At 40.6% G+C, this 72,089-nt stretch overlaps 2 pseudogenes; both read left to right on the top strand.

Moving 5' to 3' along the window:
- Positions 1-18,784: 18,784 nt before the first annotated feature.
- LOC144367316 (olfactory receptor 14A16-like) lies at positions 18,785-19,836 on the top strand (annotated as a pseudogene).
- A 10,490-nt stretch (positions 19,837-30,326) lies between these two features.
- On the top strand, positions 30,327-67,640 carry LOC144367315 (olfactory receptor 2W3-like; annotated as a pseudogene).
- Positions 67,641-72,089: the final 4,449 nt, after the last annotated feature.

Raw genomic sequence — 72,089 nt, 5'->3', positions numbered from 1 at the left:
TTTGAACTCACAACCCTCCTTTCTCAGCCTCCTGAGCTGCTAGAATTACAGGTGTGCACCACTCTGCTCAGCTAGATGTTATTTTATCTGTGAAGTTTTAGGCTTGGTATCTGTTACTCCTTTGTTCCTTTTTCCCTCTTATATAATAACTGGAAAAAAAGTATACCTGTCCCATGTCTTTCCTTATATTTGGAATCATAAACCTTGCTGATTTCACAGGTTCTGGGCTGGAGAAGAATTTTCCCCATGTGACTCACACCTGAAGACTTCCCTGTGTCTGATTCAGATGAGACTCTGGTCCTTAGACTTTTCCTTTGGTGACAGAAAAAATTAGGACTTTGAGGATATTGAGATGGAATAAATATATTTTGCATGGAAGAATGACATAGATGTGGGGGACCAGAAATTTTCACCATGGAAAACTATGGTCTGTCCCTGGAAGTGCATGTGGAAGAAATAATCTGCCATGCAGCTGTGTTGGAAGACAGAACTATTACTGGGCAATTCTGTAATGGGAGAACCGTCCTCATGAAGGAGTTAGTGCCACGATCATGGTGTGGGCTGGTTCTCTTGGGAGTGTTCCTGATAAAGGAGTGGGTGAGGCACCTTCACCTCTCTATGCTGCACATGAACTCTTCTGCCTTTCCACCTTCCACCATGAAATGATGCAGCAAGTTGGCCCTCACAGGATGCTGGTGCCATGACCTTGGACCACTGTAAGAAGTAAATCTGTGCTTTAAATAAATCAAGGTACACATGAAATACCAGTCTCTGGAATTCTATTATAGGAGCATAAAACAGATTAATATAATATGACCAATTTAAGTAACATAAACTATAGTTATGAGCTTTTCTTCTTCCATGCATGATGCTTTTTCTTTCCTTATACAAGGGCAGTTTGCATTGTTTTAAAAATGCATTTGAGCCTGGCACAGTAGTGCACACCTGTTATCCCAGTGGTTTTGGAGGGAGAGGCAAGAGGATAGCAAGTTCAAAGCCAGGCTCAGCAACTTAGGGAGGCCCCAAGAAACTTTGTGAGAGCCTGTCTTAAAATAGACCATAAAGAAAAGACTGGGAATGTGGCTCAGTGGTTAGGCACCCCTGGGTTCCGTCCTTGGTACCAAAACCAAAAAAAATGCATTTGATTCTATTTTAAATTAAAATCAAGTATTAATTTACCCTGTATGAATGAGTTGGTCACAATTATTGGAAAACATAAACAAACAAATAAATAAAGGCTTAAAGAACAGGATATGTGTGAAGTCATCCTAAATCCAATGAGGAGTTTCTTTGCACAGGCCCATTTGAAGCACTGCTGTACTTAGTAGCTTACCTTATGGAAGAAGATTTTGCTAGGCAGAGAATGTGCCTTTGAGTTCCCTCCAAAGTCAGATGAAGCAGGGACAACTTTGCAAATACCATTGTGAACAACTCCTGGCAAACCTGGTGGCATTTTGTCTGGTGCCTAAGGGGAGGCGGCAGCGTGGGATGCTTTGAAACAGTCCCACCATGCTGTTCTTGTTTCTTTGCTTTCACACACATTTCTATGTGTTGGCAGCATGGAGAGCTCCCTTTGGGAGAGTTGATAGGCCCCGGCACAAGCCCAGGAGCAGGCTCCTCACCCCTGGGCGTAGCACCCACACAGCCATCCCAAGCTGAAGCAGGATATTTTTGGTAAGTTTTGAGGCTCAGAGTCCCTAGGAACAGGCAGAGCCCATTTGGGACCCGATGGCTTGTCTCCTCTAGTGGGGCTGTGAATCTTGGCAGTGGCACTGTGTGCAGTGGAGCAGGCCCAGTCCCTCCAGAGACAATGACCATTCTGTGGCTCTAGGATGTGCAATGGCAGGGCACTTGGCTGTGTGTGTGTGCAGTGGTAGGCTACATTTGGATGGAGTGTGGACTTGGGAGAGCAAAACAGTGTTACAGAGACTTGGGGCAATGGACACTGGAGTGGACAAAGAAGAAACTCTCTCTAGAACCCAACATAATTTAAGGACTAGATTCCTACTTCTCCCAGGTTCATGAATTCAGCCTTTCTTTGACCATATCCTGGATAATGGTGAAATCATCATATTCATGAGCACATCAAGAGATTTATCTTCCTAAAACAGAATGGTGGGTTTCAGAATGCAATGCCTAACTAAAACTTACCACATTTCTCCAGGAGTGCAGCTGAAAAACAAACAAGTGGGAAGAAAATAGCTGACATGGGTGAAAATGCAAATTCACCTAACTGGTGACCTTTAACTCATTATCACCATGCACAGGTCAACAATCCCTGGTAATGTGAGGCTCAATGTAGTGAAATACTTTATGAATATATTGTGCCTTAGACCAGCTCTGTCAGTGAAAGAGCAGTGAGCATGTGAGAGGAGAATATTCAGGCCCAGGATACATTGTTGCCTACATGATAATTTAAACTAATTTTTAAGCTAATTTATTATTTCACAGAAATAATTGAGTGAGGATTAAATAGAAACGCCATAGATTCATTTTGATTTCATGGGATCTCAGAATTTGGTAAAGCAGATAAAATCATGCTTTCTCTGGAAATTAATAGCTATGATTCTGGTAGTAGTAAGAATAACATTATCTGCAATATATGTTCAGGTATTTAAATATGCAAAATTTTAATCTTGAGTGTGAATGATATCACCTCGATAGCATTATCATAGGTAAATTGCAAATGAAAAATGCAGCTGAGTGAGATTAAAAAACTTCTGCAAGATCTTGGAAATCTTAAGTACTGAAATAATTTTAAATAGGACAGTCTGATTTCAGATCCGATTAATACACATTAAAGTCTAATCACCACTTATTTATCTCCTATGTGAACCAACATTAATGAAAGGATGAATAAATTAAAAGGAACCACAGAGATCACACAGAATTTATTTCCTTCAATAAAACAGTTTTTATTCAATAGATTAGGCACTGTTAGATCTTTATAATGGCTCAAGAATAAGTCTGATTTGTGAATTTTAATACCAAATACTGAATACCAAATAATCAGCTGACTTTTAGGCTGTTTGCTTATTGGAGCATCTCTGAGTGGATTCCTTCTTAGCTTTCTTCCAGAAAACCTCCCACTTAACCGTATAATGCATTCTCTGCCCTCAAGAAAATGTGACATGAGCAGCACCACCTGAGCGCAGATTCGTTCAGCCTCTCAATTCTTGGCCAGCGTGCTGGCCGCCTGGGCTTACCTCTGCTTGGGCTTGGGAAAGAGAGTCCCAGGGCTGATGTCCCTTTCCTCTGACCACGCCACGTGCTGGCACACTCTGGACAGCAGTGCTTGTGGAGGTCCCTGCTGCCAGCCCTCTCCTTCCTCACCACCGCCTCTCACTCCCCGTCCCTGCTCTTCAGCTCCTTGGCCTGGCTGGCCCCTCCTCAGCAGGACCCATGGGCTCACTCCTCTTGCTGTGAGAGGAGTCACTCGTCATCACTGGGGGGCGCGAGGGACATGGAAGGGCTGAAGCCCCACACCATGCCTTCCCCCATCTCTGCTGAGGACTGTCTACCTTCTATGAATGCTCAATACGGACCTTTCAAATTACCATGATATTGGTTTAATTGTCCCAAAACATTATTTTTAGGTGATTAAAGGAATTGCTAATGGATTTTGGTTTTGTTGCAACAATCACAAAGATCAATTGTGTATATGTTAAACTACTGCATAGGTCAAAAATAAATGTCACTTACCTTTCTCTTGTTCTATTTCTTCTATATATGAAAAAGCACAAAAAACCACAAAATTAACAAATTTCCTCTTGTTCTTAACCACAGACAGTCCATCCCAGGATTTGGTCTCCATTTGACAACAGAGAACCTGAGACCAAAGCTGGGTGTTCTAGTGTGCGTAACACAGAGAGGAACACATATTACCTGAGTAAGAAATCATAACACAAACTGAAAAACACTTTTTAACCTGTGAATATATTTATATGGAACAAAATATTAAAAAGTTTCCCTTTATGCCTTAAAGTTTCGGGTGAGGTTCTCCTGTTGAGAAAATAGGCAACAATTAGTCACAAACTCTACATCCTCAACTAACTTTCAGGTACTCAACTCATCACCACAGCATTAAAGAGGAGAAGACCTGTCAAGTGACCAGGAGCAAATAAAATAACTCAGGGCAGAGCCTGCCCTGGATGGTGTTTCCAGAAGGGCTTGCTTTATTCTGTGGATCAAGAAGGAGGATGCCTCTTGCATTCCATGTAAACAACATGTCTTAGGGAGCTCCAGAAACAGCAAGAGTGTTTCCAGATGCACATCTTAGTGTTTTAAGGTCCTGACTCTTTAGCCGTCCTGAAGCCTGGGGTCTTCCAGGCTGGACCTTACCTCAGTCTCCACCTTGTGCTGATTCTCCTACATAAACAGTTGAAGATGTCTGGAATTCCCCTGCTCTTCCATTCATCTGCCTCACATTTGGAGTATTTCGGACATCAAGGGTAAACAGATCCTCAGAAGCTTCTTCGGAAGCATCACAATAATGATCTCTGTTTCGTAGTACCTAGTTCATGTTTTCAAAATAGCAGTTAAGCATTTGACCAAATGTGGCCACATAACACACGGTCACTTACACCTTTGCTGCTGGCTATAGGAAGACATACAACCCACTTGCTTTAGGCAGGAATCACTCTCGTTTGATCTCACTCTAAGTCCTTCAGAAAAGCTTCAAGAACCTTTTATTAGTAGAGATCTGGGGTCATAATTTGTCTAGGAAGTGCAGCCTCCCACTCTGCACACAGGGGACATCTTCTCACATCTCCTCGAAGCCTCTGGTTTACCCAGCACAAAAGCACTGAAGACAGGTCAGGTGCAGATTTGAAAAGAGAAAGAGGAGGACCCTGTCTCAGCAGAGGACATCTCTGTATTGATGACTTCCTCCTCCTCCTCCTCCTCCTCCTCCTCCTCCTCTAATTTCTTCTTCTTCTTTATGGGTACTGGTACTTGAAATCAGGGGCACATAACCACTAAGCCACATCTTCAGCCCTAGTTTGTATTTTATTTAGAGATGTGGTCTCACTGACTTGGTTAGTCCCTCACTTTTGCTGAGGCTGGCTTTGAACTTGAAATCCTCCTGCCCCAGTCTCCTGAGCTTCTGGGATTATAGGTGTGCACCCCCACACCTGGCTCTTCCATTCCCTGCTCTTCCATTCATTTGCCTGGCTCTGTGTTGACATTCTTAAAGGTAATCCTCTGTGCCCTTGCAACCACTGGCCAATTCCAATATATCCCTTTATGGCAAGATGGACAACTTAAAGCTCCCTTTGGAACCACTACTTCTTCCTTCTTAGGTCCTGTACAGTCTGGCTGGTCCCCCATGGTCAGGTGCATTCCTAGACAGCTCCTGACCTGACTGTTCAGATGGGACTCTCTGTGGCCCAGAGAAAGCTTGTCAAATGAACATACCAAATTGCTCATACTAATGTATGACCAAGTCATTATAAAATATTAATTGCCAGGAATAACAGATTATATGAAAAATTAGGTGTTACAGAGTATTCAACCTGAGATTAATAAACAGAATGGATTTCATATTTCTCTTATCCTTTCTGATTTGATGGATGGAACTGGAGGCTATCATGCTAATTGAAAGAAGGCAATACCCCCAAACCAAAGGCCTAGTGTTCTCTCCAATATGCAGTTGCTGACTCACAATAGGCAGGGGTGGGAGGAGGGCCATGATTAGTGGGTGGGAGGGAGGGGAGAGAGGACTGGAAAGGCAGTAGAATGAATTAGACAGTCATCACTTTCCTGTGTTCATATATGAACACATGACCAGTGAAATTCCACATCATATACAACCACAAGAATGGGCAATTATTCTCCATGTATGTGTAATATGTCAAAATACACTCAACTGTCATGTATAACTAAAAAAAAATGAATAAAAATATATAAATCAATAATCACTTTAAAAAAGTTCAGAGTTGATTCTGATACATTTGGTTAGTATTTCCCAACATAATAAAGCAAAATAATATTAAGGGAGAAATTGAAAGCTGAATCAGAAGAAAAATCAAGATGAAAATTAATCAGAATTTTGTTGTTGATGTATTCACTTAGAAACAATCATAGAAAAGGCCAACCAAGAATATGCATCCAGGTTTGGGGTTATGGTTAGGATTAGGGTTATGCTTTAAGTGGCCTTAAAAAAATAAAATCATTTAATAAGCTGAGATATTCACAGTGAATATACTTCAGTGTGATAATCTTAAAATTAAAATATCTGTGCGACTACAATTCATAATATTATCAATGATAATTTCAGCAGATAACTAAATGACATAAATACACTTCAAACTAATTGATGATTATTATATCTAAATTAATTGTAACATAACTTTAATATATCAAACATTTTTCCACAGTATGTTTGCCTCCAAAATGTAAAGAAATTGTACTTACCTTTCTGCTTAATTAGCAGTTCTGTATGAAATGAGATAAGTAATAAACAAAGGTAAGTCCACAGCTATCAAAGTCTGGGAGACTTGCTAGAGAAACAATCTTGACTCGATTTTTTCAAGACATGACTTTGTAAAAGATTAGCCAGATATCAGATAAGAATGAGGACAAGGCAGAAGAGATGCTGAGACAGTGTTTCCTCATCATCCCCAGGTGGTTTTCTGAGACTACAAAGCACTGTGGAGGGCCATTGCCCTGTGGCCTGTGTCTACCCCTGCCTCAGGTTTCTGCTCTTTTCTGTGGGGCTCTCTGTAAATATTCCTCAAAGAACTCATCTGGTTCTTCTGTGAGACTTGAGCACTAAGGGACAGGGACAGGGTCCCAGGCCCTGGGCAGGAGTAGGTGTGGAAAGAGTGGAAAGAGTCTGGATGCCCTGGACCAGCCAGTCTGTCTCCAGGGCCACAACTGGAAGAAATTCTGAGCATTGCAAAGATGTTGTTGTCCTTGAGCACCTCATAGGGTGTGACTTGGTAATGATAAAGAGCAATCATTCTTTGGTTATTGGTGTGTGGGCATGGGGAAGGATTCTAAACCCCAGAGGGTTAGAGAGGATCCTCCAGGCACAGAGAGGCAAATGCAAAGAAGACACTTCGCATACAATTAGGGAGCCTTCCTTCTTCTAAAACTCAGGGAAAGGAGTAAGCAAGCAAAACCAGTAAAATAATGAGCAAGAATAAAAAGTGGTAACAGCAGGCATTGGTAGAGCTCTCGATGGTGGATGGGGCTGTTTTCAGATTTGCCCCTTTTCTAGGATTTTATGGGTTTACTGCAACATTTCCTTTAGCATTCTGCCCAGTTTCTACAACCAGTTTCTTTATTCCTCAGAATCAAAGTCATATTTACAACCTGGAAGGAATAACAGAGATAATAATCCAACAAAGCAAAGGAATGCTTGATCAAGCTCATTAGGGACACTAAGAATCCCAAACTCCCTATTGATATTAATGATATTTCCTTCCTCAAATCTGTCCTTCAAAATCACCTGACCTTTAAATTGTAGCCAAATACTTTAGGAGAGAGGAATTTATGAATGACTCACCATGTGTCCCTTGAGCCTATCTTAAAAACAAATATATGCCCAAGTTAAAAGTTACTTGTCCCTGGGCAGTAAAATCCTGACAGTTCATTATTTCACAAGCCACCAAAGTCTATGACTTGTGTAAGTTGGGATTTACGTTTTCGATGTGTATGAGCTCAGAGATGTGGCTGTGCTCAGAGTCACAGTTGACAGGGATGGATGATCTCGGCTAGTGATTCCATCCATGTCAGATTGGGATGGGTCAGATGGGTTTGCCTGAGCACCCTCTCCCTCACCCCTTCTCTGGGTGCCCACCGTGGTACAGGAGAGAGTTATGGGTTATGGTACAGGAGAGTTCTCTGGGTTATGGGGCTCCCTGGGGAAAACACTGCCACAGGCATTAGGAATTTCTTTTTAAATAATTTTAAACTGTCTGAAGGTTAATTTCTCTGATATTATTAACTAGTTGGAGGTAGAGGAATGGTCAAGACCCAAAGGAGATTTACCTCCAACATTATGTTTCTAAGCTCAGGTAGTATCAATGATTGTTACCCACGTTTACTCACCTGGAGGGGCTCTTCACCTGAGAAGTGGCCTGCAGAGATCACACTTGCACCTCAACTCTGTTGGGAATCTCTGCCTGCTCTGGAGACCTGGAGACCTGATTTTCTGATCAAGCTCAGCATCTGCCCTCCAGAGCCCTGGACTAGGACACAGGGCAGTGCTGCCCCTTTCTAATTCCCTCAGAACTGCTTTACCCTGTAAGCCTAGTGCCTCCCCCAGGGCCATCCTGCTCTGCCAGGGATGTCTTTGCAACAGCAGCAGGACCAAAGGTCCTCATCTTCAGCTTGTAGCATCTTAATCATAATCCTTGGGATGAAGCAGGTGCACTTACCTGGTCTAAATAGACCAAATGAGTGAAACTGGAGTTTCCAAAATGGCTCTTTTGATTTTAAAATCAAAGCAGAATAAATTGTCTTCCTCTCAGAAATAAATCTCAGTCTATTTCTCCTTCTTACATCTTCTTCTTTATTTGTAAGGCCCACAGGTAGGTAAGACCCAGGTGTGGACATACTTGGTAACTGCTTGTCTTCTTGCTGGATTTGACCCATTCCTCAACCTTGGACTATTCTCCTACATCGAGTTTTAATACATTGACTTTAAACTCTGATGTTTAAATGCTTCTCAATATCTTCCTAGACCATCAGTGTGGTCCCTGGCCCTGAAGTGTCAGCGTCACATTTTAGCTTATAGAGTCCTCATTTTTAGGACCAGCCTGGACCTGCTGAACCAGAAGTTGGCATAGGGCTCATCAGATCTCTGCACTTTAATAGCTGAACCTGTGGCACCCCCAAGTTGGAAAGATTATGCTCTATGGGGTCCTCATAGAAGACTTGCTAGGCAGTGTGGTATGGTGATTCTGCCTGGGTTCTCTGGAACTACCAAAGCACAGCTGCCCCTTGGAGATGTTGCTGGAAGTGTGCACACAGGCATGTTAAGCTGGCCAGGTGGCCTGTCCTCACCTATGCTTTTCCCTGATCTGCTGCTAACACGGATGGCCTGAGTTCCTTGGAACTTTCTGAGCTCTCCCACTTCCCACACCTTCTAATGCTGGACAATGTGTTCCAGAGACCTAATGGGGGGATGAGGTTCTGTGAGTTAAAACTAAGCCAACTCACCATGCTTTGTCTTGAGTAGACCTAAGAAAAGAAAAAAAAAGATGGATTGATTGGTAAGACTCACTGGGGCCTGCGGGAGCTGCCTTTCACCTCACAAGAGCTCTGCAGATCCAGTTAGATATCAGGTCCCCACAGAGTTCCTATCTGTAGTTGAAGGAGCCCAGAAATGTCCACATTCCTGTCTTCCCCAACTATAGAGAGCAGGGTGCAGGAAAAAAAGGGGGGGGCAATAGAAAAAAAAAAAGCAACGCTTTTTTGGAGTGGAGTTCAGGGCTTTTACCTCCGAGCCCAATGTTATGAGGAAAGCAACTTTACCTGCTCTGGTGCAGACTCTTTAGTGCTTTAACCATTGTGAAGTGAGTGGCCCAGAGGCAACAGCTCTATTCCACAGCTGTGCCTTCCTCACCTCTGCTTCCAGGCTCTGCTTCACACCAAATGGAACCTAAGCATTAGGCAGAGGATCCCATGCCTCCACCCCAGCTTCTGCTATACCCTAATCCACTTCTTCCTTCTGGAAACTCACATCTGACAATGTTGCATATTAATGAGCCACACACTGTTTGTCTGTTTATGTTTGGCTTATTTTTCTATGTAGTATTTTGAAAGTTTATCTCTATTAGAGAATATAACAGAACTTGTTTTTTGTGTTTGAATCTATGCCATATTTGTTCATCCATTCATATGACCGTGGATGCCTGGGATGTTGATGCCTGTGGCTCTTGTGAGTAATGCCACAATGGACGCTCAAGGGCAGGTGACCCCTATTGTTGACTCTGTGGACACACACCTAAGTGGGGTGCTTAGTCCTAGGATAATTGTGTGCACAGCTTTTTGAGAAAATGCCAGGCTGCTTTTCACCAAGACTGCAGCATTTTAAATCCCATTAGCAATGTGAAGGACACAGAGGAGGAGGAGGACCCAGACCCGCTCCCTCTTTAGCAAACTTCTCAAGGGAACTAGCAATGGGTGGCGTGAGAACCACCTCACACCCTCAGTGACCTAAGTTCCTCCCATTAGCCCAGCTAAGGAGTCTGACCACCTTTCTGTTGTAAAACCCTGGGGACCAAGCAGAACACAATGGGCCCTAGTGGTAACCAGACAAGGTCCCAACCAATGCAGCATCCCTGGACTGGACCTCACGCCAGCCACCAGGAAATTTAGAAAGTGGGAAACGTTACTTCCCCATGGGAACTAGAGTCACACTTGTGCCACCTGTGCCCTTGACTTCTCCAGACACCTTGACACATGGACACTTCTCAATTAATGCACACTAACGGATAAATGCCCACATTTCAGCATGAATATAGACATTTCTTGATAAATCAGTCATTTTTGACTTGAGGGTCTCACTGTGTTGCCAGGTTGGTTGAGCCATCTTCCATCCTTAGCCTGCCAAGCTGGGACCACAGTTGTGCACCACCACACCTGGCTCAAATCATTCTTTTTTTTATTCTCTAAGTTTTATTTCTGATTGTTTTCAATAGGTAATGCATGTGTGTGACTCCCAAATCAAAGGGATACATAATAATATACACTTTGTGGGGTTCACTCAAACCTGTGCCCAGCTACTCTACCCCCAAAACCAGAAGCCATTCCTGAGTAGAGAGGTGATAGAAACCAATTTGGGAAACCCCAGGCTGTCCTCATTTTATTTCATTTTTGGTATGAATACTAACAGGGATCTCTTTCATTCTAAAAAATGTTTAATTTAGACAAATATTATGCAGTTACACTCTCTACATTTAACCACTTTCTATACTTTCTTCAAATTTGGTTTATGTAGAATCAACTTAATAAGAGTATATATTCCTTTTCCCTCTTTATATGATCAATCAATGTGATAAGCCTATTCCACACACTTTTGGGTTTAATTTTGTTTGAGCTGAAAGAGTGCATATGTGGACCCAAACAATGTATCTTAAGAAAAGAGCTTATTCAGTGTAGTTAAACAATTGTTTTGGATATATACTCTGATACACACACTCACACACACTATTTGATATTTTTTTCTGTAGTTCAAGCTAATATAATTATCGAATTAAAATAATACAAAAGGGAAACAGTGAAGACCATAATTTGAATGAGATATTTTGAATAAAGGATGATTGGTGACATTGAAGTAGTACATTTTGAATAATTTTCCAAATTATCAGACATGTTGTCAAATTATTTGATCAATAAGCAACATTCTTCTTATATTTTTCTATTGGATTCTTTTCTGGCTTTCAAATACTATTTTTGGTTCCTTCAAATGTCTCTCCATATTAAAAAGAAGGTAACCTGTCTTCTAAAGTTGCACAACATTAGTAACATCACGTTTTGGGAGAAGCCATGTGACACTCTGGGCAGGGCTCTGTCAAATGTCCCTTGCAGGGACTGGAGGCCCAAGAGCAGCATGTGCACAGGGCAGGCATCTCTTCCCACCCTGATTTCTGTCCACCCTGTATGAGTACTCCCTTTGCAAAAGTAGGAGAAGTAAATCGTGCAGCTGGCTCTTCAGGATACTGAAATGGGGTGAGCATCCGTCAATAGAGGGGTCTAAGGCAGCCACATCCTGGTCCTACAGGAGGGCTGGTCAGGGCCTGGACAGCACTGGCATTGATGCTGATGGAGGGAAACCTTCCAACAAACTGGGGGACATGCTGGAAGGCAAGGCCTCAGCTCTTCCAGCCTTCCTGGGAGTGATTCCTTCTGAGAAGTGTTTTCCCTTCACTGCCCACAGATGAGCAGTTGGTTCCTGTCCTGCACAGTTCCCTGGGCTACCCAGGTTTCCAACAGCTGGCTTCAATCCCAGCACTGCCCACCTGGAGTGAGAATCGGGGCATGGAAATGAATTTTCTCAGGAGATACTTTCTTTGGAGACTGGGAAAAGGTAGGCAGGCACATGCAGCCCTGGCCTGTGTGTAGTTTAAATCTGTCAAAATCCTGTGACTGTTCCTACAGGAGTCACCTGAGCCGGATCCAGCATGCACCTTTCTTTCAAAGTTAGAAAACACTGGCACTCTGAGGACAGGAGAAGATGCCCTAAAGCTGACTAAGGGGTTCTGCTAAGAGAAAACACCACAGCCTTTGGCCATCTTTGGATGGAGAGACAGATAAATAGACAAACAGACAGACACATACATCCATAGGAGGTTCTAGTTTTTGAATACAACTATTTAAGTGACAGATCTGAAAACAATCTCACAGACACACACGTACTTCTCATGACGAGGTGGCTGCCTCAACCAGGAAACCTGTCAACTGAGAAAGACGCAAGCCAGAGGTGAAGGTGAATTCTGTTTCCTGTTCAGGTTATTCTTTCTCAGTTTTAATTCTGAAGACTGCCCCTCATCCACTCCTGACTTTCTTTCACAGCAGTCCTTCAGTCTGTCCCCACTCACCTTTGTCTTTCCTGGCAAGCAGGAACATAGCACAGATGGCTGCAGTGAGGACCAGGACAGAGACAAGCATGGCCAGCACCACCATCCAGGTGCAGGAGCTGGGGAACAAGCCCTCTGCAAAACAGGACACTCTCTCAGGGTCCCTGGACCACGTGTCCTTCTGGGGACACTGTCAGGAAGGGCCCAGTTTCCCAGTCTGGGCCCCTCTCCTGGTAATCCTGAGGAAACAGGGACCCTGAAGAGACTCCTGCTGCCCTGCGACTCCAGAGGTATGGAGACACAGAGGATTTATTTTAAAAATTGTAATAAATTTTAAACACAGTGAAGATACAAAACCAATTCTTCAGCCACCTATGTACTAAGAACATTTCTTAAAATCAACACAAAATTCTACATATCTATGGGGTGCCATATGAAGTTTTGATACACATATGCAGTGTTTAGTGTTCAAATTGGGTTAACATTAATCTCTCTTCAAATAGTATTTCTTCTTGGTGAAAACATAAAAAACCTTTCTGCTAGCTTTTTAAAACTGCGGTGTACTTCATCATCATCTATCATCACTCTACGAGACAACAGAAAACCCAGAACAATTCCTTCTTTCTGACTTTTTCCCCATTGACGACCTTTCCATTATTATTTAACTAACATTAGCATCTCTGTATTTGTGACTTGTAATTATGTTTTTTTTCCTTTCATTTCTTTTTTTTATTGTTGGTTGTTCAAAACATTACATAGTTCTTAATATATCATATTTCACAGTTTGATTCAAGTGGGTTATGAACTCCCACTTTTACCCCGTATACAGATTGCTGTATCACATCAGTTACCCTTCCATTGATTTACATATTGCCATTCTAGTATCTGATGTATTCTGCTGTCTATCCTATTCTCTACTATCCCCCTCCCCTCCCCTCCTCTCTCCTCCCCTTTTCTCTCTCTACCCCCTCTACTGTAAATCATTTCTTCCACTTGTATTATCTTGTCTTACCCCTCCTTTCCTCTTATATCTAATTTTGTATAACCCTGAGGATCACCTTCCATTTCCATGCAATTTCCCTTCTCACTCCCTTTCCCTCCCACCTCTCATCCCTGTTTAATGTTAATCTTCTTCTCAAGCTCTTCATCCCTACCCTGTCCTTGGTTACTCCCCTTATATCAAAGGAGTCATTTGACATTTGTTTTTAAAGATTGGCTAGATTCACTTAGCATAATCTGCTCTAATGCCATCCATTTCCCTCCAAATTCTATGATTTTGTCATTTTTTAATGCAGAGTAATACTCCATTGTATATAAATGCCACATTTTTTTTATCCATTCATCTATTGAAGGGCATCTAGGTTGGTTCCACAATCTTGCTATCATGAATTGTGCTGCTATGAACATCTATGTAGCAGTGTCCCTGTAGCATGCTCTTATTAGGTCTTTAGGGAATAGACCCAGAAGGGGAATAGCTGGGTCAAATGGTGGTTCCATTCTCAGATTTCCAAGAAATCTCCATACTGCTTTCCAAATTGGCTGCACCAATTTGCAGTCCCACCAACAATGAACAAGTGTACCCTTTTCCCCGCATCCTCTCCAGCACTTGTTGTTGTTGGACTTCATGATGGCTGCCAATCTTACTGGAATGAGATGGTATTTTAGCGTGGTTATGATTTGCATTTCTCTGACTGCTAGCGATGGTGAGCATTTTTTCATGTATTTATTGATTGATTGTATGTCCTCCTCTGAGAAGTGTCTGTTCAGGTCCTTGGCCCATTTATTGATTGGGTTATTTGTTATCTTATTGTCTAATTTTTTGAGTTCTTTATATTCTCTGGATATTAGGGCTCTATCTGAAGTGTGTGGAGTAAAGATTTGGGGCATATATGTTTATGATTGTTATGTCTTGTTGGTGTATGGTTCCCTTGAGCAGTATGAAGTGTCCTTCTTTATCCCTTTTGATTAACTTTGGCTTGAAATCTATTTTATTAGATATGAGTATGGACACTCCTGCTTGTTTCTGCAGTCCACATGAGTGGTATGATTTTTCCCAACGTTTCACCTTCAGTCTATGTATATCTTTTCCTATCAGATGTGTCTCCTGTAGGCAGCATATTGTTGGGTCTTGTTTTGTGATCCATTCAACTAGCCTGTGTCTCTTAATTAGTGAGTTTAAGCCATTATCATTTAGGGTTATTATTGAGATATGGTTTGTTCTTTCAGCCATATTTGTTTATTAATGTTACTAAACCTGATTTGTTTTCCTCTTTGATTACTTCCCCCCTTACTGTCCTACCTCCCACTGTTGGTTTTCAATGTTATTTTCCATTACTGCTTCCTGTAATGTTTTGCCAAGGATTTTTTGAAGAGATGGTTTTCTAGCTGCGAATTCTTTCAACTTTTGTTTATCATGGAAGGTTTTAATTTCATCTTCTATCCTGAAGCTTAATTTCGCCGGATACACGATTCTTGGTTGGAACCCATTTTCTTTCAGTGTTTGAAATATGTTATTCCAGGATCTTCTAGCTTTCAGATTCTGTGTTGAGAGATCAGCTGTTATCCTGATTGGTTTACCCCTAAATGTAATCTGCTTCCTTTCTCTTGTAGCTTTTAAAATTCTCTCCTTATTCTGTATGTTGGACATCTTCATTATAATGTGTCTAGGTGTGGATCTCTTATGATTTTGTGTATTCAGCGTCCTGTAGGCTTCTAGGATTTGGGATTCTGTCTCATTCTTCAAGTCTGGGAAGTTTTCTCATATTATTTCACTGAATAGATTGTTTATTCCTTTGGTTTGGATCTCTGTGCCTTCCTGTATCCCAATGACTCTTAAGTTTGGTCTTTTAATATTATCCCATAATTCTTGGATGTTCTGCTCATGGTTTCTTAGCAGACTTGCTGAGCTCTCTATGTTCTTTTCAAGTTGAAATACTTTGTCTTCATTGTCTGATGTTCTATCTTCTAAGTGATCTACTCTGCTGGTAGTATTCTCAATTGAGTTTTTAAGTTGGTTTATTGCTTCCTGCATTTCTAGGATTTCTATTTGTTTGTTTTTTATTACCTCTATCTCCCTGTGAAATTGATCTTTTACTTCCTGGATTTGTTTATGTAGTTCCTTGTCAAAGTGATCTTTCATTGTCTGATTTTGCTGTCTCATGTCTTCCTTGAGAGTCCAGGTCATCTGAAGCATGTATATCCTGAACTCTTTATCTGACATTCCATCTGTTGTAGCTATTACCTCTTCTAAAGTTGAGTTGACCTGCATTGCTTGTGGTCCTTTCTTTCCTTGTCTTTTCATACTGCTTGCATTTCTTTCTGCTTAGTGAAACTGTTGTATTTTTGAAATTTACCCCCTATTTATTTATATTGCTCTTGTATAGTTGGGAAGTCTCCCTTGCAGGGCGGGTAGTGGCTGTGCTCCTCCTCTAATTAGGGTGGTCTGTCTACCACGCTGGTTGTTCGCAGGTCTGCCCACCCTGCAGGCGCGAGTGGCATCTCTGCTCTGCCCCCACTCCAATTGTGGTGACATAACTACCACGCCCTCAGGTCGTTGGTCCTAATCCGGATGTGGGCGGCGGCTCTGCTCGGTCCCCACTCCAATTGGTGTGACATGTCTACCACGCTGGCAGGCCTCTAGGCCTGTTCCACTGGTGGGTCATAGGTCTGCCCACCCTGCGGGCTCGGGCGGCAGTTCTGCACAGCCCCCACTCCCAATGGGGGTACCTGACTGCCTCTCCAATAGGTCGCTGAGCCCCCTCCGGACATGGGCGGCGGCCCTGCTTCACCCCCACTCAAACCAGTGTGACGTGACTGCCTCTGTGCTACGTGTCCACCACGCTGGCAGGCTACCGGGCCTGTCCTGCCAGTGGGTCACAAGTCTGCCTACCTTGCAGGCTCAGATGGCAGCTCTGCACAGCCCCTACTCCAAATGGAGTGACTTGGCTACCGTGCTGTCAGGTTGCTGGTCCTACTCTAGGCATGGGCGGCTACTCTCTTTGGCCCCAGCTGCAGTTGGGGTGGCATGATACCATGCCGGCGGGTCACTTAGCCTGCTCTGGGTGCAGGCAGCAGCTCCACTCTGCCCCCTGGCCCCCACAGCACCCAGCAGGACCTGGACCGAGAAGCAGTCACCGCACGTTCCCCAGCCCTGGGCCAAAGCAGCTTCGGGAGGCAGAACCCGGCCTCTCCGATCCCGATGCACGCTCCACTGGGAGCTGGCTCCAAGGAGCGACCGCTGCGTGTTCCCCAGCCCCAGGCCAAAGCAGCTCCGGGAGCCAGAGCCCAGCCACTCCAAGCTCTCGGAGCTCGGTGCACGCTCCACTGGGTGCAGGCTCAAAGACCACAGTCCCCGCAGGCTCCCCAGCCCTGGGCCAAAACTATTCCAGGAGTCAGAACCCAGTCGCCCTGAGCTCAGCGCATGCTCCACTTGGAGCTGGCCTCAACACACAGTCTCCCCAGGTTCCCCAGCCCTGTGCCAAAGCAGCCCCAGGAACCAGAATCCGGCCACTCAGAGTATTCTCCACAGGTTCTCCAGCCCCAAGCCTGAGCAATCTGTCTGTGAGACACAGGCAAATACCAGCCTGAAATCACCTGTTCCGTAGCTGAATTAGCTGAGATCAGTAGAAAACAGGGATGATTACATCAGCTCTCCAAGATGGCAGTTGCTGTCCTCCTCCGTGGTCCGACAGTGTCAAGAACCGAACTGGAACGCTTCTCTCCTCTGTTGCAAAGCCGGAACTCAGCACTAAGCGCGGCCATTGCACCACTGGCAGGAGCCCCCAGAATCCGCATTGCTGCACCCCCGCATCGCGGCACCTCGCCGCTTCCCAGTGCGCACGGCAGACTCCAGCTGTGGGGCATTCCACCGATCAGGCAATGTGACCCTCCATGCGGAGAAATCACCCACGACCGAGCCCCCGCAGCAAAACCTTGCGCGATGGAAATCCATCCACTAGATTCTGGAGCACCTCAATTTCACTGGAAATTCCCAACAAGATAGCCTTCAGCCGTTTCACCTCATCTTTCTCCCGCACAGTGACGCGGCACACTGGGGTGATACACTCCCTTCCCCGCCATCTTCCTTCTCTTCAGGATTTATTTCAAAGACACCACTTTATTGTAGAATTTTGACTTAAGGACATAGCAATATTCAAAGCAAATATCAACAATCTCATCATGCAAAACAGGATACTGACAACACTGTAATCAATGAATAGATTATTGAAAATATAAGGGAAAGTTTAATTCACTTATGAGGAAGAGAGTAAGACATGATAGAAAATAATGGTGAGGTTAATAATATTTGTTTAAATTGCCAATATGTGACCACTAAAAAGAACCAAGTAACAGTGACCTTAATTGGTACAGTATCATTCATGAACAGTTATTATTGTTGGTTTTGTGACAGATTAGGATGCTGTGAATCAGCATTTAAATTAAAGCCTGGCAGGAATTTCTGCCTCTATCACCTTTGTATTTTTGTATAAATATAAGTCTCAAAATGCAGGCTACAGCTGTCCCTCCAAAGAAAAAAAGAAAGAAACAAAAATCAGGAAAATAAAAGAACATGAAACATGAGAAGAAAGGTGAGGAAACAATAAAGGGCAGGATCTGGGTTAAGATGTTTAATCAGTCACCAGGGTGACCAAATGGACTCAGAAAAGTTAAAGGAGGAGGAAAGCACATTCACACAGAGAAGACAGAAACACACACATTGTTACAGAAACTGACACAGTGGAAGAATATTCGGAATCAAAGTCCATTGACTGGGAAATAAGTGTGCACATGAGTAGTGGACAGTACACATCCTTGTCTTCACTCCTCACACGTGAGTAGTGGACACGTGAGTAGTGGACAGTGCACATCCTTGTCTTCACTCCTCACACTTCAGCAGTACCATTCTCTGGAGGCCCGGGCTACTTGGCCCTGCTCCTGTGACAGTGTCTGTGTGCTGCTGCATTCTATTAGGACATTCAGACTTTGTGAATAAAATCTCAGAAAACATGATAAGACACCATAGAAAATGTGATCAATCAACTGGAATTTTATAGAAAAACTTTATTGTTAAAGCCAAAATTGAATCCCCTTTCCTGCCAAGATCTCTTTATTTCTCTCTCTCTTTCTCTCTCTCTCTCTCACACACACAAACAAACAAACAAACACACACACACACACACATTAAATAGGAACAAATATCAAGCCTGATCTTTCCACCCAACTTGCCCTTTTTATTGCAGAACATTTCATCAAGAATGAGCAGAACATCAGGGCTCACAGGCTTCCTTCTCTTGGGTTTCCCTGGCCCATGCAGCCTTCAGCTCCTACAAGCTGGGGCTCTCGCTGCAGCCTACCTAGCTGCCCTGGTGGGGAATGGCCTCACCATCACCATCACCTTCCTGGACTTGGGCCTCCATTTGCCCATGTACTTCTTCCTGAGGAATATCTGCCTCATTTCTACTGTGGTGCCCCAAGCTGTCACCAACTCTGTCACCCACTGCCACTCCATCTCATTCCTTGGCTGTGTGGCCCAGGTCTTCCTGGTGCCTTTCTCTGCAGTTGCAGAGCTGAGTCTCCTCACAGTGATGTCCATGGACCGCTATGCTGCCATCTGCCATCCCCTGCACTATGAAGCCATCATGAGCAGGGACACCTGTGAGCAGATGGTCACTCTGTCCTGGCTCAGCAGTGGCTTTGTATATGCCATGCACACTGTAGCACTTTTTCCTTTTCTTACTGTGGAAACCGTCAAATTCAGCAGTTCTTCTGTAACATTCTGCAGCTGTTGGCTATTTCTTGCTCCCAGAACGTGATTGCAGAAGTCGTGCTCATCTTCATAAGTGCCATCCTGGACACTGGCTGCTTTGCCTGCATCGTTGTCTCCTACATCTTCATCTTCTCCACTGTCAGGCAGATCCCATCCACAGCAGGGAAGGCCAAAGCCTACTCCACCTGCCTCCCCCACCTGGCAGTGGTAGTGCTTCTCCTCTCCACTGCCTTCACTGCTTACCTGAAGCCTCTCCTAGGGTCCTCCTCCTCCACTCACCTGGTGCTCTCTGTGGTCTATGTTGTGCTGCCCCCATCCCTCAACCCCGTCATCTACAGCCTGAGGAACAAGGCCATGAAGGCAGGATTGGAGAAGCTGGTCACCAGGAAGCTCCTGACAAAGCAGCACATCCTCCTGTTCCTCCATGGATGGAGCAAATCCCTCTCCATGTTTGTGCATGTCCTGGGCTGCTCTAAGCTGGCCTGTTCTTGTCTCAGAGTTCCTGCAACCTTGGTGCTGATCGTGATCCAACTGGAGTGAAAGACACTGACGGATTATCACTGAAGGGGGGCCTGGTCTGACACACTGCAGTCCAGGAGAACTGCCAGGGGGGTACTGGGGGTCTGCCCCTCTTCCCATCATGCTCTCTTGTCTTCTGCTTCTTGGATGAAATCATATATCTTGGGTTCAGATATTTTCAAGTTAGTTGTTTAAATGTCTTACTCAACTAAGGCTGTGGACTCTCTGGTGTCACTGATTGAAAGCCAAAGAGGAAACGTGCCCTGGGTGACCTCAAAGTCTCCTGGTAAATGGGCAGGAGGTCTGGACCTCCCTCCCATGGTAGGACACTCTTGATGCTGTTGTGTTGTATCTTTGCCTTTGTAGTAATTGTTTCCTGAGTCATTTCTTGTACCTTAAGATGCAAAACAACACCTAGTAAAGAAAGTATCCCTCCAGCTAAAGAGCATATGTTAAATACCAATTGAGCAGGAGGCAGGTGTGACCTGGAGTCGCGTTTTTCACACACAGGAAGCTTTCCCACCACTATAGGGGCATGTGCACTGGCAATGCCCCCTGGTCACAACAGTACACAATTTTGTGTTGTGGTAAATTAGAAGAATTTCTTTAAAATTTTTTGTGCAAATGTAATGGCTATATTAAAACAATTCACTTTTCTTAACACTTTGAAAATATATTTATTTTATTCCATTAACCACTGCTTGGAACTACCAAGTGACATTGTTAAATATGTGCTCATTAATATCTCTCTTTCATCACTGAACATTCATATCTTTCCATTTACCTGCAGGCAAAATATGCTTCAAATCAAGCTGAGTTACTCCCAGCTCCTACCTGCCAAGAGAGAGATGGGAGGGGGAGAAGGGGGGTGTATGGGGAGAGACAGAAAGAGAGAGAGAGAGATTATAACTGACCTTCTTCATTTTCTGTCTGATGACTTAAGATAAATAACGATGTGCGGCAACAAAATTCTTCAAGGAAACATCTTCATAAGTGTTCATTGGAGAAGAAGGGAAGATTGAAGCATGCCTTGTTTTACCTTTTATTATCTTAAGATATCATGTTATCTTTTTGCTTTTATTATCTTATCAACATTCTATTTTTACATAAAACTACCATATGTTGTAGCAGACTTGCTGCTGAGTACCTACACAAAGGAAATGACATGAAGGTGCAGAAGGAGGTCAGCAGGACCACTGTCCTGTAGCTCCATTCAGGGCATCCTAGAAATGGATGCCAGAGTGTCCACCAAACACTTCAGAAATGGGCAGGCCAAGGAGGTGCAGCCTCCAATTCCAACATCCAGGAAAGTTGAGGAATGAGGATAGAAGATACAAAGCCAGCCTGGGAAACCTAGTAAGACTTTGAGTCACAATTAAAAATGCAAAGATTGGGGGCCTGTTGCACAGCTCAGTGGAGAGTGCACTCAAGTTCAGTCCTCAGTGTCACCAAATGTATGATGAGTGGATGACAGTGCTGGTACATTTATATACATAATAAAACTGAGCCTCAGAAAGACAAGAATCTGCAGTCTGTGGCAGCATGGGTGAAGCTAGAGGTCACTGTGCTTGGTGAAGTAGCCAGACCCAGACAAGCGAGCGCTGCCCAGCACCCTCACACTTGGAACAAAAACAGCTGCTTCACTGAGTGCAGAACTGCAGAGTGGTCAGCAAAGGATGGAGAGTGGGGTGGGAGGAAGGAGAGTGGCCCAGGGTGGTCAGTGGGTGCAGTTACACAGGAGCAAAGATCTGCCCTGCTACTCTGCAGCTACTATCGATGACAGCACTGGAGGGTCTATTTCTAAAACCTGGAAGAAGGATTTTGGAAGTTTTCACTCTAAACAAATGGCAAATGTTTGAGGAATAGATGTGTCCATCCTGATTAAACATGATGCAATGTTAAGGAATGCACACATCACATGGTGCCTCAGAATATGTACAATGTCCTTTTAATGTATCAACCAAAGTAAATTTAATTCAACTACACAAAATAGCAGAATATTGTTTACTTTGACTTTGGGTGGTGCTGTAGGCCACTTTTAACCACTATTATCAGTCACTCATATCCTTGGTGCAGAAAGAAAGTTAAACATAGATGGAGAACTTCATTGTCTTTAGATCTGTAGTAGGTCAGTGCAGGCGCGGTTTGCCATTACTGGACTCATTTCAGGCTTCACATTGCACCTCAGATGTTGGTTCATTATCATATGTACAGCTGCTCATGCTCATCATGAATCATATTCAATGCTGCTGAACACAGTGTGTGTTAACACACCCTAGTATCTCTCTGTGTCCGTCTTCAGCACTCGATGCTTTGCTCACTCGGTGTCACATGGAAGCCAATGATGACCCGAGGGTCTGTGTTTTTTCCCTTCTGCTGCCTCCTCACTTTGTCTCTCTGGAGATGCCACAGGTTGCTCTAAGCTTCGGTGCTCAGGTCAGTTCTGATTCACTGCAGCCTCGGTCCCAGGGTTTGTAGGGCTGGCCCCTTCCTGTCTCCATGCACCGTGTCCCTGGGCACCTGGTCACTCACCAAGGGGCAGCACGGACCTCAGGTTACTCAGTCAGCACATCTTACCAGTGTTGTGCATAGGGGTGAGCTAGTGAGCTATAGAGTCTGAAAACCCTTTAACCCTAGCAGGTTTTCCAGATGAGACGTACATAAGATCATAGTTTAGGCTTTCAATTTCATAGTTTAGAAAATCCCATGGAAATCCTATCATTACTTTGAGACATACATTTATTGCATTTTGGAAACCAACAATAAGTATGCACGGTTGTGAAATTCCCTACGAAGACACATGGTGTATGAATAAAATGTATCAAATGATGATGCATTTTATAGCAAATAAGAGAAACTAAGTAATTTAAGGTATTAAACCTTAATATATATTACATTAGTATATATATATTACATTACATCATGTTTCCATTATGCTTATTCAAGACACAGCATTACACTTTAAGCTTCCATGTGGGGGCTGGAGTTGTGGCTCAGCCGCAGAGTTCTCACCTAGCACATGCGAGGCCCTGGGTTTGATCATCAGCACCACATAAAAATAAATAAATAAAGATATTTTGTCCAACTAAAAATTTTTTTAAAAAAAGCTTCCATGTGTTACCCTAGTTTAATTACACAGAACATGTGGATCGTAAGTTTAGCATCTTGTTTGAGTTGTTTAAGTTTAGGATGATAAATTGAATATAAAGCATATATTTTTTATCTTCAATATTTTACAAGGAGAAAACTGTGAGTTACATACAAAATAAGCTTTTGATCAATGTAGACTTCATATCTTTTAAATAATATGAAGAAAGAACTAAAGTTGAGCTCCAGCCTGCTCCCCACTAAAGTTGAGGAAAATATGCTTCCTCCTTACTAACCATTTCCTACACAGTGTCAGCTGCAAGTGGGCACCCATTGGCACCACTAGTGTGGCCCATCCTGGCCAGAGCTGGCCTCATGCTGCATGGTCCAAGACATCTCTTCCTATCTCCTGTTTCTAAATATCTGAAAAATCTCTGCCAAATAACCTATAATAAATTGCATTTATAATACATTGCACATAATACTAATTCCTTCTCAAGCAATCCATTCCATGACACCATTGTGAAACTTTAAATTTCCTTGCAGCTAAATACTGATTTTGATGTAGACTATAATGTTCATATGAAGTCCACTCATGAACCTATAGGTACAATAACAAAATCTTGATTTTTAAAGATTTTTATGTTGACATTTTTTCCCATATTGCAAATTTCTCTTTTAAGTGTCTGAAATTTTATTTTAGTTTTTGGAAATCATTTTTTAATATTAATGCATGTTATAATTTCCCTACCTACACAATGCCTAGGATGTAAAGATTGCAGCAAATATGTTGATCATATAAATGACGATGAGCATGTGTATCCTGAATTCAAAGGATTCAGAATTTGTTTACCCAGAAAATTTGAAGAAAAGCAGAATTCCTATCCTTGAATATTCTCAAACCTGCATCAACCAAGTCCCTTTTAACCCACTGACAAGCATGAGGAGCTGCTCCTCCCCAGAGGAAAGTGCACACCCTGATGATGAACAGAAGGGGGCGTGAGCTTGGCATTGGCCTAGACTTTTTTGGTGTCTAAATCTCCACTAAGCAAGTTTCTAAGCAGTGGCTTGAGACTGCGCAGGTTGCTTGATTTTATAGGGGTCACCATTTACTCTTGGCCTTTCATTTTACCCAGAGGTCCAAGTGACAAACTCATGCCCCAGTGTTTAGAAACAAGCAAGCCCAGTGTCTCTATAAATCTTATATCAATAATTCAAGTGCCGGGAAGGGGCCCTCAGCAAATGATGTTATTCACCCCTCAACTGTCATTGACTGGGGACCTACTGCTGTGCAGACACTGCAGCTGAAGCCACCGTTGCATTGAATAGATTTATGCAGATTCTTCTCTGGGTGTTCTGTGTGGTTTTAACTAATGTCTTCCCATATAATCTCCCTGAGCAGAAAATAAAAACTAAAGAAAAATAGGAGCTCCTGCAGCACTCCTGTGCAAAGCATGGTCCCAGGGAGCAGGGGAAGGTGAGGCCCTGTGCTGAGTGCCCACGCCCCTATAGTGGTGGTGTCTCTCTACAGGACTGGTCTTCAGCAGGCTGGCTTTCTGTGCACCAGTGATCAGGGCTCTATTTTCACATATAGCCCAGTCATTAACTATATATTCCATTTGACACTTATGTTTATATTTTCAAACAGTAAAATAAATTTGGAAAAATCAAATATTTAAAATGACAGCATTTTATACACTTAAAGAATGTGCAATTATATTAAATATTACCTTTGCAAAAATACATGAAAATTAAAGGACTAATGGAAATTAAGTGGAAAAAAATATTGTGTGTAACCAAAGAGTAGAGATAAAAGTTCATAGAAGAAAACTACAAAATTGTTCAGGCTAAGATTTTTAAAAAGTAAACTATATTTTTACTGAAAAAAATCCATCTGGTGCAACAACAGATGAAAACAGGAGAAAAAGCAACTGAAGATAATGACTGACAGCCAGAAGTATCCCATCTACTAAGTCCATGGCTCCAGTCCAGTGGTGATAGAGCTTAATCAAATGATTTTCCTTCAAAAATTACAGGCACTAGATGTGTTTTTGCACATGACAGTACATTGGAAAGCTTTCTTCACACATTAAATGTGACTATAGAATCCTGATATCCCAATGAGACCAGATGACATCCAATATATAAAAGTATACAGGGAAGAAACTCACTTACGAGCATCAGTAGAATATTCTACCAAACTTCTAAATAAAGTGAGGGATCCACAATGACTCATATACAGATAAATGACTACACACACACACACACACACACACCAGCAAACTGGAGATTAATCTGCAAAAAGAAGAGGTGGCTGAATATAGAGTCCAATACAATGTGTACCTAGGATTCTAAGACAGTGCCTGTCTTCCACATGCCCAGCTTCCCAGGACTGGAACAGTAATCTCTCTTCACCCTGAGGATGAGATCACAGGAATTACTAAGGGCAAAGACTGAGAGGGGTACAATCTCAATTGAACTTCCAGCTCCTTTGAACATATATGTATGAATTCCAGAAAAAAAAAGACATTTAGATATTGCATCCAGAAGATGTGTTGCAGGAAGTTGTGGGAACAACAGTGAGCAGAATCAAAGCTCAGACTACAATCTCCATGTGGGTTTATCTCAGGTTAACATCTTCATATTCACTTGCTTTACCAGCTACACACCACAATGACCATTCTTTATATTCAACAATGCACAAGTAAAATTCTTATGTGGAATTAAAATTTTTTTTAAAAATGAAAGATGCTGGGTTTGTCTTGTGCTTATCAAATACCATCTACATTGCTGATACTTTTGATTCATTTCCATATTATAATTAAACACAAATAATGCTCTGTTTTGAATGTCTTTTGAGTATTTCCTTTAAGGTTTTATGTGCTAGAGGAAGGTCCCCAGTTTAACAGTATGGTTGGTGTTTACCCTAAAGCATTAAAGTCAGCATACTGTACTGATAGATGCATACCCATGTTCTTAGTAGCACAATTCATAATAGCCAAACTATTCAAACAATGCAGATGTCTGTCCTTGAATGAATGGATACAGAATATGTGGTAATACACATTTTTTATTCAGTCATAAAGAAGCATGAAATTATGTCATTTGCAGAAAAATAAATGGAGCTTGAGAAAATTAGATGGAGAAAAATAAGCCAAACACATAAAGTCCAAAGTCATATATATGATATCAGATGTGAAAGCTACAAAGGACAAAAATGTGTGTGGGGTGGACCTCAGAAAAATCACAGGGAGACAGTAGAGTATAGGAAAGTGTCCAGTGGAGAGAGGAGGAGAGGGGAAAGTAGAAAAGTGGGGAGTGATGGGGGCATATTATATTGTTGTATGTACACATGTATGAATATGAACAATGAGTTTCATTATTTACCACTATAATGCACCAATAAAAAATATGGGACAAGAACAGTCCTGAGGTGGTGAGGCCTTGAATGATTCCACACAAGAGCAGCACCATCTGAGAGACTAGTGTGGCTCTGATAGGACTAGATCCGTTCCTGTCAGACCAAGTTGTTGTAAAGTGTGACCAATGACTTCCTCCCTGTCCTCATGCCTCCTGGCTCACATGGTGCCCCTTCTTCACATGGCCAGTTCTCTTTTTGATTCTCCATTGTTTTACTATATTCAATGGTGGTACCATGATGTTTGCACTTCCCAGCCATCAAAATGGTCAAATATTCTTCTTTCTTTAGACATTACACAAAATTAGGTATTCTCTTATGGAATACAAACACCAGGAAAACCCTCCTTTAGCCAAAATTATAGGAAGTCAGCAAGATCGTGGGTTAGGCAGTAACAAACCATCAATCCCCATGAAAATATTGAAAATCTATAGATTGCTAGTCTTTTGAGAACTATAGTCATTCTTCAATGACCCATATGAACTCTCTGGATGTCCAATCAACAAAAACTCACATCCAGTTAGTAGGGAAATTTGTAAAGTCTTTTCATATTCTTTTTTCCTTTTAAATCTTTATCACATTTATACATCATAACATACAAGAGAAAGTAGTCCTATTCTCAATTTCCTCCCTTGGGATGGAGGGAAAGGGACAGAATTTGATGCAGTCTGTCCTATCTGTAGGACATCATAAGAGCTATTTCCGTATTACTTGACTCAGATTTTAAAGAGCAATAGCAGCAAAATTGTTTCCCAAAGTTGGAAATTGCCAATTTCTGTGGCAGGCACCATGGGAATGAAAGATCAAAGGAGAGAGACCTGCAGATATGTTGGGGCAAGATATTTTAGGCCAAGGAACATAAAAGAGCATTCAGTCACTATGAAAAAGAATAGATAAGAATCACAGGAAAGTGAATACATATAAAAGCATCCATGACCTTGGGAGGATTGTGGGGAGACACATGCACAGGGAAGGGAAGACACAAGCTGAGTAAAGATGCCTCACAGTGAGCCTTCAGATCAATGAGGTTTCTAGCACACATAGAACCAGCCTTAAATGGCAGAATATAGTTGATGTCTTATAAAAAAGCCCCCTTGTCAATAAAAGATCATATGACACACAAAGAAACAGGGAAATGTGTCTAGTTAAAGGAACAATACAAATCTACAAATACTAAACACACCAACTCCAGATTTACTAGACAATGATTTAATATCCATTGCTTTAAATACATTCAAAAATCTAAAGAAAAATACTAAGAAAGCAAAAGAGAAAAATTATACCTGGAAAAAGTGAAAGTACCAACAATTATATAGAAATTGTAAAGTAAAGGAAATGGAAAAATTCTGAAGCCACAAGTCAGAAATGAATTGAAAATGTACTTAAATGTTCAATATCAAACTCAAACTCACCAAAAGAAGAATCAAGAAACTGGAAGACAGTTAATTTGAAATTATTAAGTCTAACAAAAAGAAAATGAAAAAAGTAAATATTCTTAGAAACTTACAAGATGATATCAGATTGTAGAGAAAGATTTGAGACCTTCTGTAAAAACATACAAAAACTATACATACTTAAATAAATATATATGTAAATACATCTGCAAATCCAAGACGCTCAATGTACTCCAAGTAAAATAAATCCAAAGAGATGAAGACCAAACATCATTATTATCAAAGTGTCTAAAGCAAAGGCAAAAAAATATTAAAAGGCACAAGATAAAAGCAACTCATCACATGAAACTAATCCTCTAGAATATTACTGGTAAGTCTCTCAGTAGAAACTTTGCATGCTAGAGAACAGTGGTTTGATATATTTAGCATTGGGAAAGAGAAACTAACAGCTGAGAATTTTATATATGGCAAAACTACTCTTTAAAATAAGAGAGAAATAATGATATTCCAGAAACAATAAAAAGTAAGCAAGTTAATTAGCACTATACATGTCCCACAAGAAATGGTTAAATTAAAATAAAAATGACAATAGACAGTGATATGTACTCATATAAAAATAAAGTTCTCTGATAAAGGAAAATATAAAAGCTATTAATATTGTTATTTCAGTTGATTTCTCCACATTTAACTTTTCTTACAGTTTAGAACCAAATGATTTTAGGTTTGTTATTTGGGAGATAACATATTAATATATAATTTGTGACATTGTTAATGCAGTAAGGTGAAATCTAAGAAAGTAGAAATTTTGTGCATGATCAAAATTAAGTTTGTGACTTTTTAAAACAGAGTGTTATGAAGCAAGATTAACTTAGGTTGATAGATATCATTCCCAAGCTAACCAGACACTCACACACTCACACACAACATGTATTTATATTACTTAATAAAAAGGAGAAGTGAACCAAAATATGTCACTACAAATAATAATCAAACTCAAAGGACATCAATAAAGAAATAAATAAAAATGAAAGAGCTCAAAGACACATAGAAAACAACAAGTGAGAAGAAGAAGTCCTCTGTCATTAACATCATTAAATATAATTGGATTAGGTTTTCCAATCAAAGTACACACATCAGTAAATTGAATTTTTAAATTTTTTTGGTCCTGAAGATTGAACACAGGGTCACTTAACCACTGAGCCACAGCTCCAGCCCTATTAGAGACAGGGTCTCAACGAGTTGCTTAGTGCCTCACTTTTGCTGAAGCTAGTTTTGATCTTGAGATCCTCCTGTCTCTATCAAACAGCTAGAATTACAGATGAGTGTTACTGCACTTGGTGAGCAAATTGGATTTTAAAAATCATACAACCTTTTACTGTCTCTTAGAGTAGCAACTCAGATTTTAGTAAACACAAAGGCCAAAATAAGAAAGATGAAGAAATACATTCCATTTAAAAAGCAACTGAAAGATACTAGGGTGCTATAAAAATATCAGAATGCAAATTAATTCAAAGTCAAAAGCTTAAAAATACAATGGCCGTTACATAATGATAAAAGGTCATGCACATGTGGGATTAAAAATCATGAGCACATATTCACCACACATCAGAGCTTCATAATAATTTGAGAAAAATGGCAGAAAGGAAAGGGAGAGACAGCTCTGAACTCATATTCATATACTTCAAAACCCAACTGAATTTAACTAGAAGCTACAACAGGAAACAGATAGGAATATAGAAAACTAAAACAGCACCACATACCACCTGGACCTAACAGACCTCTCTATAGCAACCCACCCAGTGATAGGGAAGGGATAAACTTGAAATACGCATTGCAACTACATAGCAAAGACAGAAGAAAAATGATAAATACACAAATGTGTGTAAATTAACATTGTCTCATGAGAAAACAGGCAGTTAAAGAAGAAATTGCCATCACTATCAGCAAATTTCTGTATAAAAATGAAAATAAAAGCACAACACACAAAAAATGAAAGGATGCCAGGAGACCTATGGGAAAAGGAGATTTGTATTTGAATATACTCAGATTCAAAAAAGAAAGACTTCACAGCAGTCAATTAACTTTACACATTGAAGACATAGAACAAGCAAAACAAATTAGACACAAACTTAGGAAAGAATGGAGTAATAGAGATTGAAAACAAATAAAGAAAAACTAAATTGAAAATCACAAAGAAAAATCAATGCTCAGCAAAACAGCAAGACTTTGTTTCAACATAAAATGAAAATTAAAGACCTGGGGGTGGAGCTCAGAGATAAAGTGCCCGGGCTCAATACCCGGTATCATAAAAAGAACTTTAACAAAACTCTTACACAATAAAAGACAGAAAGTGTATCCTAACTCTTTGTTTGAGACTAGCATTACTTTATTCCAAGCCAAAGGAAAAAATATTAAACACAAAACAGATATCCCAGGTGAGTATTTTTGAAATCATACTCCTTGGTACTGATCCAAAAGAAGTAAAATCAGCATACTACAGTGAAACAGGCTCATCAATGTTTATAACAGAACAATTCACTCTGACCAGTCATGGTCTAGCTCAGAAGCCTGTCAGTAGATGATGGATTAAGAAAATACAGTACAAACACACAATGGGGTTTGACTCAGCCATAAAGAGGAATGACATCATGGCCCTTTCAGGTAAATGGATGGAACTAGTGAACATCATGCTAAGTGAAGAAGACAGACTCAGAAATCAAGGGTTGAGTGCTTTCCCTCATGCGTGGAAGAGCAGAATTAGGAAAAAATTTAGGAATCCCATCAACAAAGCAGGAAAATCAGTGAAATAGAGGAAAGGGGCTGAGGAAAATGGAAGAAGGATGGGAAAGGAGAAAAATGGTGGAATGAATTTATCAAATTGTCCTGTCTACATATATGAGTATATCAGTGAATTCTACATTTATGGGTATCTATGAAGATCAATTTAAAAGATACATATATAGAAGGAGCCTCAGAAGAGGAGATGAAGGGGAATGAGGGAGGGAGGAAAGGAGGGAAAAAGGAGGCACTGGGGACTGGATTAGAGTAAATTATGTTCCATGCATGTATGACTATGTCATAATAAACCCCAACATAGGAATAACTAAATTGTACTCATAAAACTTTGAAGTATGCTTAATAATATGCTTCATTGTTTAAAAGCACATGGAAAGTGTTACACAGCATAAATAACTGGCACTTACCCCTAAATTCAAGAGTTTCAATGCCCATACACAAACATAATCTATCATGTCACAATACATGCAAGCAGGAACAAGGGAGAAAAAGCACTGATGATCCTCTCCCCTGGTGGAGAAGAGGCACTCTGTAAAACTCATTATATGTTTCATGATAGGCTATTAAAATGGAAATTGAAGAAAATGGGAATCCACTTTAGGGAAACAATGGAAACAGGGAAAGAATTTGAATAGCAGGAATAATAAGAAGGATACTACCTCTGAACAGTCAGAGTCTTACAGTAAATCTCAAAGCAAAGACAATGACCAATGATGAATGTCTGAAAGTTTCCTTCTAATATTAGAACAAGAAAAATTTCCTACTTTCTCTACTTTCATTTAATGAAGAACCGTATGTCACAACCAGAATAATGAACTAAATAAAAATAAATAAAAGACATCTAACAAAATAACTGACAAAATTATCTTAATTTACCAATAGCATGATCTTATCTGTTTAAAAAAAATCATGAAGTTTTCCCAATAAACTGCTATAATTAATATATGAGTGCAGCTAAGATGCAGAATACAGAACCATAGAAATAAGACAGTGATGTCTATAACATAACCATGAGCAATTGGAAGAGACAAAGAAAACAATTCCATTGGTAGTAGCAACAAAAAGAATAAACACCATTGTCTTTTGCTCTGATTTCCTTCCAATATGGATTTGAGGTCTCTCTCTTGACAGTGGCCAGAGGCCAAGGTGGGCACTCCCTGGAGGAGCTCTGACTGGGGAACATCAGGTTCAGGTGTGTCAGACAGAGGACAGAGAAGGAAGTGAAAGCCCAGCACACTGAGATACCAAGATGACGTCGAATAGAGTGCATCACCCCCGTGTACCGAGTCACTGTGCAGGTGAATAACAAGTTAGAACAACCAAAATCTATCTTGTTAGGAATTTCCAGCAAAATTGGAGTGTACCAAAACCTAGAGGAAAGATTTCCATCACCGAGGACTGGTTACTGGGTCTCAAACCCAGAGATCCAGGCTGATTGATCTGCGACACGCCCCGCGGCTAGAGATGGTGGGGCGCTGAGATGCGGCCAGCAACGCAGAGAGAAATGAAATGGTGCTGCAGATTCTGTGGAGTCCTGCCAGCTGTGCCCTCGCTGAGCTCCGGGCTGAGTTCAGAGTTTGAGACAGGGGAAGGAAGCGTTCCAGTTATGTCCCCCACACTGGACAGTCCATCAAGGAAGTCAGCGGCCACCATCTTGGAGAGCTGACATCACCATCGCCAGTTTCCGACAGATTGCAGCAATAGAACAGGTGTGTGTTATTCAGCCCATCATCCATACAGCAGGGAATTCACATAAAATCTCCCCCGGCTTTCTGGGGGAGGGATTATCAGAACGAGCCTGAATAGAGATGTAGGGAAAGGTAAAGGCACCTGACCTCCAACTCCCCTTCCCATCAGTGGCGAAAACGAAACCTGTCTTGCCAGCTCTGGGGGAGGGGCAAACTGAAGAAATCTAAACAATAAGGTGCCGGTTCCCAATAGCCACCCTCCACATCCAGCAAACTGCAGGCCCAGAGTATAGTTTGAAGTGCCCAGAGGCATCAAACTGGGGAAGGCTTGGCTAGCAGGAGAAACCAGGGGATGAGAGGCCAGGAATAAACCTAAGCTAACAGGTTTTTGAGAGACACCAGGGGCGGGAGGAGGGAGCAGCCTCACATGGACTGTATCCTGTCATGACCCCCCTTGCCCGCAAGGAAGACGTGACTCAGGAATCTTCTTTCAGCAGTTTATTCAGGCCCTTGATATTCTTCTAATAATTCTTCTACTCCTACTACCTTGGATGCCCCTCCCAGCCTTAATAAAGCACCGCAAACCCCAATGCAAAGCTGCCACGTGTACCCTTCTCACAGGGTGCTAGAAAATGACACGCCAACTTTCTCTGATAAGGAGCTGGGAACACGCCAACTCTCTTTGATATGGAGTTGTCCTTCACAGACCACAACGGAGCCAGCGCCATCATGTAATGGCGACCACAGTCCGCAGGAACGGCTCACCACAGCTCCCCCTTTTTGTTTCACTAAGACAATACAGGCGAGAGTAGAGGTCCTATCCCACTGTGCAAAAGTGGCTGCATAGTATGGGCCAGCCCCAGGGGGCGCCTTCCCCAGATCTGACACCATATCAGCCGACGCCTTTTTTTGTGGGGCGGGGCGGAGACACGTCAAACCCGCATGCAATAGGACATGCTCCCCTTGAGGTCCCTCTTCTCAATGGATCACTCAAGTGCAGTGCCTTGCCTCGCATCCTGTATCGTGACGATGGTGAGTAAGAGGGAATAGCTGAGGTTGAACTGTGGCCATGCAGAAGTACAACTACAAACAAGTTGGCAGCACCCTGAAAGAAAGGCACGGACTTTAAAGTGACAGATAAAGACCAGTGTGGAAACCCTTCTGCGTGCAATGGCAACAAGACCCGCAGAGTGCAAGGGCTTTCCAGCACTAAAAGAAAGACAAAAGAAGGACATGTTGTACCCAGTGTAATGTTATAATAACTTGGGGTGTAACGACCATGTCAAAGGCACTAGTGTAGAAACCCATCTGCGTGCAATGGTAGCAAGACCGGCAGAGTGCAAGGGCTTTCTGACACTAAGAGAATAATGAGGAAAGACATGTCAATCCCAGTGCAATGTTATAAGAACTTGGGGTGCAATGACCATGTCAAAAGTTTAGTGCTTAAGATGCGCAAGCCAGACCTGTGGCAAGTTGCCAGTTTCTAAAGCAGCAAGAGCTTGTATGATCATAGCCTTATCTTGAGCACTACGAGTCTTAAGGCGACAGAGAAACCACAAACAGAGGAACATACCAAAACAACACAGTGCACCAAAAATGCCTACTCCCACCCACTCTTTAAAAAAGGAAAAAGCAGAAGATATCCAATTGGTGAATTGACCCAGAGTCATGGGATCGACACGGGTACTATTCAAGACAGCTATCTGGGTTAGTTGAGACTGGATCATGTCTTCTGCTTCCATGGACCAATTTCCGGCCAGATATCCACCAATGATGTGGGAAGCATTCCTGGAATCATTAAATCTGACAGAGGTTATACATAAATGTGCACGTTGGTCAATGCAGCCTAAAAGTACGAGGTCAGCCAATTCTTCTACCTGAGCTTGAAGAAAATCTATTCTCTGGTTGGTAGCTAAAATCCCTGACAAAATATGTTGATTAATCGCATTTTGCGATTCAAGTATAGTGGACGTTTGTTGAACAACTTGATTAATAGTGGCAGCAGTTTGTACTTGACTGGCCATGGCTACTCCGGCCGTAACTGCTGCAGCAGCAGATGCCGCCACGGCTGTCACTATAGCTGCCGTGATTCCAAAATCTCTGCGGACTCTAAGTAGCTCAACAATAGGAAATTTATCTGGATCCGCAGTGACTGGGATTGGGACAAAAGTTGGAATTTTCATAATTACTGCTACAGTCCAAGAACCATTCCAACACTCAGATAAGAAACAGGTAATAATAGAACAATCCAGCATCCCCGATGAGGTGTCATTAGCTAAAAGGAACAGGAACGGGGATTGGATACAGACCATTGCAGGAGGCAATGTGGCATAATGTAACAGAGAGTTGAACGAAACAGATGTAAGCCTATTACCTCGTTCACTCTCCTTAGTAGTGCCAGAAACATTAGCCAGCCAACTTTTGGCTCCTAGTAATTGAGCCAATGCGGAAATATCGGCTGAAGCCCCCTTCTCATTGGAAATGAGCCATTGAAACCAGGACCAACCTGTTCCTGTAGAGGAGTTGGCATTGTTGTTAAAGTTATAAACATATCTCTTTAGAGGGGGGGAAAAGGAGAAACCTTTAGCAACTTGATGTTTCTCCCAAGAATGATCCTGACAAGGCGTAAATGTCGGGGGAAAACCAAAATTAGGGGTACAGTAGGGAGAGGCCTTGAAATGAGTGGCATAGCAAGTACTATTAGAAGAAGGAGGCATTGGGATTAATACCTCGGAGATAATAGCTAAAGTAGTTATGTTTAAAACAGAGCTAGTTGCGGGGGTCCCTGAGCCTGATTGCTTCCCTGAAACTACTTGGCTCAATACAGCACTGAGAATACTCCCTGAGACTCGACTGGACCGCAATGGGTCCTCCCAGTTAGTCAAATTTTTGGTCTTAAGGCTAATACAATTAGTGTTCCCAAGACTGAAACAAAAAACTCCTGTGAGATTAACTTGAGACTGATTAAAAATATTTTCCATGTCCCCTCTAGGAGAGGTACAAGGAGCAGACATCTCACATGAGGTAGAAAAAAGAGTGGGGAGGACACTAGAATTACTATGAACTGGCATTGGCATTGGCCATGCCTGTGCCACTGCCCACCACTGCATTGGTGCCATCTGTACCATTGGCACCAGCATCAGAGCCAGAGCACTCATCAGAATGAAGCTCCTCATCATGGGACTGTTGTGGCACCTCCTGCTGCTGGTTAGTAGATCTCGAGACTCTTCTTGTCAGGCGTTCAGGGATCCACAGCAGCTCCGTGCGATCCTGGGGAAAAACACATACAGATCCTCGTGCCCATGTCAGCACGGGGTCAGGGCCGTTCCATTGGCCCGTAAGAACATCCTTCCACTTAACATAGCCAGTCACAGAGGGCTGAGGGGACACATGTCTATTGGCCGCAGAGCGGCCATGAATATCCAAATTCAAAAAATTAATGGTAAAAAGGGCTAAGGATCAGGGCCGTTCCATTGGCCCGTAAGAACATCCTTCCACTTAACATAGCCAGTCACAGAGGGCTGAGGGGACACATGTCTATTGGCCGCAGAGCGGCCATGAATATCCAAATTCAAAAAATTAATGGTAAAAAGGGCTAAGGACAGGCGTTCTTTAGGAGTGTGGTCAACTCCTATTCCCCCTTTTTGTTTTTCTAAGGTTTCTTTTAAGGTGCAGTGGGAACGTTCAACAATGCCTTGCCTTTGAGGATTGTAAGGCAACCCATGAGCAAGTTGTACTCCCATAGTAGAACAAAAAGATGTAAACTGTCTGCCTGTATAAGCAGGTCCATTATCAGTCTTAAGGGATGCAGGTGCACCTCATGCTGCCCATGCCTCTAAGCAATGAGTAATAACATTACGTGCCTTTTCTCCCGATAAAGCAGAAGCATGAATAATTCCAGAGTATGTGTCAATAGAAACATGTACATATTTGAGGTTACCAAAGTTAGGCACGTGAGTTACGTCCATTTGCCAGACGACCAATGGCTTCAATCCTTGTGGGTTTACACCATAAGTAGGAGGATGAAGAAATGTAACACAATGGGGACATTGTAATACTATCTGACGAGCATCTGCTCTTGAGATGGAAAAACGTCTGCGCAGTGTCATAGCATTGACATGAAAGTTGTGATGAAACAATTTAGCTTTTTCTAAGGAGGAGGCCAAGCATACCAACTGGCTTCTAGTTGCCGAGTCAGCACAGGCATTACCCTGTGATAATGGGCCAGGAAGAGAGGTGTGAGCCCGAATGTGCATTGGATAGAAAGGGGCAGTACGGCTACGGATAAGCTGTTGAAGCTGATTAAAGTAAGCAGACACAGTATGGGTGTCACTAATAGCTCCTACAGCCTCCAGAATTTTGAGCGCCTGCACCACATAGATGGAGTCCGAAATGAGATTGAAAGGAAAAGAACACTGTTTAAAAACTTCAATGACAATTTGTAGTTCTACCCATTGTGGATTTCCAGGAGCAAATTGATGCTGGACAGGGGGAGAGCCATTAATCACATAAGCTCCCATTCCAGACTTAGAGCCATCAGTAAAAATATTAACAGCCCCCGGAATTGGAGTGGGTGAAGTCACTTTAGGGAAAATGATGGGATGCTCTTTAACAAAATGGAGTAATGGATGAGAAGGGTAATGATTATCAATATCCCCTTGAAACGAGCAACATAGAATGGCCCAGTTGTCCAGAGTAGCACACAAAACATTAAGTTGAACTTTAGAATAGGGTATGATAAGAGAAGAAGGTGCTTGTCCAAAAAATTGAATGCTCTGTTGAATCCCTCTAAGTGCTAACGCTGCAACAGCATCAGGATAGTATTCTAAAGATTTTCCTGGGGATACATGTGGGTGGATCCATAGTAAAGGCCCATCTTGCCACAGTACTCCAGTAGGCTGCCGCATAGTGGCAAGCACACATAACTGGAAAGGTTTATCACTCTGGAGCCTGCATAGAGTAGCATGTTGTATAGCTTCTTCTACTTTTATAAGGGCCGCTCTGGCCTCTTTAGTGAGGGTACGAGGGGAAGTAAGATCTGGATCACCCTTAAGAATAGCATACAAAGGCTGGAGCACGATATTAGGAATATGTAAATAACCTCTTATCCAATTAATATCTCCCAACAGTTTTTTAAAATCATTTAAAGTTTGGAGATCTTGAGTTCTTATAGTAACTTTTTGTGGTTTTAACATGTCATATCTAATCGTCGCTCCCAAATACTTAATAGAATCCCCTGTTTGAACCTTCTCAGGTGCAATATGTAATCCATACTGAGCTAACAACTTCACCAAGTCTTTATAGGCCTCATAAACTGACTGTTCTAATTTGGCTGCCAATAATACATCATCCATATAATGAATAATCTTGATGGAAGGATATTGTTGTCTGAGAGGTGCGAGTGCCTTCCCTACATACATCTGACAAAGCGTAGGACTGTTAGACATTCCCTGTGGTAAAACAACCCACTCAAACCTTTGATCTGGTTCCTCGTGATTACACGAGGGAAGGGTGAAGGCAAAACGCTGTGAGTCCTTAGGATGCAAAGGGATAGAAAAGAAACAGTTTTTAATGTCAATAGCAATGATATGCCAGCCCTGAGGAACAGAGGAAAGCAGCGGCAGCCTGAAACACCCCCGCCATACGGAGGCGGATCGGGAGGCTGTCTGTTCCTGAGCCCTTGCTTATCTCTGTTCCCTGTACCTAAACTCCCTAACTGCCGAGACAGCGTCTCCAGCTCCTCCTCTTCATTATCTTCTACCTCTGACCCACTTTCGCTTGGGGGCGTGCGCAGCACACTGAGCTCTGGATACAGTCTCCTCCCATTCTCCACGCCCCGCACACTCCCCTCTTCCTGAGACACTTCGCTCTCTGTTGTTTCTGATTTTTCCTCATGCAATTGTTCTAAAACCTCCTGCCCTTTAACAAGCGCTTCTTGGCATCGGCCATCCGTAAGACAAATACGGACCATCTTCCAGAGGGGTATCACCCCGCCCTCTAGCATGCCCTGCTCACGAGCAAAGTCAAGGTCTTTGCCTAATTTATCCCAGCTGGGTGTAGTGAGGCTGCCTGAAAATGCAAACCACGGTGCAGCTGTATCTACCCTCTGTAAAAATTTCTCTAAGGTACTGCGTTTCACCTCCAGTCCCTTGGAACGTAAAAGGCCATCGAGGGCTAGAAGGAGTGGACTTGAAGTCACGGCACCCATGACGCAACACAAGAAAACACAGAAATCGAAAGTGAAAGTACACAAAACAAAACGAACATACACAGAAAGAGAACAAAAATTCAGAGTGCAATTGCTATAAGATGTAGCGCCCTCTCTTTACAGAGGAGCTTCCCGCTTTTTAACAGCGGGTCCCACGTTACCTGGGACTTACCGGTGCACCTCCCTGACTGCTGAAAGTTCTGGTTCCTGGGTGTTTCTTTGTTTCTTTTCTCCCGGGTCTCGGCACCACTTGTCACGACCCCCCTTGCCTGCAAGGAAGACGCGACTCAGGAATCTTCTTTCAGCAGTTTATTCAGGCCCTTGATATTCTTCTAATAATTCTTCTACTCCTACTACCTCGGATGCCCCTCCCAGCCTTAATAAAGCACCGCAAACCCCAATGCAAAGCTGCCACGTGTACCCTTCTCACAGGGTGCTAGAAAATGACAAGCCAACTTTCTCTGATAAGGAGCTGGGAACACGCCAACTCTCTTTGATATGGAGTTGTCCTTCACAGACCACAACGGAGCCAGCGCCATCATGTAATGGCGACCACAGTCCACAGGAACAGCTCACCACAGTATCCCACAGCCAGAGGGCAAAATCTTGGCCTGGAAGGCACAGCACGACCTACTGGAAGCAAAGAAAATAGAAGCCTAACAGTGCCTTTTTTTTTCTTTTCTCATTTTTTTAATTCTTTGATTTTTTAATTTAAAATTTTTTTTTGTTGTTAATTATTTTTTTCGATTGTATTTTTTTTCAATTGTAATTTTTATTTTACTGCTTTTTATATTATTGCTTTTTATCATTTCTTTTCTTTTCTATTCTTTTCTCTTTCTTTCTTCTCTCCCTCTCTATTTCTTGGTTTTTGTCCTTACCTTTTCCCCATCTTTCCTCTTAAGCATGAACACCCAGATTACATATAACTTACTAAATGCAAATAGATGAATACTAGGAATAGGTCTATAGTCCACCTAAGCCCTTAACTCCCCCCAAGTACTCCTGTCTATTCTCTTGTTAATATCCGCCTGCATTTGAGCAACTCCCCAAAGAAGCTAACATATACTAACCTCCATACCATCAAATCGCCCAACCTTAACATAAAATCCTAAGTCCAAACCTCAATTCTCTATATGCCATCAAAATCTGAAGGCCTTTAATGAAACTAATGAATTTACCTTAAATCACAATTAAATCCAGCATCTCTAAACATTGTCTCCTAACACAAAGGAGAGATAGTGGAATTATAAAAACAAAAACAAATTTAAAGGAGAAAATAGAAACACAGCAGTCAAACAGAGTTGAAAAGTAACTTGAGCACCATGAAAAAACAAGGGAAAAAAGGATTACAAACAATGCAGGACAACTTAAATACACAGGAGAACCTAGAGGCATCAGAAAAATGGAAAGAGAAAGAACTCAAGGCATACCTAACTCAGATGGAAAGGAATCTTAGAGAAGACATTAAACAGTAAGTTCAAACAATGAAGTATATTTTGAAAACGAATTAAATAAGCAAATTTAAATGGCAAAGAATGAGCTCTACCAGGAAATAGAGATTTTTTAAAAAAATCAAACAGTTCTCATAGAAATGCAGGAAACCATAAACCAAATTAAAAATTCAAATGAGAATATTACAAATAGACTAGATCAAGTAGAAACCATGTCATCAAATAATGAAGACAAAGTTTATCAACTTGAAAAGAATATAGTCAACACAGAAAGGATGCTTAAAGCTCATGAGCAATCCATCCAAGAGATATGGGATATCATAAAAAAACCAAACTTGAGAATCATTGGCATAGAAGAAGGCATAGAGGTTCAAACCAAAGGAATGAACAATCTATTGAATGAAATAATCCTAGAAAACTTCCCAGATATGAAAGATGGAATGGATTGCCAAATCCTGGAAGCCTACAGGACCTCAAAAATTCAAAATCATAATAGACCAACTCCAGGATATTATGAAGACATCCAATATACAGAACAAGGAGAGAATATTAAAAGCTATGAGAGAAAGGAGGCAGATTACATTCAGGGGTAAACCAATTGGGTTAACGGCTGATTTTTTATCACAGACGTTGAAAGCGAGAAGATCCTGGAACAACGTATTTCAAATACTGAAAAATAATGGATTCCAACCAAGAATACTGTATCCAGCAAAATTAAGCTTCAGATTTGACAATGAAATCAAAATATTTCATGAAAAACAAAGTTAAAAGAATTCACAGCCAGAAAACCAGCACTGCAAGGCATCTTGAGCAAAACACTACAAGAAGAGGAACTGAAAAACAGCACCCAAAACTAACAGTGGGAGGAAACTCAGTAAAGGGAAGGAAAAAAATAACCAAAAAGGAAAAACTAGCAATATTAAAATAAATAAATAAACAAGCATGACGGGAAGTACTAACCATATATCAATAGTAAACTTAAACATTAATGGCTTAAATTCACCAATCAAAAGACATAGGCTAGTAACCTGGATTAAAAGAAAAAACAAATCCAACAATATGCTGCCTTCAGGAGACTCATATGATAGGAAAAGACATACACAGGCTGAAGGTGAATGGTTGGGAAAAATCATACCACTCACATGGTATTTGGAAGCAAGCAGGAGTGACCATACTCATATTGAATAAAATCAACTTCAAACCTAAGTTAATCAAAAGGGATAAAGAAGGCCACTATATACTGTTAAAAGGAACCATCAACCAACAAGACATAACAATTATCAATATGTATGCACCAAACAATGGTGCTGCAAAGTTCTTAAAACAAACTCTCCTCAAGTTCAAGAGTCAAATACACCACAACACAATAATTATGGGTGAGTTCAACACACCACTCTCTCCATTGGACAGATTCTCCAGGCAAAAGCTGAATAAGAAACTATAGAACTCAATAACACAATCAATAACCTAGTCTTAAGCAACATATATAGAATATATCAACCATCATCAAGTGGATACACGTTCTTCTCAGCAGCACATGGATCCTTCTCAAAGACAGACCATATATTATGCCATAGGGCAACTCTTAGTAAATATAAAGGTGTGGAGATAATACCATGCATCTTATCTGATCATAATGGAATGAAACTGGAAATCAATAATAAAAGAAGGAAGAAAAAATACTGCATCACCTGGAAAATGAGCAATATGTTACTGAATGATCAATGGGTTACAGAAGACATAAAGGAGGAAATCAAAAAATTCTTGGAGATACATGAAAATACAGACACAACATATTAGAATCTATGGGACACAATGAAAGCAGTTTTAAGAAAGAAATTCATTTCCTGGAGTTCATTCCTCAAAAAATAAATAAATAAATAAATGAACTCAACAAATAAATGAACTCACACTTCATCTCAAAATCCTAGAAAAGGAAGAGCAAAACAACAACAAATGTAGTAGAAGGAAAGAAATAATTAAAATCAGAGCAAAAATCAATGAAATTGAAACAAAAAAAGTATTAAAAAACTGATAAAACTAAAAGTTGGTTCTTTGAAAAAAATAAATAAGATCGACAGACCCTTAGCCATGCTAACGAAGAGAAGAGAAAGAGCTTAAATTACTAACATACGGGATGAAAAAGGCAATATCAAAACGGACACCACAGAAATACAGAAGATAATTAGAAATTATTTTGAAACCCTATATTCCAATAAAATAGTAGATATCGTAGATATCGACAAATTTCTTAAGTCATATGATTTGTCCAGTTTGAGTCAGAAAGATACACACCATTTAAACAGACCTATAACAAAGGAGGAAATAGAAGAAGCCGTCAAAAGACTACCAACTAAGAAAAGCTCTGGACAAGATGGATATACAGCAGAGTTTTACAAAACCTTCAAAGAAGAATTAATACCAATACTTTTCAAGTTATTTCAAGAAATAGAAAAAGGAGATCTTCCAAATTCATTCTATGAGGCCAACATCACCCTGATCCTGAAACCAGACAAAGACACTTCCAAGAAAGAAAACTACAGACTAATATCTCTAATGAACTTAGATGCAAATATCCTCAATAAAATCCTGGCGAATGGAATACAAAAGCATATCAATATAATTGTGCACCATGATCAAGTAGAATTCATCCCCAGGATGCAAGGCTGGTTCAATATACAGAAATCAATAAATGTTATTCACCACATCAATAGACTTAACCATAAGAACCACATGATCATCTCGATATATGCAGAAAAAGCATTCAACAAAGTACAGCATCCCTTTATGTTCAAAACACCAGAAAAACTAGGGATAACAGGAACTTACCTCAACATTGTAAAACTATATATGTTAAGCCTCAGGCTAGCATCATTCTGAATGGAGAAAAATTGAAGGCATTCCCTCTAAAATCTGGAACAAGACAGGGATGCCCTCTCTCACCACTTCTATTTGATATAGTTCTCGAAACACTAACCAGAGCAATTAAACAGACAAAAGAAATTAAAGGCATAAAAATAGAAAAAGAAGAACTTAAATTATCACTATGTGTGGTAGACATGATTCTATACCTAGCAGACCCAAAGGTTCTACAAAGAAACTACTAGAGCTAATAAATGAATTCAGCAAAGTGTGAGGATATAAAATCAACACACATAAATCAAAGGCATTTCTGTATATCAGTGACAAAACTTCTGAAATGGAAATAAGGAAAAACACCCCATTCACAATATCCTCAAAAAAAAAATAAGATACTTGGGAATCAACCTAACAAAAGAGGTGAAAGATTTATACAATGAAAACTACAGAATCCTAAAGAGAGAAATACAAGAAGACCTTAGAAGATGGAAAAATATACCCTGTTCATGGATAGGCAGAACTAACATCATCAAAATGGCGATATTACCCAAAGTTCTCTATAGGTTTAATGCAATGCCAATCAAAATCCCAATGGCATTTCTTGTAGAAATAGATAAAGCAATCATGAAATTCATATGGAAAAACAAAAGACCCAGAATAGCAAAAGGAATTTTAAGCAGGAAGTGTGAATCAGGCCATATAGCAATACCAGATTTCAAACTGTACAACAGAGCAATAGTAACAAAAACAACATGGTATTGGCACCAAAACAGGCGGGTGGACCAATGGTACAGAATAGAGGACACAGAGACCAATCCACAAATTTATAACTTTCTTATATTTGATAAAGGGGATAAAAGCACGCAATGGAGGAAGGATAGCATCTTCAACAAATGGTGCTGGGAAAACTGGAAATCCATATGCAACAAAATGAAACTGAATCCTTTTCTCTCGCCATGCACAAAAGTTAACTCAAAATGGATCAAAGAGCTTGATATCAAATCAGCGACTCTGTACCTGATAGAAGAAAAAGTTGGCTCCGATCTACATATTGTGGGGTCAGGCTCCAAATTCCTTAATAGGACACCCATAGCACAAGAGTTAATAACTAGAATCAACAAATGGGACTTACTCAAACTAAAAATCTTTTTCTCAGCAAGAGAAACAATAAGAGAGGTAAATAGGGAGCCTACATCCTGGGAACAAATTTTTACTCCTCACACTTCAGATACAGCCCTAATATTCAGAGTATACAAAGAACTCAAAAAATTAAACAATAAGATAACAAATAACCCAATCAACAAATGGGCCAAAGACCTGAACAGACACTTCTCAGAGGACGACATACAATCAATCAACAAGTACATGAAAAAATGTTCACCATCTCTAGCAGTTAGAGAAATGCAAAACAAAACCACCCTAAGATACCAACTCACTCCAGTAAGATTAACAGGCATTATGAAGGCAAACAACAACAAGTGCTGGAGAGGATGTGGGGAAAAGGGTACTCTTGTACATTGCTGGTGGGACTGCAAATTGGTGCGGCCAATTTGGAAAGCAGTATAGAGATTCCTGGGAAAGCTGGGAATGGAATCACCATTTGACCCTGCTATTGCCTTTCTCGGACTATTCCCTGAAGACCTTAAAGGAGCATACTACAGGGATACTGCCATATTGATGTTCATAGCAGCACAATTCACAATAGCTAGACTGTGGAACCAACCCAGATGCCCTTCAATAGATGAATGGATAAAAAAATGTGGCATTTATACACAATGGAGTATTACGCAGCACTAAAAAATGACAAAATCATGGAATTTGCAGGGAAATGGATGGCATTGGAGCAGATTATGCTAAGTGAAGCTAGCCAATTCCTAAAAAACAAATGCCAAATGTCTTCTTTGATATAATTAGAGCAACTAAGAACAGAGCAGGGAGGAAGAGCAGGAGGAAAAGATCAACTTTAAACAGAGACATGAGGTGGGAGGGAAAGGGAGAGAAAAGGGAAATTGCATGGAAATGGAAGGATACCCTGATTGTTATACAAAATTACATATAAGAGGTTGTGAGGGGAAAGGGAAAAAAACAAGGGAAAGAATTAAATTACAACAGATGGGGTAGAGAGAGAAGATGGGAGGGTAGGGGAGGGGGATAATAGAGGATAGGAAAGGTAGCAGAATACAACAGTTACTAATATGGCATTATGTAAAAATGTGGATGTGTCATCAAAGTGATTCTGCAATTTGTATTCGGGGTAAAAATGGGAGTTCATAACCCACTTGAATCGAATGTATGAAATATGATATGTCAAGAGTTTTGTAATGTTTTGAATAACCATTTTTTGTAAAAAAAGCCCAGGGCACCATACAGAAGAAATGTACTGCTCTCCTATGCTCATGTCCCAGATGTGTCAGAGGTGACAACTGAGAGTTGGAGGTGACAGGGAGAAAGAATTAAGTTTGGGGAGAGAAACCATGGGACTCTGCCTTCATCAAGGTCCACAGGCTTTATTTGTAGTCTTTCTCAGGCAACTGGCTAATGTAAAGAAAACTCAGCAAAGGGGGCACTTGTATACTTCACTGTGGTGCTAGCCAGCTGGCCAGCAGCTGCGGGGCTGTTGGATTTGTGCTCAGTGAGATGGGAAACCAGCTGGCTCATCTCCACAGCGACATGAGAAAGGCTCACTTCACTCAGGCCAAAGGTGGTAGGTACAGCTGGGCTTCAAACCACTTAGGTGACGTCTGTAAATGGACCACAGGGAAGCAACTCTATTCATCAAGGACATGACAATAAAACATTCAGGAATTAACTTGGACAAGGAGGTGACAGGCTCCTGTACAGAAAATTACAAAACACTGCAGAAAGAAGTCACAGTAGTCACAGATGAATGGAAAGGTATTCCACACATAGTCAGTTGAAGACTTGAGCATTCAGAAACCAGATAGAGATGTTCAAGTGAGCTAAAGACATTCCTGTAGGTGAGATACACAGAGTGATCATGTAGAGTTCAAATAATAATAAATGTTGGAGAGGAAGTGAGGAAAGGGACACTTTTGTACAGTTGGTGGGACTGTAAATTAGTATAACAACTATGGGAGTCAGTATGGAGGTTCCATGAAAGATTCTGCATGGAGCCACCATTTGACCCAGCTATACCATTCCCCAGTATTTATAAAGAATTAACGTCATCAGACTACAGGGATACATGCAGATCCATATTTATAGCAGCAACATTCAAAACAGCTTCCAACTATAGAACCAGCCTAGGTGTCCATCCATGGAAGAATGGATAAAGAAAATGTGTTGTATGTATACAATGATGTTTTACTCAGCCACTAAGAACAATGAAATTGTGTCATCTGCAGAAAAATGAATGAAACTTGAGATCATTATGTTAAGTAAAATAAGTCAAACTCAGAAGGTCAAGTGTATAAGTGGAAGTAGACTGAAAAAAGAAAGAAAAGATTGGGAGTCTCCAAAAATAGAAATGAGATAAGTAGAGTAAAGTTTGCATGGGGAGGGAGGAGGGGAGGAAAAAGGGAAGTACTGAGGAATGATATTGGCCAATTATATTGTTATAGTGTGTGCATCTGTGAATATGTAACAATGTGTCCCACTAGAACACAAAATTTTTGTGTGCACAAAAAATGCACACACAAAAGAAGAATAAATAATATAAAGTCAAACACAATCCTAATATATAAAAGTATATTTAAAACACCTTATAAACAATTGGATTAATATGTTATTTTAAAATATAAAATATTCTTTGGTCTTATTTGAGAGAAGACATATATCATAAGGAAATAGATAAAGAGGACATCAGGCTTCACCAGCCTAAACTGAATGAACATCATAAAAAATAACAGAAGAATGTTATACATGTAGAAATATGTGAAAAGACACATTTGTATTATTAGAAATTAAAATGCATGATGGCATTCTAAACTTTTTTTTTCCTTTCAGGTACTAGGGATATACCTCAGTAGATTAAATGTTTGCCTTACATGCACAAGGCACTTAGTTCAATCCCCAGCACCACTAAACAGACAAACAAACAAACAAACAAACCAAAATCCCTTTTAAAATGCAGTTATAATACACACAAGTTCTGAAATACTAGTAGGAGGATTAAGAGTGGTATATGGACAACCATATTTCTACATGCAGAATAGCACTGAAAATTCCCAGCACTTCCTTGATGTACCAACTCAACTGTATTAAAGACTTTAACATAAGGCTGGATACTGCACTAGAACAAAGGGAATCCCACTCTCACAGCTCTACCTCCCAGTGTACTGGAAGTACTAGGAAGAAGTATCAGAAAAGAAAAAGGAATAAAAGTCATCCCAATCAAAAAGAAAGATATAAAATGATTTCTATTTGTGGATAACATAATTTATATGTAGAACATTTCAAAGGCACCAAAAAATTTAGAACTAATAAATAAATTCAGGAAAATATCATGATACAAAATCAACATACCATGGTGGAATGAGATGGACATCATTATCCTAGGTACATGTATGAAGACATGAATGGTGTGACTCTACTTTGTGTACCACCAAAGAAATGAACAATTTTGCTCTTTTTGTATACTATGAACCAAAATGCATTCTGCTGTTATGTATAACAAATCAGAACAAATTAATTATTTTTTTAAAAAAAATTGGAAAAATCAACATACAAAAGTCAGTAGTACTTCTCTACACAAATAATTACCTTGGAGAAAAGGAAATCAAGAGAATAACCACACATTTGATTGCATAAAAATAACTGTAGAAATCAATTAAGCAAAGAAGTGAAAGATTTGTACACTCAAAACTAAGCATTGGTGAAAAAAAGTAAAGAAGGCATAAATAAATGGAAACATATATATGTTCATTGTTATTATATGGAATTTATATGGTTAAAATATCCATGCTACCCGAATAAATGTAGATTTGATGGAGTCTTTATTAAATCTCAGAAACATTCTTCACAAAAAAAAATGGAAAAAAATTTTTTGGAGCCACAAAATTTGAAATGTTCATAGCGACGCTGAGAAAGAAAAACAAAGTCGGAGGCATTACACTTTCTAATTTAAGATATTTTTACAAAGCCATAGTAATCTACAGTATAACACAGGCACAAAACTAGGAACCTAAATAAATGGAACAGAGAGCTAAGAAATCATCCAAATATATGTGGTCAGGTAGAAAGAATCTCAACAAGGGCACCAAGAAGACACATTGAGAAAGAGGAGTCTCTTCCAGACATTGCTGAGTAAAAAGAAATATCCACAAGTGAAAGGATGAAACTGGCTCCTTTTCTTACATCACATGTATAATCATCTTGAAATGGATAAGTGACATAAAAGTAAGGCCTGAAACTATCAAACTTCTGGAGAGGAGCTTAAGGGAAAATATTTTCAACACTGGTCTTCATGGTGAGATTTTTGGATTCCAGCCCTGGAAAGTTGCAGACAGCCTGCACTCAGAGCAAGCACTTCTAACCCCCTCTGGGCACAGTTAGAGGGCCATAGAGAACAGAGGCACAATAATGAGCAAATCACAGAGATAAACAATGGCTGGAAAAATGAGGGAAAGTTTTGGAATCTGGCAAATGAATTTTTTGAAGAATAGTCATGAGACTCATTAAGCTAACAAGATGGCAGATAACCTCTGGGAGCTCACCTTCAGAGTTCTGCCTCCTGAACATCCCTCCCACATGAACCTTTGTGCACCTAGCAAGCAATACCCAGAGGCATCTGATGTAAGCCTCAGGTGTCTGATGCAGGCAGTATCTTTGGGGAAATTAGGTGGTCAAAAGAGCTGGGAAAATTAGTGCCCCAAAGCATGTTGCAAGAGCAATGTGCCACAAAAGAAGAGAAAGTACTGAAGATGTTGGGCTAATTGTGCTGCCAGAGGAAGAACTCAGCTCCTGGCATGAAGAGGCAGCACTTCCCATGCTTCTGAGAGAGAATTCTGCTTACCTTAACATGATTTTTTTCCAAATCATGTGAAACTAAAACTTTGATAGTTTAATCTTTTAGAAAGATGTTTTTGATTGGCAAATCTTCCCTTTGAAAAATTAATCTAGAGAGATGACTTACTAGATAATTCTAGAAAACATTTCAAGAGTTTACAGCAATCTGTCTCAAACCCTTTTGAAGAACTGAAGAGAAAGTAGCCCTCCCAAACTTCATTCTGAGAAGGCAATAATTGCCCTGAAACCACAAGGAAGGACATAACAAGAAAAGAAAACTAAAGAGCTATATCCCTAAGGCACTGGTAATACAAAAATCCTGGGAAAAAAAGCAAATTGAATTGGACAGCACATTAAAAAAAAGTCATACGCTTGAGCAAGTGGGATTTATAAATGGGATGCGAGGGTGGTGCAACTTACATCAATCAATCAATGTAATACATCAATTAACCAAATGAAGAACAAAAACTACAATCAATGGAGAGATTGAAATCAGTGCATCTAAGATCAGGGATCTGGCAAGGTCCCCTGTCTCAGCACTGGTATTCAACAGAACACTAGGATGTTACGTTCTATCCAGAAGACAGAGATATGAAGAAGAAGAAGGAGACATTCAGACACATTAGCACATTTACCACTTCACATATTTATCATTAGTTTTTTATGTCTGTAGTGAGAAAATTTAGGATCCTCCCTCTGCAACCATCAAGTATACAATGCCCCAGAGTGCAGTCTACATGCTGGGCAGTAGCTGACCAGAACTTATTGACTCCAGCCAACCTCAATCAATTTCTGCCCCACATAATTCTGTGGGCTCAAAATCTCCAGAGTTCACATTCTAAGAGCCTTATTATGATTATCATTTTGTATGTAGTACACATATGCCTCCTATATACCTGAAATATATATATATATATATATATATATATAACATATACATACCACATATATGTGTATATCATCATACAAAGTAAATGTAAGCACATTTTGGCAAATTTTGTTGTTTCATTGTACCTCTATAATATAAAAATAATACCACTCTGAATATTCTTTTTAATAACACTCTTTGTTTTTCTTTATTTCTGCTTAATGAACCCAGGGAATTAAACTGAACTATGTTCAGAGCGATTTTAATTTTTTAACTTGAGGCACGGTCTTGCTACATTGTCCAGGCTGGCTTAGAACTTGAGATTCTCCTGACTTGGGCTCCTTGTGATGAACCCAGCCTAATTCCATTTTAAGATTGGGAGCCATCTCGTCACAAAGTCATGAAAAGTTAATTTCTGTTTTACTATAAATTACTGCAATTTCTAAACTTATATGGGATTCCTGCCCATGTCTTGAACTCACCATGCCTGGCTTTCCCTGACCAGATAACAACTCTCTCTAAAACCTCAGTGATGCCTCATAAATTCTGATGTTGGGGTCAAAATTTATTCCCTACTTTGAAATGTTAATCTATGTAGATTATTAATTTACTATCTTCCTTTGTATTATGCTTGTCAAAATCCTGTTATCTATAAGTTCCTACGACACATGCTTTGCAACTTTTTGTGCTATAAAACTGTGGTCCTAGAGAACTGGGTGCTACTCTCTAGCCTGGGGTTTTGGGAGAGATAGTCCTGGCCAGTTCCTGTGTACACAAAGATAAGCTTGCTTTAATTTGATTCACAATTCAAGTTGGTGGTCTTTTCTTTGCATCGTGGTTTAACACTGGGTCACTGGGATTACAGGTGTGCACCATTACACCAGGCCTCAACTACACCCTCAAAGAGAGAGAAACTATTATAACTCCTCAAGGTTGCTATGTTCTTTAAAGTCACCGCAAATGCTAACTTAATAAATACTGTCCCATTGCTCTCATGAGAAATGCAGTTAGACCCCAACAACCCTGATCAAAACTAATCACAGCCTTTTCACCAACCACACAGACCCTGTTTTGGGAACAGAGCTATTTTTCAATGCACCCTGAGAGTTCTTTCATCAGCTCTGAGATCATCACCATCAATGCTGTGACACAAACCTCTCAAAGCTCCTCACAGACATGTATTCTCCTAGTAAGACATATCAGAACCGAGGGGTTCTCAGGGACACTGGACAGCACCTAACACCACACCAGGAGGGCATTTTGAACAGCAAAGCTCCAAGAGCAGAATAATGACAGTAGGACTTTGACAGAGAAGAGGACATAAGTGTATGAACTGAGAGCACAAACAGGAAGGCAGAGTCCTGCTCCATCCTTCCTAAACCAGGAGTGTGCATTGGGGGTAACTCAAATAGTGCACTGTTGCTGCATTTTAGAAGCTACAAATGCTCCTGCTGAGTAGAGAAACAACTCATCTGTTCCTCCGTGAACCTTTTGAGGTGAAACCAACCGAGCCTTCATAGGCAGCGGGCCCAGGATTGAGACAGGACCTGGGAGAGCCAGACAGAAACCACCCTTCACATGGGACACCCGGAAAAGGGAACAAATGGCTACCCTTCGCATTGGACACCACCATGGTAGAGAACTGAGGTCACAGAATTTGGCAGAGGGGATAACTTCATTGAAACCAGTGTCTGCAGGTGTGTGACCCCCGGGCCCCTCTGCTCCAGACAGCAGGGAAATATCAAGCCCCACCCCAGCTCTCCCGTGAGCATGATTGTCAGACCCAGGGAGTCAGGAGCGGCACATGACCCCCAGCTACCACTCCCACCAGTGCTGACAACCGAGGTCTCTTGCGCCAGCTCCCAGGGGCATGGCTACCCGAGGGCAGGCACAATAAGCTGATGGCTCCCATCCCGTGCTACACAACCTTAGGGTCTGGGGAATGGCAAACAGAGAGAGTGTGCCCATTCATTCAAGAAAATAGGGCTCCCAGTAGCGGCTGACCTGGCTTGTAGCCAGTTTTGTGGTGAACGTCACAGGTGAGTGGGGCCTGGCTGGAGGAAAAGCGGGGAAGTGACTGGAGACCAGGAAAGGCCCTGGGCACCCAGGATTAAAGAGCCGCCCAGTGGGGGAGGAGGAGCCACCTTACAGGGATTGGTTCCTGCGTACTGAGAGGAAAATCTTGGCCTGGTGGGCACAGCCCCACCTACTGGAAGAGAAGTTAATCAAACTCTAAGACTGCATTTTTTAAATTTATTTTTATTTTTATTTTTTTAATTTTTAAATTTAAATTTAAATTTTTTTGGCTTTTCATTTCTTTTCAATTTCCTTATTCCTCTTTTCTTGAATTCTACCTGTTTACACTCATTCTCTTTAGCGACTTCTTCCCTCCCCTTCTAATACCTTTCCTCCCAAGCTTTACAACGCTGTTCATGTGTAATTTGCTAAATGTGTATAGGTAAATGTTACGAGGAGTTATATAGTGCTACCAATTCCCTAGCTACCTCCAAATACTCTGGACCATTCTCCTGTTAATATCCCTTGTCAGTAGAGCAATCTTCCAAGGTTGACAAGATATGTGAACCTCTATACCATCACATCACTCGACCTAAATATAAGTCCCAAGACCAAATCACAGATTGCTATATGCCATCAGAATCCATGCATTTTATGAAATGAATGAATCTGCTTTAAAGTGCAACAAAATTCATCATCTCTAGTCATAGTCTCCCATCACAAAGTAGAGACTCCAGAGATACACAAAACCAAAATAAATTTATAGGAGTAAACAGTAACTCAGCAAAGAGAACCAGAAGTAACATTAGCAGCATGGAAAAGCAAGGAAGAAAACAAGTACAAACAATGCAGGACAGCCTAAAACTACAGGAGAACCTAGAGGCATCAGAAAAATGGTCAAATAAAGAACTCAAGGAATACCTTATACATATGGAATGGAATCTTAAAGAGGACATGAGACAGCAAATTCAAACAATGAAAGAACACATTGAAAATGAATTACATAAACAGATTCAAGAAGCAAATAAGCAACTTTACCAGGAGATAGAGATTATAAAAACAATCAAATAATAATCCTAGAAGTGAAGGAAACTATAAACCAAATTAGAAACTCAAATGAGAGTATTACTAGCAGAGTGGTGCAAGTAGAAGTCAGAATGTCAGAAAATGAAGACAAAATATATCATCTTGAAAAGTGTCTAGCCAACTCAGAAAGGCTGGTAAAAAACCACGAGAAAAACATCCAAGAGATATGGGATAACAAAAAAACCAAACTTAAGAGTCATCAGGATTGAGGAAGGTATAGAGGTTTAAACCAAGGGAATGAGCATTCTGTTGAATGAAATAATTTTAGAAAACTTTTCAGATATAAAAAAAGGAAATGGATGTACAAATTATAGATGCATACAGGACACTGAGCATACAAAATCACAGTAGACCAACACCAAGACACATAGTTATGGAGATATCCAATATACAGAACACAGAGAAAATATTAAAAGCTACAAGAGAAAGGAGGCAGATTACATTAAGGAGTAAACCCATAAGGTTAATGGATGATGTTTCATCACACACTGAAAGTGAGAAGATCCTGGAACAACGTATTTCAAACACTGAAAGACAATGGATGCCAAGCAAGAATTTTGTATCCAGCAAAATTAAGCTTCAGGTATGACAATGAAATAAAAATCTTTCATAATAAACAAAACTTAAAAGAATTCGCAGGCAGAAAACCAGCATTGTAAAGCATCTTGAGCAAAATACTACAAGAGGAAGAAATGAAAAACAACAACCAATATCAACAGTGGGAAGTTCCTCAGTAAAGCGAGTGTGTGTGGAGGGAAAGCTAATCATGGAGAAACAAACCAAATTATGAAAAAAAGATAAATAATCAAACATAACTGGAAGTACAAACCATATCTCAATAGTAACTCTAAAAGTTAATGGCTTAAACTCACCAATAAAGCAACATAGGCTGGTAAGTGGATTAAAAAAATAGATCCAACAATATGCTGCCTTCAGGAGATATATCTGATTGGAAAAGACATACACAGGCTGAAGGTGAAAGGCTGGGAGAAATCATACCACTCACACAGTCCTCGGAAGCAAGCAGGGGTGGTGATCCTCATATTGAATAAAATTGACTTCTAGACTAAGTTAATCAAAAGGGATAAGGAAGGACATTATATACTGTTAAAAGGCACTATTCACCGACAAGACATAACAATTATCAATATTTATGCACCAAATAATCATGTGTTGCAATTTTCATAAAACAAACTCTCTTCAAGTTCAAGAATCAAATAGACCACAACACAGTAATTGTGGGTGACTTCAACACATCTCTCTCACCATTGGACAGATCCTCCAAACAAAATTTGAATAAAGAAACTATAGAATTCAATAACACAATCAATAACCTAGACTTAACTGACATATATAGACATATCAACCATCATAAAGTGGATATACTTTTTTCTCAGCAGCACATGGATTGTTCTCAAAAATAGACTATATATTATGCCATAGGGCAATCCTTAGTAAATATAAAGGTGTGGAGATAATACCATGCATCTTATCTGATCATAATGGAATGAAACTGGAAATCAATGATAAAAGAAGGAAGAATTAATACCAATACTTTTCAATTTATTTCAGAAAACAGAAAAAGAGGGAGCTCTTCCAAATTCATTCTATGAGGCCAACATCACCCTGATTCTGAAACCAGACAAAGACACTTCCAAGAAAGAAAACTACAGACCAATATCTCTAATGAATTTTAGATGAAAAAATCCTCAATAAAATTCTGGCAAATCGGATACAAAAACACATCAAAAAAATTGTACACCATGATCAAATAGGATTCATCCCTGGTATGCAAGGCTGGTTCAATATACGGAAATCAGTAAACGTTATTCACCACATCAATAGACTTAAAGATAAGAACCATATGATCATCTTGATAGATGCATAAAAAGCATTCAACAAAGTACAGCATCCCTTTATGTTCAAAACAACAGAAAAACTAGGGATAACAGGAACTTACCTCAACATTGTAAAAGCTATCTATGCTAAGCCTCAGGCTAGCATCATTCTGAATGGAGAAAAATTGAAGGCATTCCCTCTAAAATCTGGAACAAGACAGGGTTGCCCTTTCTCACCACTTCTATTCAATATAGTTCTCAAAATACTAGCCAGACCAATTAGACAGATGAAAGAAATTAAAGGCATAAAGATAGGAAAAGGAGAACTTAAATTAGCAGTATTTGCCAAGGACATGATTCTATACCTAGCAGACCCAAAAAGTTCTACAAAGAAACTACCAGAGCTAATAAATGAATTCAGCAAAGTGGCAGGATATAAAATCAACATGCATAAATCAAAGGCATTCCTGTGTATCAGTGACAAATCCTCTGAAATGGAAATGAGAACAACCACTTCATTCACAATATTCCTCAAAAAAAAATTAAAGTACTTGGGAATTAACCTAACAAAAGAGGTGAAAGACCTACACAAAGAAAACTACAAAACACTAAAGAGAGAAATAGAAGAAGACCTTAGAAGATGGAAAGACATACCTTGTTAATGGATAGGCAGAACTAACATCATTAAAATGGCCATATTACCAAAAGTACTCTATAGGTTTAATGCAATCCCAATAAAAATCCCAATGACATTCCTCACAGAAATATATAAAGCAATCATGAAATTCATCTGGAAAAAAAGACCTAGAATAGCAAAAGCAATTCTAAGCAGGAAGAGTGAAACTGGTGGTATAGCGATACCAGATTTTAAACTATACTACAGAGGAACAAAAACAGCATGGTACTGGTACCAAAACAGGCAGGTAGACCAATGGTACAGAATTGAGGAGACAAAGACCGATCCACAAAATAACAAGTACCTTATATTAGACAAAGGTGCTAAAAGCATGCAATGGAGAAAGGATAGCGTTTTCAACAAATGGTGCTGGGAAAACTGGAAATCCATATGCAACAAAATGAAACTGAATCCCTTTCTCTCACCATGGACAAAAGTTATCTCAAAATGATCAAGGAGCTATAGATAAAACCAGAAACTCTGTGTCTGATAGAAGAAAAAGTTGGCTCTAATCTCAATTTCATGGAGTCGGGCTCCAAATTCCTTAATAGGACACCTATAGCACAAGAGTTAAAATCAACAATCAACAAAAGAGACATACTCAAACTAAAAAGTTTTTTTCTCAGCAAGAGAAACAATAAGAGAGGTAAATAGGGAGCCTACATCCTGGGAAAAAATATTTACCCCTCACACTTCAGGTAGAGCTCTAATCTCCAAAGCATACAAAGAACTCAAAAAATTAAACAACAAGAGAACAAATAACTCAATCAAAAAATGGGCCAAGGATCTAAACAGACATTTCTCAGAGGAGGATGCACAATCAATCAACAAATACACAAAAAATGCTCATCATCACTAGCAATCAGAGAAATTCAAATTAAAGCAACTGGAAGATACCATCTCACTCCAGTAAGTATAGCAGCCATTGTGAAGTCAAACATTAATAAGTGCTGGTGAGGATGTGGGGAAAAGGGTACACTTGTACAATGCTGGTGGGACTGCAAATTATTGCAGCCAATTTGGAAAGCAGTATAGAGATTTCTTGGAATGCTGGGAATGGAACCACCATTTGACCCAGCTATTCCTCTTCTCAGACTATTCCCTGAAGACCTTAAAAGAGCATATTACAGGGATACAGCTACATCAATATTCATAGCAGCACAATTCACAATAGCTAGACTGTGGAACCAATCCCGATGCCCTTCAATAGATTAATGGATTAAAAAATGTGGAAATTATACACAATGGAATATTACTCAGCACTAAAAAATAATAAAATCATGGCATTTGCAGGGAAATGGATGGCATTAGAGCAGATTATGCTGAGTGAAGCTAGCCAATCCCTAAAGAGCAAGTGACAAATGTCTTCTTTGATATAGGGGCAACTCAAAACAGAGCAGAGAGGAAGAGCATGAGAAGAAGATTATCATTAAAGAGGGATGAGAGATGCATGGGAATGGAAGAGAGAAGGGGAATCACACAGAAGATGGAAGGAGACCCCCATTGTTATGCAAAATTACATATAAGATGGTTTGAGGAAGAAAAAAAAAGAGAGAGAGAAAAGTGTCATAGAGTGGTTAGAGAGAGGTGATGGGAGGGGAAGGGAGGGGAGGGTGAAATATGAAGGGTAGCAAAATACAATAGACAATAATATGGCTGTATGTATAAATGTGGCTATATAACCATTGTGATACTGCAATCTGCACAGGTGGAGAAAAAGAATTCATACCCCACTTGAAGCAAATGTATGATATGTGAAGATCATTGTAATGTTTTGAGCAACTAATAAAAAAATTTAAAAAAGAAAGTGAAGGGAGGAAAAAAATCAATAAATGGAATGGATTCAAACTGAAAAGCTTCTTCTCAGCAAATAAAACAATAAGTGAGGTAAATATCATACATAATGGTAGCAAAGTTTTACTACATGCACATCAGATAGAGCACTAATATCTAGGATATATAAAGAACTCAAAGAACTTAATACCAAAAAGAAACCCCAACAAATAACCTATCATTAAATGGGCTAAGGAACTGAACAGAAGTGCAAGTCAAAACTACTCTAAGATTTTATCTCACTCCAGTCAGAATGTCAGCTATTATTAAGAAAAACAACAATAAGTGTTGTTGAGGATGTGGGGAAAAAAGCACACTCATACATTGTCAGTGAGACTGCAAATTGGTGCAACCAATCTGCAGTATGGATATTCCTTGGAAATCTTGGAATGGAACCACAGTTTGACCCAGCAATTCCACTCCTCAGTTTATACCCAAAAGACTTTTAAAAAGCATTCTATGGTGACACAGGCACATCAATGTTTACAGCAGCAAAATTCACAATAGTTAAATTGTGGAACCAGCCTAGATGAGTGGATAAAGAAACTGTGGTATATATACACAATGGAATATTACTCTGCATTAAAAGAGAATAAAATTTGGCATTTACAGCTAAATGGATGGAGTTGGAGAATATTATGCTAAGTGAAGTAAGCCAATCCAAAAAAAACATATGCTGAATGTTTTCTCTGATATGTGCACGTTGACTCATAATGGGGATGCAGGAAGCATAGAAGGAATGCAGGAACTTTAGAAAGGGCAAAGGGGAAGGAGGGGAAGAGAAGGGGAATAGAAGTAGAAAAGATGGTGGGAGATGGACATCATTACCCTAAGTACATATTTGAAGACACAAATGGTGTGATTCTATTTTGTGAACAACCAGAGACATGAAAAATTGTGCTCTATATATGTACTCTGAATTGAAATGCATTCTGCTGTTATGTATAATAAACTAGAATAAATAAAGAAATAAAAAACATTAATCAGAGTGATCAGGCATGAAAAGGAAATCAAAGGATTACATATAGAAAAAGGAGATGATGATGACATGATCCTATATCCAGAAGACTAAAAAAATTCCACCAAAGACTTCTAGAGCTTATAAATGAGTTCAGCAAAGTAGAAGACTATAAGACCAACACCCAGATTATCGATATCAATATATTTCTTGTACTCTAACATTTATTTAGCTTTACAGAAAAGAGGAAAACCATTCCATTCACGATAACCTAAAATAATATTTGAGAATTAATCTAACCATGGAGGTTATATAACACTTTACAATGAAGGTTATACAACACTGAAGAAAGAAATTGTAAAAGTTCTCAGCAGATGGAAATACATGCCAAGTTCTTGGACAAGCAGACTCAGTATTGTCGAAATGACTGTGCTACCAAAAACAATATACAGATTCAATGCAATCCCCTCAAAATGCAATGATATTCTTCGTAGTTAGAAAAAAATTCTTTAATTTATTGGGAAAAATGAGAGACCCAGAATAGGCCAAATGATACTGTGCATGAAAAGTGAAACAGTCAAACCTGATCTGATATTATACCTCAGAACAGGAGTAAAAAATCCAGCATGATATTATATTGGCAACAAAATGTAAAGTCCAAAAGAAGAGAATAGAAGAGACAGGCAAATTCACATACTTGTAGCTATCTAATCCTTTACAGATGTGCCAAAAATATATTTTGGAGAAAAGAAAGTCTTTTAAACAAATGTTTCTAGGAAAAATATATAGCTATATGTAGAAAAATGAAAATAGATCCCCATTTCTCACCCTGTGCATATGGATTGGAGAAATATGAATTAGACCAGAAACATTACAAATTGTGGAGGAAAACTTGTGGTCAAAACTCAAGCAGGTTCTAGGACTAACATCCTTTTAAAAGTGCCCAAAGTGCAAGAAATAAAACCAGGAATCAATAAATGGGCTATCAGTAAATCATAAAGCTTCTTCACAACAAAGGAAATAATTAGAAATGAGAAGTGAGTCAAAAGAATGAAAAAAAAAACTCTTCATTGGCTAACAACAGATAATCAATCAATAAATGAGCAAAAGAACTAAACAGAAACTTGTCAAAAGAAGAAACTTAATTGACCAAAAAAATATATGAAAAAAAATTTTGAATATCTTTTGAAGGCAGAGAAAGGCAAGTAAAAGCTACATTAAGAATCCTTCTCACTTCAGTCAGGAGGATATTGAATACATATATTAACAAATGATGGTGAGGTTTGGGAAAAAGGTACACTTGTGTGTGTGTGTGTATATATATATATATATATATATATATTTTTTTTTTTTTTTTTTTTTTGGTGAGACTGCATACTAGTAAAACCACTCTGAAGAGCAGGAAGGAAATTCCTCAGAAAAACTAAGGATGGAACTACCAAATGACCCAGCTACTCCATTCCTCAGTATTTTTCCAAATGATCTTAAATTGACACACTAATAATGATAGAGGTATTTCAGTGTCTATAGCAGCAAAATTCAAAATAGTAAACTATGGAATTAACCAGGTGCCTATAATTGGATAAATGGGTTAATATAGATATATATGCATATAGATATAGATAGATAGAGATAACATATATAGATATAGGTAGATATATTAGAGATATAGAGAGATTAGATAGATTTGATGATAGATTTGGTAGATAAATTAGGTAGATCGATAGATAGATGGATAGATAGAGTTCTTCTCAGCCACAATACAGAAAGAAATTATGGCATTTGCTGGTAAATTTGTGGAAATGGAGAATATTATGCTAAGTGAAGTAAGCCAAACTCAGAATCACAAAGGTCAGATGTTTTCTTTCATCTGCAGAAGCTAGAGGAAAATAAAGAAAAGATGTCAGGAATGATAGAATAACATAAAAGTAATGCAAATATTAGTAATGTAGAAGGAGATCTACAGATTGAGAGGATGAGTAAGCAGAGGCAATGAAAAATGATTTTAAGAAAATTATGTCATTTATTATCTAAATATACCACAGGTAATTTTATATTTATGCAAAAAGGACCAGTGAAATATGAATAGGTGAGTGATAGGAAGTCTAGTGGAGTAGAGGAAGGAGAATGGGGAAGAGAAGGAGGGTAGGAGGGAAAAGAGGTGAATTAAACTGAAATCAAATTCCATTTATGCATGAGTTTGTTGCAATGTTGTTGTATAGCAACAAACATGTATAGCTAGAAAGCTCTAATAAAAATAAAAATGAATTCTAATTGTTATATATTAATTATGATTACTTTGTTTATATGCTTAGTGCACAGTATGCTCATTCTCTTGGTTTGTATTTGCTAAGACTTTTTATAAACTAGACATTTATAAAACTCTGATATTCTTCAGTATTAATAATACCTCCATTTAATTGTAATTGCCAAAACATGAGAGAAAATATGATGCTTTTCTGTAAGTGACTGAATAAACAAACTGTGTGTGTGTAGTACTTGCAGAAAAAAAAGAGTCAGATGTTAAAAAAAAAATCAGTTAGTGCTGGGGTTGTGGCTCAGTGGTAGAGTGCTTGCTTAGCATATGTGAGGCACTGGGTTTGATTCTCAACACCACATTAAAAAAAAAGTTAAAAAAAAGTTAAAAAATGTTTCTATTAATAAAATCAGTTGTTTTAATCCTAGGATATAATACTGAACACAATCTCATGTAAAATAAAAATAATATGCTATGCTGTAATAAGAAATATATTCTTTTGAAAAATATTAATGGCACAGTGCTAAAGAAGAATATGATTTTTAAAACATGATTAAAGTTCTTTTGTATGAACCAAGAATAAATACTTTATGTTATTTTGGAAATAAAGATAAACTAAGTAAAAATTGTTTTTCATTGCATTATTTAAAATTTGGTTTTTTTGAAAATAACTATAATTTAGGTCCATCAAAATAACACAAACAGTTGGTTAGTCTTAATATATACTTCTAAAGCTTTCTTATGCTTTTTAAATTGTTTTAGAAACACCTTTCATTCTCAAAATGCTCCTGTTTTGTAGTGATTGTATGGTTGTCAGAGTAATAATTGTTTTAGATTTACTCTATTAGTTTTTTTTTTATTCATCATCAACTCTTGAGAAATGTTTGAAAATCAAATAATTGGATGTCTAACACTTGTTTGGTGTTGGACCCTCAGAAAATTTTAGGGCTGAGAAAAATTAAAAATAATGTTACCAGAATTTCACATTTGATGAGGATGTTTTTCCTAAATGCCCCAAACCTGAGAGCTACATGTTTAATCCAAAAATATATGGTTCATCATCAGTACAGAGGGATTGGAATTCAGGACCCCACAAGTCAGCTCAGCCTTCTTTTCAGCACACCCACTATGCCGTGCATCAGCTGCTGGCAAAACTCAGGTAGTCCCATAAATTATGGCCAGTTACAGCTAAAATGATTATGGTTTCTCTTGTGCTCTTTTGTTAGTTTTAATTTATAGATTTATGAGGTCACATTATGTTTCTACCAATTTATTTCTTCTTATGAAATTTCTCATGTATTGACCAATAAAGCATAACTGAGCAAAATTAATCAGTGCATAGTTTGAGTTAAATTTATAAAATTATCACTTGCATCAAGTAAAGGTTATCATTACCAAAGTACCTTTCCTCATGTTCCATTCTAATTAATATCTCTTTCATCCTGAAGTAACAACCATTCTGACTTCAGTTGATAGATTTATTTTTATGACTTATCAGCTTTTATGAATGGAGTCATACTGTCTGTATTCTTTTAGTCTGGTTTCATTTTCTTGTCAAATGTAGCTGTAAATTCTTTTCAGTGCTATAGTGTATCTGAATATATCACAAGGTCTTTATCCATTTTTCTGTTGATGGACAGCTAACTTATTTCCAGATTATGACTGTTATAAGTAGTGCTACCATGCACACTTGTGCTAAGGGAAAAAAATATAAAAGCTAAAGGTAGCTACTTCTGCTTTGAAACTTCAATATGAGCACACGAAAAAATATTGTGAATATGATGCACCCAGAATGGGATACTTTATGCCTCTTCAACAGTATACTGTGCTGAGATATTTTACATAATTATGTGGGCACGGGTCACAACATTATCCTATGAAGAAAATGTTTCTCCCAAGTTCTGAATGTGAACCTCAATGAGCTTGACACATTTCTACCATGTTAGTGCATCATTTCACCAGTAGAGGGCAAAAATGATTTGGTCAGTTCTGAAGTCAAATGATTAATAATGGTGAGGCAGAAACAAGAAGTCAGAGGGTGAAATGGAAGAGCATAGAGAGCAAAGTCAACATCCACAAACTTCAACTTTCCTGGGCTCAACATTTTTCTCTTTCTTTTTCTCTTACTTCCTAAACTTGGGAGAAGTAAGATTACCTTTCTTCCCACCTTAGGCCAAATTATCTATCCTCAAGCAAACACATACCACAGGAGTTAAATAATTCAGACTACAGGGGTGGTTCTAGAAGTTCTAAGAAACAGCTATCTCCCCAAGACTACAGGTGAATTATGACCACTCAAAAGGCACAGCTGGAATGTAGCCTTTAAATCATCTCTTAATTTTTTTAATTAATTTTATTTTTAAAAAAATACATGACAGTGGAATGTATTACAATTCTTATTACACATATAGAGCACAATTTTACATATCTTTGTATAAAGTATGTTCATGCCAATTCATATCTTTATACGTGTACTTGTTTTTTTTTGCATTACAATTCTTATTCCACATATATACCACAATTTTTCATATCTCTGTTTGTATTATAAAGTAGGTTGATACCCAATTCGTGTCTTCATATATGTACTTTGGATAATGATGTCCATCACATTCCACCATCCCTGCTAATCCCCTGCTCCTCTTTTACTCTCCCTTCCCTCTTCCCTATCTATAATTCATCTATTCGTCCCATGTTCCCCCTCCCTACCCCATTATGAGTCAGCCTCCTTATATCAGAGAAAATAATTTTTTAGGGGGGATTGGCTAACTTCACTTAGCATTATCTTCTCCAGTCGCCAACCATCTATCTGCAAATGCCATGATTTTTATTGCTGAGTAAAATTCCATTGTGTATATATGGCACATTTTTTTTTATCCATTCATCCACTGAAGGGCATCTAGGTTAGCTCCATAGTTTAGCTATTGTGAATTGTACTGCTGTAAACATTGATGTGGCTGTGTCCCTGTAGTGTGATGTTTTAAAATCTCTTGGGTATCAATTGAGGAGAGGGATAGCTGGGTCAAATGGTGTTTTTATTCCCAGATTTCCAAGGAACCTCCAAACTGCTTTACATATTGGTTGCATCAATTTGCAATTCCACCCACAATGTATGAGTGTACCTTTCCCCCCTACATCCTCATCAACACTTTTTTTTTTCATAATAGCTGCCTTTCTCACTGGAGTGAGATGATATCTTAGAGTAAACCTCCTCTTTAAAGGTCTTCTGTTCAACTTGACAGAATTACATATTGAAATAATAGTCCTGTGTTTCTACTTTGCTAGCAAAGCAATACACATCCCCCCTTTTTCTCCAGAACTTGTCCTTAGATATAAATTGTCATCAGAATAAAGTCTGAGCTTTGGGTAACACCATGGTGTTTACTGAAATAAAGTCACTGATGGCCAAGGCTATGGGATGTCACAACTCTTTTTTCTCTCCTCCTCTTTTTCTGTCTATGCCCTTTCTCCTCTCATAAACTAAACCACTTAATAAAATGGAGATTTTTTCCTTCAGGGGGAGAAGAAAATTGTGAAACCAAGTTGCATTTATACTGATTATAATAAATCTCTACTAAAGAATAAATCTTCTACTAAAGAAGTCGTGTTCTCCTGCCTAAGTATGACCAAATCCATTAAGAATTCAAAATAAAAACTAAAAAGCAAAGAAGAGTCTAGTAGGAGCAACCCATTTTTCACATCTCATTCTGCCAAATGACAAATTGAAAAGGAGACTCCTGAGGATATCCTGTGTTCCTTATGTCTTTTTGCTGCTTTTAAGAACTAAGAAGCAACTCCATGGTTAGCTAACTTCATGGTTAGCCAAGACTCCCTCATGATTTGGTTTAATAATCCTTGCATCCTTTTAAATACACATCATATCTACAGCACAGCAATTAATGGGTAGCCTAAGTTTTTACCATTTAAAACTAATTTATATATATAAAGTTTAAATAAACAAAGGAATAATGGAACTATTTTACCTTCATTTTTATGTGATTCTAAGGATTAAACACAGTGATTTATGCATGCTAGGCAAGCACTCTAACACTGATCTCCAACCCCAGCCCTGGGAAATTTTAAATAATGTGTGGCCAGTGAATTTCTTTTTGCCATCAGCCTGAGAGGAAAGTCTACAAAGACCAATTTCATTGACCTGCAACAGGACATATTTCAAATATCCAGCACTTTTTGGCCCAGGAGTCCTTCTGGGTTCTAAGAAGTGTGCCTCAGTGAATCACATTACTGGCCAAAAAAAAAAAAGGTAATTTCTTCAATCCCCATTCCAGCAAAAGCAATAGGAAAGTTCAGAAACTTATCTGAAGAAAATACTTTTAAATGGAAGAAAGCAGAAACATCTTCAGAAATGATTGAGACCTATGGTATTAGACTATGATGACAACATTTTGAAAATTAGAAGGCAGAATTTTTTGGAATAAAATGTTATTCATGATAAGTTAAAACTAGAGGGGGGAAAGTATCTTTAAAACTTATTTTTCATAAAATTTTATGTCAAAAGATATGAATGACTTTTTTTTTCCAAGGCACTTGAACTTCTTTTCTGGTGTGAACTCTAATCAACAGACTGTGTTTCGCTTAGCTGGGTGAGGAAGAAGAGCTTCCCCAAGGTCAGGAAGCCCTGGCTGCAGCTCCACCGCTGTCACCAGCTGGGGGCTCCCTGAGCCTAGCGCCAACTGCGCGCAGGTGTAAAGGGCTGTGGGAAATCTACCCTTTCTCCAGGAGAGAACATGGAAGAGTGTTAACCAGTCCACAAGAAACACAGAGAAATCCACCGTGTGCAGGAAAAGGTGGTCGATTATTTAATAGGATAACCTTGGCAGGGATGGTAGAAGGTGTTTACAGGGCAAACTGCTGGGGTGCAGAGAGCCACCAGGATTGGGCCAGTGGCCGCAAGGGACCTCTCCATGCAGGGAATAGAGGATCCACTTTATTCTAGAGTAAGGATTCGGGGAGAAAACACTTGTCCTTCCCAGAAGGTAAAGGAGCCCTGCACTCCTTAGGGGCCCTCCTCCACAGAGAGGCAAGTGTGGGTGGCAGGACAGGTGCTCCTGCCCCTCTGCTTGGATTTATTTTGATTATTTATTTATTTATTTTGGAGAGAAATAGGTGATGTTTATTTCCCATTTTTTAAAAGTGATGTTTTGGGTTAAATTTGAACTAATGTGACCAAAGGCACTACTCTAAGGTAACTCCCAGCAGGGGTCATGAGTCTGCTCCTCTCCCACACTTCCCTAAACTCTGGGTGTCACCCACAGTTTTCAACTCTTAGATTAACCTATCAAAAAAGCAAAGGACTTTATGCTCCAATTTGTATAGCCTTAGTCATCAGTGGGAACATTCCTAGCACCTACAAGTCACTGGGTTGTGAATCACTTATAGTCTACCGAGCTGTTCCAAGTCCTCTCTGATTTCTATGTTATTATAGGTTTTTCTTGCCAACGTTTTGAAAAAAAATTTACAAACTAGCCTTCTACCATTGTCATTTTCCAGACTTCGTTAGAAGCAGAGATTCTTTAAAAAATATATCCAGATTTATTCATATTTTATTTCACCATTTTTAAGAACTGAAATTTGACTTGTGAAATCTACTCAAGTCCAAGATGAGGAGGAAAATAGAAAAGACTTCATACTTTCTTGCAGTAGTTGAACATTTTTAAATGTTTAAATATGCAATTTGGTTTGTTTTGGCATAAGGAATACAGCAGGGATCTACAACCCCCTCCTCTGCCCCAAATGTCACGTCACTCAGGCCACTTATGTTTTAATTACTGTATTTTCAATTTATGCTTAGATATATGTTAGTACAATTTCTCCTTGTAGACTTTTTTTTCTTAAAAAAGGATTATTTTTATGTTCTCTGTTTGCATGACACATTAGCTTTATTTAACCACACAGAAACTTCTGTGTTTACACACATCCATATATATGTGTGTGTGTGTATATTTATATTGTATATATTTTTAAAAAATCTGTGCATAAGTGGACCTTGATGTTCAAGGATGAGCTGCATTGGTATTTCCTAATCCCGACCAGGTGATTGTTTGGAGTGATCTTTTGTGCCTCTGAGGTTTTGACACGAGCTCAGGAACTTGTGGCTCTGGAAGAAGCAGAGGTTGGAGCTTGGCAGGTGTGTGCCTTTCCTCTCTGGAATGACAGAGCACAGAGGTGGATATGGATGAAGATATCAGGCACGTTCCCTGGGGCAGACCAGCTCTGCCTCTCCACATGTGACATTTACTTAACCCACAGGTGCCTCAGTTTCCTTTTCTATAATTTGGAGACAGTAATCATAGCAGAGCCTTCACACCAGTGTTTAGGGCCTAGGTGAGTAAATAAACCTGCTCTGTGCTCCTCTAATCCTGGCAAGGAGTCCATGTTCCAGCATCAGCCTTTGTCACTACTGGTGTTGACACCTTGGACAGGACCAACGGCAGCACCCAGGGCCACTTCATCCTCCTGGGTTTCTCTGACCGCAGCCACCTGTAGAGGGTCCTCTTTGCGGTCATCCTGGTAGCCTACCTGCTGACCCTGGTGGGCAACAGCACCATCATCCTGGTGTCTCGGCTGGACCCCCGGCTCCACACGCCCATGTACTTCTTCCTCACCCACCTGTCCTTCCTGGACCTCAGCTTCACCACCAGCTCCATCCCCCAGCTGCTCTACAACCTGAGTGGCCGCGACAAGACCATCAGCTATGTGGGCTGCGTGGTCCAGCTCTTCCTGTTCCTGGGCCTGGGTGGAGTGGAGTGTCTGCTGCTGGCCATCATGGCCTATGACAGGTTCGTGGCCGTCTGCAAGCCCCTGTACTACACGGTGATCATGAGTTCCAGGCTCTGCCTGGGCTTGGTGTCAGTGGCCTGGGGCTGTGGAATGGCCAACTCCTTGGTCATGTCTCCAGTGACCCTACGATTACCCCGCTGTGGGCACAACAAGGTGGACCACTTCCTGTGTGAGATGCCAGCCCTGATCTGCATGGCCTGCATCAACACAGTGGCCATAGAAAGCACTGTCTTTGTCCTGGCCGTGGGCATCATGCTGTCTCCCCTGGTCTTCATCTTGGTGTCCTATGGCCACATCGTCAGGGCTGTGTTCAGAATCCAGTCGTCCTCAGGAAGACACAGAATCTTCAACACCTGTGGCTCCCACCTGTTGTCCTCAGGAAGACACAGAATCTTCAACACCTGTGGCTCCCACCTCACCGTGGTCTCCCTGTTCTACGGGAACATCATCTACATGTACATGCAGCCAGGAAGCAGGTCCTCCCAGGACCAGGGCAAGTTCCTCACCCTCTTTTACAACATCGTCACCCCCCTCCTGAACCCCCTGATCTACACCCTCAGAAACAAGGAGGTGAAGGGGGCACTGAGAAGGCTGCTGCTGGGGAACAGAAAGGGGGGCAAGGAGTGAGGCCCTGGACTGCCCAGCATCCAGCCTCAGGGTCAGCTGCAGTGGGGCCACTGCTGGCCTCTGAGCTGTGGAGCAGAACTGGTCTCAGCCTGGAGCACTCAGCATCCTAGCAGGGCTGGCCTTCTGGAAACCTGTTTATGGAAAGTGTTGTGTGTTTTATGAGAGAACAGCACAGGGCCTGTCACCCACACCCAGTTGTGCAGACCTCACCCCACCAGCTCCTATCAGGACCTCGCTGGAAGCAGCCCCTCTCTGAGTCCTGCTTCTGTAGTTTGTCATTAGTTCATATTGTGCTCTAACATAATCATTTTATCTAGAATCCCTCAGCTCTCTCTGGGCTCTTGGTGTGAACCACTGTCTCTTCCTGGATGGCATCAAAGGCTGAGTTCAGTGTGGTTTGGTGTTTTCTCTCCCATATTGCACCACAGGCTTACATGGGATTTCTGCCCTTTGTTGTCAGATAGATGAGTATGGTGGGTACACAAGTTTAAGAGGATGACTATAAGATGGGCCCACTGGCTGACACCCCCCCATGCTTTCTTTGCCAAAAAGCAATTTCCCTGCAGCCCTCCCTGGCCTAAGTGGACAGGATATGTCAAATTCATCAGCAAACTACCTGTTATCTGCATTGAAGTGCAAGTAGGAATTAGCATTGATGAGAGGAACCCAAGAGAGTTTGAAGGGAGTGACTTTTATGACCCTTTTCCCAGACCAGATTCTGAAAGATAAGCATAATTCCTCCTAACCATAAAACCTGTAAGAATGTATAGTTAAGAATCCAGGCTGGGCACAGTGATGCACACCTGTAATCCCAGCAACTCCTGAGGCTGAGGCAGGAGGATCACAAGTTCAAAGCCAGCCTCAGCAAAAGTGAGGTTGTAAACAACTCAGTGAGACCCTGTCTCTAAATAAAATACAAAAGAGAGCTGGAGATATGGCTCAGTGGTCTAGTGCCCCTGAGTTCAATCCCAGGTACAAAAAAAAAAAGTATCCAATTAGAACTGGTCAGCATGGGCCAAGGTGACATAGGGTTGCCATGATAGTGGGGACTTGAAAGTCTTATGTCACCCTGTTTTCAATCTAAAGTCAAGAGGTGGACCTGGACTGATCTTTCTGGAAACTTCTCTGGGACCCCAATAAAACTGGAGTGCAGGAATGGTACACTGTCCCTCTCCTCTCTGAGTGGACTGAGTCTCTCACTTGAGAGTGTCCCCTTCCCCATTTTCCTATCCCTTCAGTAAACTCATGCCTGTTACTCTGACTGACATGTCTGAAACCTTTCTGATGTGATCACAGAGTCAGGTTTTGAAAGTTCGGAGTCTTTCCCATGCCTCAGTTTCCCTGAAGACCCCACACCTGTAACATCTTCCCAAAACATGGTCATTGTCTCTGAAGTCTGGATTCATGTCTGAATTAACACTCTGGATTCATGAAGATTTTCACATGTGACATGATTTTGAATAATTTACATCTTGAAGCATGATGATTTTGCAGTTGTGTTTTAATTTTGCTTGTGAGAATCACCTGGTGTTTGCCAGGTTCCCACCTGGTGCTCCCAGTTCATCTCACCTCTGTGCTTGTGAGAGGCCAGTGTGACTGGCATCCTTCCCACTGTACCCACTTGGTGCTTGAGATGTGGAGGTTGCATCAGGAGATTTGTTCAGGAGAAGAGAACCAGGATTTACCCAGGGCCTCTCTGACTCCAATCCCTGAGGCTCCTACTGCACAGCAAACTTTCAAAGTGTGAAACTTCTACAGCCTTTGACAGGTGGAGACTCCCCAGGGCTCCTCCACTTGCTGTGCACACAGAACCCCTGAGAGCTGGGAGGCACACTCTGATTCAGGGGTCCTGGGAGGGCTGAGGGTCTGCACTTCCCTCATCCCCCAGGTGACACTCCTGGGACTCAGGACACATTTTGAGGACCTAGGGGCAGGTCACCTTTGCCCTGAGGGCAGACACCTCTAGGGAAGAGCCAGGACAACAGCACAGACCAGGGAAAGGAGGTGGGATAAGGTGGCCCAGGCTCCTCTGCCACCACAGTTCTTCCCAGCCCTGTTTCTTCCCTCACCTCCTTGGCAGGGTGCTGTCCCCACCCCACCTCTCATTTCCTCCTCTCCACACCACAAGTCACAAGGCACCAGCCCTGGGGTGGGGTTAAATGGAACCAAACCAGAGCTCCCTGGAGGGGCTTCCTGGGCTTCAGGGGAGCCCAGGTGTGAATAGGCAAGTCCCTTGTGTAAAGGATTAAGGGTGTGGTCAGGCTGAGGGTGAATGGGCAACTGGGCTCCCTGTGAGACCCTCCCCAGAATGAAACCCAGGAATCCTGCTGGAGCTGAGCCAGCCCTGGGAGGGGTTCCTGGGAATGGGGCAGAGCTCCTGGACCCCTGGGACCCTCCTCCTTTTGGAAGGAGCTTACTAGTGTTCTGAGTGGACTCCATGCTCCTTGTCCCCAGGCAGCTTGGAAGGTGCCAAACTCCCAGCCTCTGGAAAAATATCCCAGAGAGAGCAAAGTGTTGCCAATTTTGACCCCAAGGCTGGGTCCTTTCTCACTCAGAACTGTAGAAGCAAAACAGTGTAACAGTGACTGGGCACCTTTTGAAATAGCTCTGAGGCTTATTTTTTAAAAGGACTGTTTTCCTTTTTCTCTTCTGGCTTTACCCCTCCCTAACTGAGGGTAGGAACAAGATTATCTTTGAGTTATCTGTGCCTCACAGAAGCCAGACTTCTGCCAGGGGATCTAGGAAGTGGTTATCTCCCAAATTAACCTGTGAATTCTAACACATCCCTAGGGCTCCTGGAGATCCCCTGTCAGGGCACTCATGGAATGCAGCCTTTGCATAGCTCCTTTAAAGTCCCCCTTCTGTTCCTGCTGATGGGCAGAATCACAGCTTCTGGGACTGAAGTCCCCTGTGTTTCTCCTTTGCCAGCAAAGCAATAACACTTATTTTCCCTTTTCTCAAGACCGTGTCCTCGTTATTGAATTGGCATAGGAATAAGAACTGAGCTTTTGGTTGCAACAGAATCAAATGCCAATTGAGAAGTCAAGGAGAATTTGATTCTTGGCCAAGAACAGGAGGAGTAAAAGCTGGACTCCTAAGTGAACTTCTCACCCTTAAGATGGGGGCAGCAATTAAGATAGGGTAAAAGGAATGAGGGGGAGGGCTGGTTGCGAGACATTCAAGTGTGTTATTGTGATGACGTCAGAGTTGTCTGGTGGTCACTCTGCCAGCATATTAACTCCAGGTTCACCAGCCCCTGAAGAGGGACTGTGGCCTTGAGCAGCCTGTCCTCTGGACAGGATTACAGCTGATGGAAATTCAGTCTTGTCCAGGCTGGCCAGGACAAGACAGGTAACAAACGTGGTTTGCTTAACTCTGTTTCAGAGCAGAGAACTTCAGGGAAACTGAGGCCCTGGGAACTCCCTTCAAACCCTGATTTTTGCCATCAAGTCAAAGATTTCAGACCGAGTGCTCAGAGTATCGGCAAAATTTTATTAGGAGGGATGGAAAGGGAAAAGGGACAGTCTCCAGGGAGAGAGGGTCCTTCCAGACAGGACAGGACAGCATGCCCCTCTTGCCCTCCAGTTTTATTGGGGTCCCAGAGAAGTTTCCAGAATCCTGCTCAAGGCCACCTTCTGACTTTGGATCCACAGCACAGGAAGTGCATGGACCTCCTCCATGAGATGGGGTGGTACTCACTGAGGACAGAATCGCAGAATTTGCCCCCATTTCCTGCCTCCTCGATTGGGTCCTTGCACTTTTAAGAGCCCTCAGCAAGCTTCCCTTTTGCCCTGGGCACACTGAAGAGGACCTGTAATAAATAAAGCTCCTGGATTCTAGTATGGACAGAGGGTGTCAAGATGCCAGGACACGCAGGTAGCAGTGAAGCCAGAATCAGACAGGCAGTCAGGATAGATAGGTAAATGGAGTCAGGTTGCATCAAGGACGCCTATTGGAGTGAGTCTGGGAAGTTGGAGACTGTCCCCTGAGGGACTTAAAGGCCTTCAGAGCCCTTCCTCCACCCTATCAAAATAAGAGGCTGAGGTAACCTGTCTCAGGGATTGCCCCTCCCTACAGGGAGTTGTGAAAGTTGTTGATTAATGTTTCCTGGGTTGCTGCATCTGGCCCTTCCCCTCCCATCTGCTTCTCACCTTTTGGCCATCCACTGAGCATCTCCTGGGCCTGGCAGGCACTTAGGAAGGAGAGACCAGGGGAAGAGAGCAGGAGAACTCAGGAAGCCTAGGCAGGACACCCTCACTTCCTGGGATACTGAAATACTTAGCCTAGTTATCTCATTAGATCAGAAGCCAGCTTGTCACAAGTTATGAAGAATTCATTTCTGTTTTCTGTAAAAATATTAGGATGTCTGTATGGCCTGGCCATTAGTTGATGTTGTAAAGCTGATTGGAATGCCTGCCCGTGCCCTGAACTCACCCAGGTCCGGTTTTC

The sequence above is a fragment of the Ictidomys tridecemlineatus genome, chromosome 1, assembly GCF_052094955.1.
Source record: "Ictidomys tridecemlineatus isolate mIctTri1 chromosome 1, mIctTri1.hap1, whole genome shotgun sequence".
Lineage (NCBI taxonomy): Eukaryota > Metazoa > Chordata > Mammalia > Rodentia > Sciuridae > Ictidomys > Ictidomys tridecemlineatus.
The sequence above is the reverse complement of the archived record's forward strand: the minus strand, read 5'-3'. Positions and strand labels throughout refer to the sequence as shown.